The following is a 72,089-nucleotide window of genomic DNA, read 5'->3' as shown; positions in this document are numbered from 1 at the left end:
GGGCTGGCAGATGAGGGGGGCTGGCAGATGAGGGGGGCTGGCAGAGGAGGGGGGCTGGCAGATTAGGGGGGCTGGCAGATGAGTGGGGCTAGCAGATGAGGGGGGCTGGCAGAGGAGGGGGGCTGGCAGAGAAGGGGGGCTGGCAGAGGAGGGGGGCTGGCAGAGGAGGGGGGCTGGCAGATGAGGGGGGCTGACAGATGAGGAGGGCTGGCAGATGAGGGGGGCTGGCAGAGGAGGGGGGCTGGCAGAGGAGGAGGGCTGGCAGATGAGTGGGGCTGACAGAGGAGGGGGGCTGACAGATAAGGGGGGCTGACAGAGGAGGGGGGCTGGCAGAGGAGGGGGCTGGCTGAGAAGGGGGGGCTGGCAGAGGAGGGGGGCTGACAGAAGAGGGGGACTGGCAGAGGAGGGGGGCTGGCAGAGGAGGGGGGCTGGCTGAGAAGGGGGGCTGACAGATGAGGGGGGCTGGCAGAGGAGGGGGGCTGACAGAGGAGGGGGACTGGCAGAGGAGGGGGACTGGCAGAGGAGGGGGACTGGCAGAGGAGGGGGGCTGACAGATGATGGGGGCTGGCAGATGAGTGGGGCTGGCAGAGGAGGGGGGCTGACAGATGAGGGGGGCTGGCAGAGGAGGGGGGCTGGCTGAGAAGGGGGGGCTGACAGATGAGGGGGGCTGGCAGAGGAGGGGGACTGGCAGAGGAGGGGGGCTGGCAGAGGAGGGGGGCTGGCTGAGAAGGGGGGGCTGACAGATGAGGGGGGCTGGCAGAGGAGGGGGACTGGCAGAGGAGGGGGACTGGCAGAGGAGGGGGGCTGACAGATGATGGGGGCTGGTAGATGAGTGGGGCTGGCAGAGGAGGGGGGCTGGCAGAGGAGGGGGGCTGGCAGATGATGGGGACTGGCAGATGAGTGGGGCTGGCAGAGGGGGGGGCTGACAGAGGAGGGGGACTGGCAGAGGAGGGGGGCTGGCAGAGGAGGGGGGCTGGCTGAGAAGGGGGGGCTGACAGATGAGGGGGGCTGGCAGAGGAGGGGGCTGACAGAGGAGGGGGACTGGCAGAGGAGTGGGGCTGGCAGAGGAGGGGGGCTGGCTGAGAAGGGGGGCTGACAGATGAGGGGGGCTGGCAGAGGAGGGGGGCTGGCAGAGGAGGGGGGCTAGCAGAGGAGGGGGGCTGACAGAGGAGGGAGACTGGCAGAGGAGGGGGGCTGACAGATGATGGGGGCTGGCAGATGAGTGGGGCTGGCAGAGGAGGGGGGCTGGCAGATGATGGGGGCTGGCAGATGAGTGGGGCTGGCAGAGGAGGGGGGCTGGCAGATGAGTGGGGCTGACAGAGGAGGGGGGCTGGCTGAGAAGGGGGGCTGACAGATGAGGGGGGCTGGCAGATGAGTGGGGCTGGCTTGGTGCTGGGGGAAGAGAGCACACAGTGAGCTGCAGCATTCAGGATTCAGCGACGGTGAGAGGGACCAGACCAGGTCCGACTCACCACTGTCACCATTCACCAGTGGCAGTGAAACTGCCAAAAATCATTAGCCCTACTGAAGCAGGGGAAGGAGGGGGGCCCGGGGGAGCGTGCTGCTGGCGGGAGAGAACGCATTTAAGACAGGTTGCATTTGCCGATCCGATCACACTGAAGGGGGAGAGATGGATGGAGGGGAATGCTCACCAGTGAAGCCACACAGGACAGGAGCCGTAGGGAGGGGCAGGTGATGTTGGAGAGTGTGAATCACTATCCAGCGACAGGAGGGGGGCGCGTTGCTGCCGGGACACAGGAAAGAGCACAGTAATTACAGGAGGGGTGGCTATGCTGCTAGTGGGCTGGAGGTGTGAACACCCACTTCCCACACTCACTGGAGCCTATGCTGCTGTGTCCGGGTTTCAGGAGGAGAGAACCCCGGGCACAGCTGTCAAAACCCGGACTGTCCGGGTCATTCCCGTACAGGTGGCAACCCTACCTGCACCCCCTCCTGTCACACCGCACCCCCTCCTGTCACACTCTGCACCCCCTCCTTTCACACACTGCACCCCCTCCTTTCACACACTGCACCCCCTCCTGTCACACTCTTCCCCCTCCTGTCACACTCTGCCCCCCCTCCTGTCACACCCTGCACCCCCTCCTGTCACACCCTGCACCCCCTCCTGTCACACTCTGCACCCCCTCCTGTCACACTCTGCACCCCCTCTTGTCAAACTGCACCCCCTCCTGTCACACACTGCACCCCCTCCTGTCACACTCTTCCCCCTCCTGTCACACTCTGCCCCCCCTCCTGTCACCCCCTGCACCCCCTCCTGTCACACCCTGCACCCCCTCCTGTCACTCTGCACCCCCTCCTGTCACACTGCACTCCCTCCTGTCACACCGCATCCCCTCCTGTCACTCTGCACCCCCTCCTGTCACACTGCACTCCCTCCTTTCACACACTGCACCCCCTCCTTTCACACACTGCACCCCCTCCTGTCACACTCTGCCCCCTCCTGTCACACTCTGCCCCCTCCTGTCACACTCTTCCCCCCCTCCTGTCACACCCTGCACCCCCTCCTGTCACACCCTGCACCCCCTCCTGTCACACTCTGCACCCCCTCCTGTCACACTCTGCACCCTCTCTTGTCAAACTGCACCCCCTCCTGTCACACCGCATCCCCTCCTGTCATTCTGCACCCCTCCTGTCACACTGCACTCCCTCCTTTCACGCACTGCACCCCCTCCTGTCACACTCTTCCCCCTCCTGTCACACTCTTCCCCCTCCTGTCACACCCTGCACCCCCTCCTGTCACACCGCACCCCCTTCTGTCACACCGCACCCCCTCCTGTCACACCGCATGCCCTCCTGTCACACTCTGCACCCCCTCTTGTCACACCACATTCCCTCCTGTCACTCTGCACCCCCTCCTGTTGTGAGGGAGGACTCTGATGTAAAGGGGGGGGACTCTGATCTCATAGGGGGACCATTGATGCTCAGTACAGTGCTCCTAATGTAAAGGGTGACTCCTGGTGTAAAGGGGGACTCCAGACTACCGCAACCTGATGAAGGGGGACTCCTGATCTAAAGGGGACTTTAATGTGAAAGGGGGATTCCTGAACTGATGGAAGTCTTTAGGGGGCACTGATATAAAGGGACTCTCATATAATGGAGGTCTTTAATCTAATAGGGCACTGTTTTAAATGCACTCTGTTCTAATGGGGGGTCTCTAAGGAGAGGTAAAAATTTGCTGTGCGCTGTTAAAGTGTTCGGGTTTAGCTTGAAGAAAAGGTGGCAACCCTAACTGGTATAAGTGTACAATATATAGGGTGCTGGTGCAGGACTGTGCTGCAGATTACTGCCCTATTCTGCAGCAGTCCTTTATCAGTGTAGAGACTGAGGGACAGTCTGCAAATCACTAGCTACTAGGTCCACAAAGGTCCTTGTAAGGACTGGTATAGGTGTACAATATATAGGGTCGTGGTGCATTGCTGCTGACTGCTGCCCTATTCTGCAGCAGTCCTTTATCGGTGTAGTGACTGAGGGACAGTCTGCAAATCACTAGCTACTAGGTCCACAAAGGTCCTTTTAAGGACTGGTATAGGTGTAATATTTGCTGTGCAGTATATAGGTGTATAATACACATATAAAATACTTGCACATATAAAGCATAGTATAGTGCATTTCCACTGTGCAGCATTGTGACTGCTGAGCGATTCTGCAGCGATACTGCAAAGAGTGACAAAGGCAATCAAAAAACAAAAAAAAGTATTATAACTGGTGTGATAGACCAGTGGCCCCCAAAAATGACAGATTGAAGTGGGGTGTTATATACCTTCTTCCAAATACATACTGCACTTCTCTAGAGACTTTTGTCACAGGGTCATTTAAAAAATGACAGGCCAAGGAAGAGGCAGGACCTTCCGCAGGGGTGGTAGGGGTAGGGCAGGAACAACAGGCTTGAGCCAGAGTGGCAAATTGCAGAAGGTGCATGCGATTACGTCAAAGGATGCACCAGACTTGGTTGAGTGGCTCACTCAGCCTTACTCTTCTGCACCCTCCTCATCCTCTCGATCTGCACCCTCTTCTTCACTCTCTGCTATGTGCACCCCCAAAGACACTACCACCAACACCACCACCACCACCATATACCTTCCGCTTGAGTCACAGGAATATTTTCTGATCCAAATCAAGACATTTCCGATGCGCAGCCACTCTTGGCATTGGATCAGGAAGAGGAGGTAGCAACAACCGCCACTCAGCAGTCTGACGACAGTACCCAGATCAGCCCAAGGAGGAGGTTGGTCCCCACTGTTGCTGCCTACTCCGAGATCTCTAACTATAGCGGTGGGGAAGGTGACGTCGATGATGACGTGTCTAGTGATGTCACGTGGTAGTCCACAAGAGAGGAAGAGGAGGGGAGTTCAGAGGGAGATATGGACCAGCAGATAGGGAGGAGAAGCAGGCGGAACTTACATTACACAGGAGGGACAAAGCAGACTGCTAATGTATCAGGAGCGAGGCATCAACCATGTACGGTCACATCTGGCGCTCCCAGGACGCCGGCACATGGCTCCGCAGTGTGGGCTTTTTTTAACGTGTCCACTGCTGACAATAGTGTTGCCATCTGCAATCTTTGCAGTCAACGCATAAGTCGCGGTAAGCCCAACACTCACCTAGGGACGACCGCCTTAAGAAGGCACATGAGCTGCCATCACCGAGCCCAGTGGGAGGAATGGAACCCACAAAGCTACACTCCAGGCTCTCACCGTCCAGCCTCGTCTTCTACTTCTCCTTCTCCTGTCTCCTCACAATTGTCCTCCACTCCACCTTCCATCACGCGAAGCTCACGTTTTTCTGCAAAAAGGCAGGCTTCCGTGGGCCAAATGTTCGAGCATAAAAAAAGATGACGCCGGATAACCCTCTTGCCCAACGGTTGACGGCTGACTTGTCAGAACCGATAGCCCGCCAACTACTGCCATATAAACTGGTGGACTCGGAGGCCTTTGTAAAATTTGTGGCCATTGGAACACCACAATGGAAGGTCCCAGGAAGGAAGTATTTCTCACAGAAGGGCATCCCAGAGCTATATGGCCATGTTCAGCGGCAAGTGAATGTATCTCTGACACACAGAGTCGGTGCCAAGATACATCTGACCACAGACACGTGGCCTAGCAAACACGGGCAGGGAAGGTATATCACTTTTACTGCCCACTGGGTGAACCTTCTGATGGCCGTCAAGCATGTAACCCATGGCACCCGTGTAGATTTGGTTTTACCGCCATGGATGCAGGCCTGCCTCTTCTTCTCCTCCTCCTACTCCATCCTCCTCCCTCTCCTCCTCGGCTGACTCCTCCTTTTCCGCTGCTAGCGTCTCTTCCGCTGTGCCACCCAAGCTCCCCAGAACCTATTTGACATGCCAGGTGAGACGTTGCCATGCTGTGCTGCGTCTGTTGTGCCTGGAAGCCAAGAGCCACACTGGCCCTGCACTGCTTTCAGCTTTGCGTTCACAGGCAGATCAGTGGCTAACACCACTCAATTTGACAGTTGGTAAAGTGGTGTGTGACAACGGTGCCAATCTGCTTAGCGCATTGAAACAGGGCAAAATTACGCACGTGCCATGCATGGCACACGTCTTAATCTTGGTCGTACAGCGATTCGTTGTCAAATACCCTGGGGTCCAGGACATCTTGAGGCAGGCAAGGAAAATCTCGGCCCATTTCAGAAGATCTTACACGGCCATGGCTCGCATTGCTGACATTCAGCGGCGACACAATCTGCCGGTTAGACATCTTATTTGCGATTGCCAGACACGATGGAACTCAACCTTCTATATGCTTGATAGGCTGCTCCAACAGAAACGTGCAGTTAACGTCTACCTGTATGAACTCTGCGGCAGAACAGGTTCTGGGGAGTTTTTTTTTTCACCGCGCCAGTGACTGCTTATGCGCGATGCATGTAGACTTCTGCGGCCATTTGATGAGATCACCAAACTGGTCAGTCGCAGCCATGGCGCCATCAGTGACATGGTACCTTATGCCTTCTTTATGGAGCGTGCATTGCATCGTGTCATTGATCAAGCTGTGGAGGAGCAGGAGCAGGAAGATGAGGAAGTCGCAATGTTGGATGAATTCCCAGGGGGGGCTACTCTATCTGAGACAAGTCAACAACAGGAGTCTGAAGAGGAGTCAGAGGAGGATGGTACCGGGGCGGATGAGGAGGAGCAAGAAGAGCATGCTTTAAACCTTTCTGGGATTCCTGTTGTTGTGTGTGGACGGGGAGAGGAGAACGAGGAGGACGACATTATCCTGGATGATGAGCAGGAGCCAGGCCACCACACCGCTTCCAGTTTAGTGCCAATGGGGGCCTTCATGCTCCAGTGTTTTAACAGGGACCCCCATATAAAAAGCATAAGGGTCAAGGACCGGTACTGGGTGTCAACGTACTTAGACCCCCGGTACAAACACATGGCGGAAATGTTACCACCGTCACAGAGGGCTGTCAGAATGGAGCACTTCCAGGCCTTGCTTCGAGAAGAGGAATTCCCACTCCCAGAGAAAGTGTTGTGGGTACCAATCCAACAGCGCCTGCAAGAAGAGGCTGGTTTGAAGATGTGTTGGTGACTTCTGATATGAGGTCATTCTTTCAGCCGACTCATCGACAGGTGTCATCCGGATCCAGCATTAGGGAACGCCTAGACCGACAGGTGTCCGACTACATCGGGTTAACAGCCGATGTGGACGCTCTGAGGAGTGATGAACCCCTGGACTACTGGGTGGGCAGGCTTGACCTCTGGCCAGAGCTTGCCCAATTTGCAATCGAACTGTTGGCTTGCCCCTCATCCAGTGTCCTGTCCAAAAGGACGTTCAGCGCAGCAGGGGGGATCGTGACCAATAAGCGCACTCGCCTAGCTCACGACAGTGTTGACTACCTCACATTTCTAAAAATTTATGAGGCATGGATCTCGGAGGAAATCAACACATGTGACCAGTGGACCATGTATATCTCTATAAACGATTTATTTAATCGAGCACACAGACCTTTTTTCTACATTTGGCTCACTTCCTTGTACAAAAAAAGTACACCGTACTATATGCCCGTACCCTCCTGTTTGAAGAGGTTGAGTGGTGTCATATTTTTGGGGCCCAGCAGCGAGTTGCTGGTATCAGTGCTGCTGTCAGTGCACCCTATCACGGTGCTGGTGTCAGTGCTCTATATCACGCTGCTGGTGTCAGTGCTCTATATCACGGTGCTGGTGTCAGTGCACTCTATCACGGTGCTGGTGTCAGTGCTCTATATCACGGTGCTGGTGTCAGTGCTCTCTATCACGGTGCTGGTGTCAGTGCACTCTATCACGGTGCTGGTGTCAGTGCTCTATATCACAGTGCTGGTGATCATCTCCTGCACCCTCTTCATAGCCTACCCTGACCTTTCCTCTCCTCCATTGCCTTCATGCGCTCCTGAGTCCTGAATTGTCAAAATTTCACATATAAAAAAAGAATGCTTGAAGTTGTCAATCCCAGATTCACTTCATACATGTGTTATGTTAGTGGCCATGTGGTGGGACTATGTGTGCACAGCTAGTAATTATTTTGTGCCTGAAAATATGACCTGTAGGTTTTTAAAGTTCACCTGCCATTGAAGTCAATGGGGCCCGCCACGAACTTTGCGGTTCGCGAACTTTCGGCCGCGTTCGCGGTTCGCGAAACGTCCCGTCGGAAGTTCGTCCATCTCTAGCAGCTAGTGACATGCAGTGAGTTTTAGTAGTAAAGATGTACAGGGCCATGCACAGTAACTAGTGTATGTAGTTAGGCAGCATTGAGAAGCACCGATAGGTGGCACTGATAGATGGCATTGATGAGCACTGAAAGGCAGCACAGATGGGCACTAATAGGCAGAATTAATGAGCACTGATAGGCTGCACTTATGGGGGCATTGATAAGCACTGACATGTGGCACTAATAGGCGGCATTGAGAAACACTGATAGGTGGCATTGATGAGCACTGATAAGTGACACTGATGGGCACTGATAGGCGTTGATGAGCACTGATAGGCAGCATTGATGAGCACTGATAGGTGACATTGAGGAGCACTGATAGGTGGCATTGATGAGCAGTGAAAGGTGGCACTGATAGGCTGCACTGATGGACACTGAAGTGTGGCATTGATGGGCACTGATAGGCAGCATTGATGGGAACTGATAGGTGGAATTGAGGAGCACTTATAGGTAGCCCTGATGGGCACTAATAGGGATGCACTGATAATCAGGGCATTGATGATCAGTGCCCTGATTTTTTGTGTAAATAAGGTACTGACAGTCTTGCCACTTAACAGCTCTCCTTTCCTCACACAGACACAGCATGGAAGGAAAGCACTGCCGATAACCAGCAAGTCTGTTTATATGTGATCAGCTGATCACATGGTAAAGGGCCGCTGTGATTGGCCCTTTACCGTGATCTGTGATCAGCTGTGTCTGAAGGACAGTTACAGAGTGCGCCGGGTGCGTGCCCCAGGGGGCACACAGGGGGCAGGGTTCTGGGAGGGTGTCCATGAACGCCCCCCCAGAACTGGAAGCCCGGGGCTTTGGTGCAAAGTGGGGTCAGAGGGGCCCTTCATGGTTTCTTGCACCAGGGCCCTAACGTTTCTAGTTATGCCTCTGCCCTTCAACCCTGCACATATAGAACCCCTCAACCCTGCACTCTTCACATAGAGCACCCCTTAAACCTGCACTCTGTACTTAGAGAAATCCTTAACCCTGCACTTTGCATATAGTGCACTCCTCAACTCTGCATATAGTGCACTCCTCAACTCTGCACTCTGTATGTAGCGCACTCCTCAACCCTGCAGTCTGTATATAGTGCACTCCATAATCCTGGTATGTAACAATGCCTCACTGTTTAGTGCAGTTTAGCCACACCCACAAGTTGATGCAGAGATAATGATGTGCAGTAACCTCTAGCAACCAATCAGTGAACAGCCATACGTCTTAGGAAGGCAGCCGGATCCTCCGTCAGCTATAGTAGCAGTGAGCAGTAGGAGACGCTGTATCTATCTGGTTCTTCTGACGTATTGTGAACAACGCTATGACATTATCCTTATGTTTGTGAGTGTACACTGTGAAGTTTTATAAATAGCATTAAAGATGTTTTAAATGGATTTACGCTATGTCCGCTGTTCTTCTCTTTCACTGAATTTTGAGGCGGATGAGCGCAGAGGTGAATAAGAAAACGAAGATTGCTGCCACTTTTTGATTGTATATTTATACGCTAGGTTGAACCTTTTTTCTGGTAAGGGTTGTATCAAAGGGGGGGGGGGGGGTTTCTTCCACTCGTATTAGTTACTCAGCAAAGTAACTGTGACTTTTTTTTATATTCTAAGGGGCGGGTCTAATATTACTGTAAGCAAGGGGCGCATTCCCCCCTGCACGTCTATTCCCCCTCTGTACCCCCTTGCACGTCTGCCCCCCCACACATATATCTGTTCCCCCTCTGTACCCCACTACACATCTGTCATCCCCCCCACAAACATATATCTGTTTCCCCTCTTTACATCTGTCCCCCCCAAACTCATGGATCAGATCATTCCTCGGATCAGAGTCACAGATCGGATCATTCTTCGGATCAGCAGATAATAATTGAATTCGCAAAAACCTGTGAAAATTCCACCACCATATAGTCCCCACTGTAATATCTACAATCTCCCTACTGTAATATCCACGTTATCTCCCCCACTGTAATATTGGCTGGGTATGGCTGGGTATGGCTGAGCATGGCTGGGTATCGCCTAGTATGGTTGAGTATTACCGAGTATTGCAGAGTAGGGCAGAGTATTGGCAGGGCATTGCAGAGTATTGGCAGGGTATTGCAGAGTATTGTCATGGTATTGCAGAGTATTGTCAGGGAATTGCAGAGTATTGGCAGGGTATTGGCAGAGTATTGGCAGGGTATTGAGGGATGGTTGTGTGACTACAATTGTCACAGAGCAGCCCTCTGGGCACTACAGATCCAGCCCACAACACTGCTGCCATCTGATTTCTCCCCTCCAGATCTGTACATGGAGGGGAGAGAGGAACCGGCGTCATCATGAAGCTGGTTTGTTTACAAGTGATCGCTCTGTCATTTGACGGAGCAATCACATTGTAAACGGCAGATGGGTGTACCAAGATGGCCGCCGCTTCAGAGCTATGGCAGAGGCCGCGGATCGCAACGGATCAGCATGTGTGACGATCCATTGCATCCCTAGGGGCGGTAGATGTAATTGCGGTAACGCCACCCAAGTAATGGGAACGGCGTTACCATGAGGGGAAGAGTAATCAGTTAGATTACTTGTTGCCCTCTAAAGCATTAAGTAACGCCGTTTACTTTAATTCCGTTACTTACATCACTGTCTGCAATAGACTTTTTTATACAACGTCTGATAGTGATTCCCATGATCTGATATAAAAATATTTAAAATAATTGCGTGCCATTTATTTGTAATTAGCGCTGCTTGAATCTGTTTTTATAGATTTGTGTTAATTTAGTAATGATCTGCTGTAAGCTCTAGCAATACTGATGTGCACTAACCTCTAGCAAACAATCAGTGAGCGTTAAGGATGTGCAGTAACCTCTAGCAACCACTCAGCAAGCAGAAATGAATGGAAGTTGAGCAGCAGCTGTGTGAAAATTACCTTGCATCGGTGGTGTCACTGGATGGAAAAAATTACCCTGTATTGGTGGTGTCATTAGCTGGAAAAAATGTCCCCGTGTCAACGGTGTAGCTAAGAGGAAAATGGTGCTGCCTCAGTGTCAGTGGGGATAAACTACAGCCAATCAGTGAAGGGGAGATATCGGTGCGTGCATGTACATTGTAGTACACACACACAGATTACCTTTATAGTGCAGAGCCCAGGGCTGATTCGTGAGACATGGTGGTTATCATGCAGCTTCCAGGGACAGTCTTCTGAAATTGAGAACTGGCCCCATGTCAATAGAAATCATCCTAATATATACACAGATTTGTAAAAAAATCCCTACTCTCCTATTAAGTCCCTTTTACACTGGGGCGGTGGGTGTGTCGGCGGTAAAACACTGCACTATTTGGCCACTAGCGTGGAGCTTTTACCCCCCACTAGCGGCTGAGAAAGGGTTAAAACCACCGAAAAGCGCTGCTGCAGCAGCGCTTTGCCGGCGGTATAGCCGTGCTGCCCTATTGATTTCAATGGGCAGGAGAGGTGAAGGAGCAGTGTATACACCGCTCCAAAGATGCTGCTAGCAGGACTTTTTTTAGTGGACTGCCAGCGCACCACTCCAGTGGGAGAGCCCTCGGGGCTTTCACATTGGAGACACAGCAGCGGCTCTTTCAGGGCGCTTTGCAGGCGCTATTTTTAGCGCTGTTGCGCCTGCAAAGCACCCCAGTGTGAAAGGGGTCTTATAGTAGTCAGCATATACAACAATTTTATCAATATGTCTTTGTTAATATACCTTGAAATCAATTTGAATATATCAATAAAATACAATTTAAGCCCTCACTAACTCATACTTTAAAATAAGTTTAATATAAAATCAATATATTGAAAATATATATATAAAATGTGTTCTGAACTGGACTAGAACCCACAGCTTAAACAATATGAGTCTGTCACGCTAACCACTAAACTATCACTTAGACCCCTTTCACACCACACCGCTGATAGTGTGGGGGGTAATTTTTAGCGGCGTTTTGCAGCGCATTTCGGCTGCTAGCGGGGTGCTTTTACCCCCCGCTAGCGGCCGCAAAAGGGTTAAACCGCCGGCAATACGCCGCAATATTAGATTACAGATAGATTACAGCGCTGCCCCATTGATTTCAATGGGGAGCAGCGGTGGAGGAGCGGTAAACACACCGCTCCTTCACCGCTCCAAAGAAGCTGCTGGCAGGACTTTTTTCTGACGTCCTGCCAGCGCACCGCTGTAGTGTGAAAGCCCTCGGGCTTTCACACTACAAACAATGGTGCAGCTTCTTTAGGGTGTTTTGCGGGCGCTATTTCTAACGCTATAGCGCCTGCAAAACGCCCTGGAGTGAAAGGGGTCTTAAAGATTCTTAATTAGTGCTTTTTATGTTTCATATGAGAATAATTCTCAGCGAAATCACTGTACTAGTCCAGACAAGTAATTGCTATGATCGATCTGTTCTGAAATTGTGACCTGCCCCTGGAGGAAACTGAAGATGAGCCCCTGATACTCCCATCTGATCACCCTAATATACACACAGTTTTTTTCTTCTAAATCTATACTCTGTAATTTATAGTAGCCAGCATATACTACAACTTTGTGTGCTCCATATATTAGTGTGTCTTTGTTAACCACTTGCTGACCAGCGCACAACGATGTACGTCGACAGAATGGCACGGGCAGGCAAATGGGCGTACCTGTACGTCCCTTTAAATTTGCCGCCCTGCCATCGGGAGCTGGTCGGGACCCCCGTGAGTCCGGTCGCGGGACCGCGGACTCGATCGCCGCGGGCATCCCCGCGATCGTCTCACGGAGCGGCCGAATGGAGGAAATGCTGTGTAAACAACATTTCTCTATTCTGCCTAGCAACTAGTGACGCTGATCTCTGCTCCATGTGATTGGAGCAGAGATCAGTGTTCACTAAATGAAAGCCCAACCCCCCCACAGTTAGTAACACACCCCTAGGAACACTTAACCCCTACACTGCCACCCACTGGTTAACCCTTTCACTGCCAGTGTCATTTACACAGGAATCACTGCATTTATATAGCAGTGATTACTGTATAAATGACAATGGTCCCAAAAATGTGTCAAAAATGTCCGATGTGTCCCCCACAATGTCGCAGTCACAATAAAAATCGCTGATCGCCGCCATTACTAGTAAAAAAAAAATAATAAAAAATTATTAATAAAAATGCTATAAAACTATCCCTATTTTGTAAACGCTATAACTTTTGCGCAAACCAATCAATAATCGCTTATTGCGATTTTTTTTACCAAAAATATGTAGAAGAATACGTATCGGCCTAAACTGAGGGAAAAAATGTTTTTTTATATATTTTTGGGGGATATTTATTATAACAAAAAGTAAAAAATAATGCGTTTTTTTCAAAATTGTCGCTCTATTTTTGTTTATAGCGCAAAAAATAAAAACCGCAGGGGTGATCAAATACCACCAAAAGAAAGCTCTATTTGTGGGAAAAAAAGGACGCCAATTTTGTTTGGTAGCCACGTCGCACGACCGCGCAATTGTCAGTTAAAGCGACGCAGTGCCGAATCGCAAAAAGTGGTCTGGTCTTTGACCAGCAAATTGGTCCGGTCTGAAAGTGGTTAATATACCTTGAAAACAATTTTGATATACTGATTTACAATTTAAGCCCTCGCTATCTCATATTTAAAAAAATATAAATACAAGCACTATCACTTGGAATAGAACCCTAAATTTCACCTATATAAGCCTGGTGCTCTACCCACTGTACTAACTCTCAGCCTGTTGTACTTGCTTTTATGTTTGATAAGAGGTTAATTGTTGGTGAAGCAACTCTGTTAGTTCAGACAAGTAATTGCCATGATCAATCCGTTATGACCATAAAACGCATTGTACTGTTGCCTTCTAGCCATTCACAATTCCCTCATGTAGGGACAATAGTGCAATGTTTCCTACAAGTTGGGGTGCAGAGCTGTGCTGGCCATTGTGTTTTGTTATCTATGGAAGCTGTGTCTCCCCACACACACGTTTCCAGCATGGCTCTTCTTGTTGGAGCAGATGACAGAGAAGAAGGATAAGACAGCAAAAAGTGGAAACTATTAATACAGTAGAGGAACCAGAGAACCCAGCACTGCCTGCTTCCCTATACTGTGTGCTGTAACTAAGATAGATTTACATATCCATATATAGAGCAGAAGACATGTATGTCTGCAGAATGATGGTCTGTGGGTGTTACTACATTATTGGTCCTAAAATCTTCTTAATAGAGACTACTATATTTATAAACTCAGAATTCTGACTTTGAATCTCAGAATTCTGACTTTGAAACTCAGAATTCTGACTTTGAATCTCAGAATTCTGACTTTGAATCTCAGAATTTTGACTTTGAAACTCAGAATTCTGACTTTGAAACTCAGAATTCTGACTTTCAATCTCAGAATTCTGACTTTGAAACTCAGAATTCTGACTTTGAAACTCAGAATTCTGACTTTTAAACTCAGAATTCTTACTTTTAAACTCAGAATTCTGACTTTGAGTCTCAGAATTCTGACTTTCCGACTCAGAATTCTGACTTGCAAACTCAGAATTCAGAATTATTTTTTTTCAAAAACATAATTCTATATATTTTTTTTTTTTTGATGGCCCCAGGGCTCTTCCATACCATTGTTATGCCTATCACCACAGTAGTTTTGATTATTAGCCCTAAAAATTGCCAGAAGTCATAGACTTCAATGAAATTTGCCTCAAAATTTGGGTTTGCCAAATGTCGAACAAGAATTTCCACAAAATAAATATAAAAACTACTCCTGGAGTAACACTTGCTTTATTGTATATTTTCATGTCCAGTGGTGGCTGGTGCTCAATTTTCTTGGGAGGGGTGGCCCGCAGCCCCCACCCAGCCAGCCAGGGGTTGGGTCAGGGGGGCGGTGCCCCTGCGCCCTATATGAGCTGCTAATGGCAGCCCTAGATATCACTGCTCCCTCTAACAGCCGGTAGAGCAGCCCTTCTAGTGGGGGTGGTGAGGGTAGTGCAGGTAGGCTTAGACAGTTGGTGGTAATAGGGGATTCTACAATCAGAAGAAATAATAGAATAATTTGTCGCCAAGATCACCTCAAACAAATGGTTTGCTGTCTCCCTGGTGCCAGGGTTCAGCACGACCCAGCTTTATTGGTCCATATTAATTTTCTTGGGAGGGGTGGCCCGCAGCCCCCACCCAGCCAGCCACCCACCCCAGCCAACCAACCACCCCCCAGCCAGCCAACCACCCCCTATCCCTCACGCTTGATCGATCTATCACCACTTCCCTATCGCTCGATCCCCGCTTTGCTCGCCCGCCAGGTCCCCGCCAGCCCCGCACTTACCCCATCCAGGTCGCAGCTTTGGCGGCTTCCCCCTCATGTCTTCTGAGTCCTGGCGGTTGCTTCTCCTCCCAACCAATCAGGACCTAGGACTTGCGACCAATCGGGTCCTAGGTCTCCCGGCTAATCAGGTCTCAGAACCGGCTTCCTGATTGGCCGGGAGGAGAAACAGGAAGACATTAGTGAATATTAATTTGCTAATGTCACACAACTAGGTGGACCCTGGGCACAGAGCACCCCTTTTTGCAGCCAATTTAGCCTCAGGCTCTAATCATGTGCTTAAACAAAAACATTTAAATCCATGCATCTAGTACCCTGCATGTAGATTAGGGGTTGGGTCAGGGGGGCAGTGCCCCTGCGCCCTATATGAGCTGCTAATGGCAGCCCTAGATATCACTGCTCCCCCTAACAGCCGGTAGAGCAGCCCTTCTAGTGGGGGTGGTGAGGGTAGTGCAGGTAGGCTTAGACAGTTGGTGGTAATAGGGGATTCTACAATCAGAAGAAATAATAGAATAATTTGTCGCCAAGATCACCTCAAACAAATGGTTTGCTGTCTCCCTGGTGCCAGGGTTCAGCACGACCCAGCTGTATTGGTCCATATTAAGGATGAGCTGAACACCTACCTGTTCGGTTCGCACCAGAACCTGCGAACAGACCTAAACTTTGTGTGAACTTTAGAACCCTATTAAAGTCTAACTCGAACGTTCAAAATCTAAAGTGCTAATTTTAAAGGCTAATATGCAAGTTACTGTCCTAAAAAGTGTTTGGGGGCCTGGGTCCTGCCCCAGGTGACATGGATCAATGCAAAAAAAAGTTTTAAAAATTGCCATTTTTTCGGGAGCAGTGATTTTAATAATGATTAAAGTGTAATATTCCTTTAAATTTCGTTCCTGGGGGGTGTCTATAGTATGCCTGTGAAGGGGCGCATGTTTCCTGTGCTTAGAACTGTCCCTGCACAAAGTGTCATTTCTGCAGAAAAAAAAGTCCTTTAAAATCACTCGCAGCTATAATGAATTGTCGGCTTCCGTAATACAGAGAACACTCATTGAAAGTCATTGATAAAAAAAAAAAAGTGTGGGGTTCCCCCAAATTCAATTACCAGGCCCTTCAGGTCTGGTATGGATATTAAGGGGAACCCCGCGTCAAATTTTTAAAAACAATTGACGTGGGGTTCCCCCTAAAAATCCATACCAGACCCTTTATCCGAGCACGCAACCTGGCAGGCCACAGGAAAAGAGGGGGGGACCAGAGAGAGCACCCCCCCTCCTGAACCGTACCAGGCCACATGCCCCCAACATTGGGAGGATGCTTTGGGGGTCTGTGACCCCTCAAAGCACCATGTCCCCATGTTGATGGGGACAAGGGCCTCATCCCCATAACCCTGGCCGGTGATTGTGGGGGTCTGCAGGCAGGGGGCTTATCAGAATCTGGAAGCCCACTTTAACAAGGGGACCCCCAGATCCCGACCCCCCCTGTTTGAAATGGTAAGGGCCTACCATTTCACAAAGAAAGTGTAAAAAATAGTTAAATAAGACAAACACACTTTTGAAAAATTCCTTTATTAAAAATAAAAAAAAGATTCCAGCGGTGGTAATCCACTCTTAAAAATATAAAAGGATAGATAGTGGCGCTAAACCCAGTGTAAATTATACCAATCCTTAACGGAGGGGTTATGCTAATTTACATGATCCTCTTGTGCAATACATGATCATAGTTAAATATATTAGTGTCAAAAAAAAAAAGGGTTAACTAAACAACTATAATAAATTCATTAATTGAATAATAGTGTTAATTAATATACTGTGTACTCACACAAAAGTGCTAAAACATGTGCCAATAAAACTAGAATTCATTTAAATTAATAGATGACCTGAACATCAATTTGAGTTCACTATGCAAAGACCATAATGCAAAATAAAATACATTCAGAACCACATCCAAAATTCATTGAAAAAATGTCCTATATGACAGTGAAGTAAAGTGACTAGTGCAAAGTGCAGATATCTTTAATATAGAGAAAGCAATCTTCCCCGGTGCGCCGCTCTGTGCTATAATAATGTGAATGCTCTCACCAGAACTCTCACCCCAGCATCCTCCCAATGTTGAGGGCATGTGACCTGGTACGGTTCAGGAGGGGGGGGGGGGGCGCTCTCTCATCCCTCCCTCTTTTTCTGCGGCCTGCTAGGTTGCGTGCTCGGATAAAGGGTCTGGTATGGATTTTTAGGGGGACCCCCACCTCAATTTTTTTTGTAATTTGACACGGGGTTCCCCTTAACCACTTCAATACCCGGCCATAGTCATATGACAGCCACAGATGGGATCTCCCATCCTGGGTGGACGTCATATGACGGCCTCGGTATTTCGCCGCTCCTGCGGGCCCCCGGGGGCCCGCAGCGCGACAATCATGTATGAGGTGTGTCCCTCGGACACAGCTCATCCCCAATCTGTGGGATTTTCCTCCCCAGCGACCCCCTCGATACATGTGACCGGCCATGTCCAATCACAGCCGGTCACATGTACTGTGCCGTTATAGGGCTCGTGAACGCGCCTAGGGCGCGTGCAGAGCACCGATCGGGGGTGCGGCTTATCACCCTGACACAGCCCAACCCCTAACGCAGTAAAGAGCCAATGAAATTGGCTCCTTACCACGTGACCGGCTGTGTCCAATCACAGCCGGTCACAGAATGTAAACAAACCGTGGTAACGAGATGCATCTCGTTACTGCTCAGTGTACACACCAACCACACTGATTACCCCCCCAATAAAGAGGACCTTTCACCACCCATCAAAGTACCTGTCATCACCCATCAAAGTACCTGTCATCACCCATCACAGCCCATCTGAGTACCCGAGTACCTGTCAGCCCATCTGAGTACCTGAGTACCTGTCCCAGCCCATCTGAGTACCCGAGTACCTGTCCCAGCCCATATGAGTACCTGAGTACCTGTCCCAGCCCATCTGAGTACCCGAGTACCTGTCCCAGCCCATCTGAGTACCCGAGTACCTGTCCCAGCCCATCTGAGTACCTGAGTACCTAAGTACCTGTCAGCCCATCTGAGTACCCGAGTACCTATAAGCCCATCTGAGTATCCAAGTACCTGTCATCCCATCTGAGTACCCGAGTACCTGTCAGCCCATCTGAGTACCCGATTACCTGAGTACCTGTCAGCCCATCTGAGTACCCGAGTACCTGTCACAGCCCATCTGAGTACCTGAGTACCTGTCACAGTCCATCTGAGTACCTGAGCACCTGTCAGCCCATCTGAGTACCCGAGTACCTGTCCCAGCTCATCTGAGTACCCGAGTACCTGAGTACCTGTCCCAGCCCTCCTGAGTACCTGTCCCAGCCCATCTGAGTACCTGAGTACCTGTCCCAGCCCATCTGAGTACCCGAGTACCTGTCCCAGCCCATCTGAGTACCCGAGTACCTGAGTACCTGTCACAACCCATCTGAGTACCCGAGTACCCGAGTACCTGTCACAGTCCATCTGAGTACCTGAGTACGTGTCACAGCCCATCTGAGTATCTGAGTACCTGTCACAGTCCATCTGAGTACCTGTCACAGTCCATCTGAGTACCCGAGTACCTGAGTACCTGTCACAGCCCATCTGAGTACCCGAGTACCAGCCACAGTTCATCTGAGTACCCGAATGCCTGTCACCAGCCCGTCAGTGTACCCGAGTACCTGTCACCAGCCCGTCGGAGTACCTGAGTACCTGTCACCAGCCCGTCGGAGTACCCGAGTACTTGTCACCAGCCCGTCGGAGTACCCAAGTACCTGTCACCAGCCCGTCGGAGTAACAGAGTACCTGTCACCAGCCCGTCAGAGTACCCGAGTACCTATTTGCAGCCCATGCCTCATAGAATACACATTGGGGTGTTTGCGTTCCAAAATGGGGTCATTTTGTGGGTAATTCTATTGTCCTGGTGCTCCAGGACCTTCAAAAGTGTAATAGGTAGGAACTAAATGAGATGTGTAATTTATGCTCCTAGAACGCCTGAAGGTACTACTTCCATGTTGGACCTCTGTATATGGCCAGGCTGTGTAAAAGTCACACACATGTGGTATCACAATACTCAGCAGGAGTAGCAGAATGTGTTTTGGGGTGTAATTTTTGCTATATACATGCTATGTGTTAGAAATATCTTATAAATGGACAACTTTGTGTAAAAAAAAAAAATATTTAATTTTCTTTCCACGTTTTAAGAAGATTTGTGTAAAAAAATTAACCGCTCAAAAGACTCATAATGCTTCATAGAATATACTTTGGGGTGTTTGTTTTCCAAAATGGGGTCATTTCATGGGTAATTCCATTGTCCTGGTGCTCCAGGGCCTTCACAAATGTAATAGGTCGTTAGGAAATTAGAGGTGTAATTTATGCTCCTAGAACACCTGACGGCGCTCCCTGTATGTGGACATGCTGTGTAAAAGTCACACACATGTGGTATCGCCATACTCAGGATGAGTAGCAGAATGTATTTTGGGGTGTAATTTTTGCTATGTACATGCTTTGAGTTAGAAATATCTTATAAACTGACCACTTTGTGTAAAAAAAAATATGTTTTCATTTTCTTTCCACGTTTTCCGAAGACTTGTGAAAAAAAATTAACTTTTCAAAAGACTCATTATGCCTCATAGAATATACGTTGGGTTGTTTGCTTTCCAAAATGGGGTCATTTTGTGGGTAATTCTACTGTCCTGGTGCTCCAGGGCCTTCACAAATGTAATAGGTCGTTAGGAAATTAGAGGCGTCATTTATGCTCCTAGAACCCCTGACGGTGCTCCCTGCATTTTGGACTTCTCTGTGTGGCCAGCCTGTGTAAAAGTCCCATACGTGGTATTGCCATAACTGGAAAGAGTTGCAGAATGTATTTTGGCATGTAATTGGAAGTATGCATATGCTGTGTATGAGAAATAACTTGTTATTATGACAATTTTGTAAAAAAAAAAAAAATTCTTCTTTTTCCTAAGAATTGTGGGGAAAAATTACAACTTCAAAAAACTCACCATGCCTCTTACTAAATATCTTGGACTGTCTACTTTTCAAAAAGGGGTCATTTGGGGGGTATTTGTACTTTCCTGACATTTCAGGGCCTCAAGAATTGAGATAGGCCGTCAGTGCATCAGGTGTGATCAGATGTGATCAATTTTCAATGATTTGCACCATAGCTTGTAGACTCTATAACTTTCAAAGAGACTAAATAATATCCACTAATTTGGTTTATTTTTACCAAAGAGATGTAGTCGTATAAATTTTAGCCCAAATTTATTAACAAAAATTACTTATTTGCAAAATTTTATCATAGAAACTAAAAAAAGGTGTTTTTTTTTCAAAATGTTCGCTCTTTTTTCACTTATGTCGCAAAAAATAAAAAACCCAGTGGTGATTAAATACCACCAAAAGAAAGCTCTATTTGTATGAAAAAAAAATGATAAAAATTTTGTTTGGGTACAGTGTTGCATGACTGAGTAACTGGCATTCAAAGTGAGCGCTGAAAGCTAAAAATTGGTCTGGTAAGGAAGCTGTATAAATGCCCTGTATTGAAGTGGTTAATATCCATACCAGACCTGAAGGGTCTGGTATGGATATTTAGGGGGAACCCCACGTCAATTTTTTTTTTAATTGGACGTGGAGTTCCCCTTAATATCCATACCAGACCTGAAGGGCCTGGTAATTGAATTTGGGGGAACTCCACGCTTTTTTTTTTTTTTTATCAATGACTTTCAATGAGTGTTCTCTGTATTACGGGAGCCAACAATTCATTATAGCCACAAGTGATTTTAAAATACTTTTTTTCCTGCAGAAATGACACTTTGTGCAGGGACAGTTCTAAGCACGGGAAACATGCACCCCTTCACAGGCATACTATAGACACCCCCCAGGTACGACATTTAAAGGAATATTACACTTATTGTTTCACTTTAATCATTATTAAAATCACTGCTACCGAAAAAACTGGCGTTTTTAAAACTTTTGTTTGCATTGATCCATGTCCCCTGGGGCAGGACCCAGGTCCCCAAACACTTTTTAGGACAATAACTTGCATATTAGCCTTTAAAATGAGCACTTTAGATTTTGAATGTTCAAGTCTCATAGACTTTAACAGGGTTCTAAAGTTTGCACAAATTTATGGTCTGTTCGCAGGTTCTGGTGCGAACCAAACCGGGGGGGTGTTCGGCTCATCCCTAGTCTTTATAGTATCTAGTTGTGCAGTATTAAAAGGAGAGGGTTATAAAGACTTACTATGGTATTTCTAATAATCTGGACTGCAAGTTTGCTCACTGGAGTACCTATACCACACCAGGAGTGATGACAAAAATGTTCATGGCACATTACACACTACATCAGAGATGGTAATTATAACACTATGAACACATGTTTTACATGTGTCATAGTGCCATCTGCATTATAGGACTATTACAACCATCATATTATAATTCTTTGAAAGGAATCAATATTTATCTCCCATATAGAGAGGTAGTAACTTTAAGTGAATCTACCAGATCATATCTTAACCCTTTGGGATAAAGACATAGAACATCAACAGCCCAATCTCCTTTACTCTAGGAAAAAGGTGAAAAGGTTTTTCATTGTTTTTTCAAATAAGTTTATGATATTGAACTAAAAGGAAATCCTTGCAAATATATGGAAGTTAGACTTAGAAGAAGTCTACTAGATAGAATATATTGGAGGTTGGAGGAGGAGGGGAAGGAGGAGACAGAATATCGGGGACCCCTATGGGTGGTATATGTGTGTGGGTATCTGGGCCCTTGCATCTCCATCCCTGAGGGAATAATAATGTGTTTAATTAAATATTGCTAAATTTTTGTGTTATAATACGATTATTAAAAGTGTGTCATTCTATCTAAATGGCATTTATAGAAAGTCTATATTGATATCTCTTGATGAAGAGGACCTTGTATGAGAAACATGTTGAGCTGTAAAGACTGCTATATGCAATCATTGCAAATATTGATTGACTGGTTTTATACAATTGTATTTTATTGTGGTTTGTTATAATATAAAATGAACATAGTTTAATTTTATCATTTGAATATGTTATTTTTTATCAAAACATACTGTGCTTTAAAAGTCCCATGCCTACACTATTAATATAATTTGGATACATCAAATTTAGGGATGTGGTACAGAAGTTGAATTATTTTTTTTGATCGGACTGCAAGTACAAAGACCACATATCTTCCAATTGGGTGAGTTTTAACCTTGTTTAGAAGCATAACCAAGGATTTTTTTTTAAAGAGTGGAGACCCCTTCAGAACAGCTAGCATATAGAGCATATTAGTCATAAATAATATTGCACCATTTAAGGGCTTTATACTATAATTATATGCAGTTTATATTGTTTCATATAATCAAAAATCAATGATACTTTGGTTTTGGAGTTAGGGACCATAACATTGCAGAACACATGCAATGGATTGTGATATTGTTAAAAATGATACATAATTACATTCTTAACTTTGGATAGAGGGAACTACAAGAACTTCTCAGGCATATGGAATTATTCTGGAATAACAAAATAAAACCTATATTATACTAGCAAAAGGGGGGGGGGGGGGGGGGTATTACACAAGGACACTTCTAGTGCTGTTATAGAGGGTGTCTATATGATCAGCAGCACCCCATTCTTTCTCTTTATATTATTTTATTTGCAGTAGTAGTAAACGTTTAGATTTTTACTAAAGGGAGAATGTATGAAACACGCGCAGGTTCCAAAGATATAGACACTGACCTCGTTCTCCAGGTACAAAGTTCCAAACAATCCAAAATAATCGATATCCTTGCAAATAAAATGACCAGATGCCATAGACATAGTTTGTTGTGATATCAGTTTGGTTGGAATTCAGGCACTAAGGAAAACGACTACAACAATTAGGCAAGTATTATTTTAACACTTTAACTTAGTCATCTATTTCATTAGTATAGCATTGAATAATAAATATATGTAATACATGAGGGGAACCAATACTTTTATTTTCTCACAGGCTGAACGGCTGAACAATGAATCCTCTTACAAACTGTCTATGCATTCTAGTTGTTTTGGCTGTGGATTTTAACTCGAGTAATTCAGAAACACCAGCCATATGTCCAGGTTTAAATGGTAGAGATGGAAGAGATGGGGCTAATGGCCCAAAAGGCGACCCAGGTGAATTTTATTATTTTTTACTTTAACTTTTTTGTCAACATTTGTTTGAAATACCTGTCATTTTTAAACATTTAGTTATCTCCATGCAGTGGTGCTATATTATGCTATTATAATCAGGCTGGAAGGAAATGAAATGCTTAATACAAATTTGCCAGCTCTTATTGGTACGGTATATTGAAAGAGACAAGAGAATTTTTAAATTTTAAAATGATGAATGATGAATTTTTAAAATGACTGCACTGGAAAAATCTATGAACATGTTTTGCCAAGATGTTTCCAGCTGATTGAGGACAAGCAATGCCTTCATGGATCTTAATGATAATTCTCTTTTCTGTGCATTTCAATATTGCTTTTACCCCAAGGAATCAAGAGTCTTGTACATGCTCCTGACTGTATGATATTTCTGTTAACATCTACTGCCAGTTGAGCATGATGTGGACAAGCTCTTGTTTCAGTGCTGTAGCCTCCTGGTGCCCATCCTGCTGTCCTTTGGCACTTACTGTGTGGCATTTGGGCCCCTGCAGACAGTCTGCATTCTTTAGACTGACTTATAGTAGTTAAATGGTCTTCCTAATTTTTTACACACTTTTAAACTTTTTTTCTATATTGTCCATCCCTTTTCTTTTGTTATTTGCATCCCTTAATAATGTCACACTTGAGGGCCCCTTAATTAAAAAAGTTGGCCACACTCCTGTAAACAAAAGCGGGGCAAAGACCTTACATCACTGCCATTAACTTAATAATGAATATGTTTAATTGTGTTATAATTTATTACAAATAAAGTATAACTATAGGCAAAACTAATTTTTTTTCCATTTTGGATAGAGCAGAGGAGGGTTGTAACCCCTGTCATTTTTTTCCTTTTTCGCCATCTATCTCCCATTGCAGAAATTTTCCTTCACTTCCTGTCTCATAGCCAACTAGAACACAACATAAAACCCCTGCAAATTAAGGGAATTCCTTGGACAACACAAAATGTGGGCTTTTCTTTTATTTTCACTTTCAATAAAAATAGTAAATAGGACAAAAAAGGTGAACCTCATTAACCACTTGGGTACCGCGCTATTGCCGAATGACGGCATTAGCGCGGACCTAGATTTCCAGGACTACGTCTATTGACGTCGTCCTGGTTACGAGCGGCCTGCGCGCCCCCTGAGGGGCGCGCGCGGCGCGCTCTGTGATCGGCGAGTCCGTGAGACTCGCCTGATCACCGATCCGTGTAAGGGGTCGATCCCGACCCCTTATCACGTGATCAGCTGTCAGCCAATGACAGCTGATCATGTGATAGAACGGAGCCGGTAATCGGCTATTATTCCTCCTCGCGCTGACAGCGCGAGGAGAAAAAAAAAAAGCCGATCACCGGCGGCCGTGATCGGGACATCAGTCCCGATCACGGCCAGCAATGAAAGGCACCACATGCCACCTGCCAGTGCCCACCTGCCTCCCGCAGTGCCATCCTGAAATATAACAAAGTAAAAGTAAGTTCCCCCCTGTCTGTGCCCATAATGCCCACAGTGCCACCCCACAGTGCCACCCACAGTGCCACCCCACAGTGCCACCCCACAGTGCCACCCACAGTGCCACCCACAGTGCCACCCACAGTGCCACCCAATCTGCCTCAAAGGTGCTGCACCCCAGTGCCGCCCATCAGTGCCCAGCAGTGCCGCCCATCAGTGCCCAGCAGTGCCGCCCATCAGTGCCCAGCAGTGCCACCTATCAGAGCCACCTATCAGTGCCACCTATCAGTGCCCATCAGTCCCATCTATCTGTGGTACCTATCAGTGCCCATCCGTGCCACCCATCCGTGCCATCTTATCTGTGCCCATCTTTGCCCATCAGTGCCGCCTTATCTGTGCCCATCGGTGCCGCCTTATCTGTGCCTATTAGTGCCGCCTTAACTATGCCTATCAGTGCCCACAAGTGCAGCCTATCAGTGCCCACCAATGCAGCCTATCAGTGCCCACCAATGCAGCCCATCAGTGCCCACCAATGCAGCCTATCAGTGCCGCCTTATCAGCGCACTTCAATGAAGGAGAAAAATGACCCGTTTGCAAAATTTTATAACAAACTATTAAAACATGATTTTTTTTTATTTTTTTTTGCATCTTTTTTTGTTTGTTTAGCAAAAAATAAAACTCCGAGCTGTAACTAAATACCACCAAAAGAAAGCTCTATTTGTGGGAAAAAAATGATAGAAATTTCATTTGGGTACAGTGTTGTATGCCCGCGCAATTGTTATTCAAAGTGCATCAGCGCTGAAAGCTGAAAATTGGTCTGGGACTGAGGGGGGTTTAAGTGCCCAGTAAGCAAGTGGTTAATGGACATAGACAGCAATAAAAACTGACAGATATTCTACTCAGTCCCCACGCTATCCAAAGCAAAAAATACGTTTTTTAGTTATACTTTAAACATAATATATTGTATCCATTTCTAGAGCATACAGATTGCAAACTGTCAATATTACTGTTACATGTTCTCTTGAGGTGTGCGTGGAGAGCCTGGAATTCCAGGTGAAAGAGGAAACCCAGGACCTCCAGGCAAAGTAGGACCAAAAGGCAGTCCAGGGGAAAAAGGAATTCATGGAGTTACAGGTAAGATTATTTGTCTGAACATATCACTGAATGAATCTACATTTCTGTGTGAGAGAGAGCAAGGGCAAGCATAATAAACACCAATATTTGCTATGGCATCTCCTGTACCTTTACCCAAAATTAGTTTATATACCTGAAGAACACTGAATATATGCATTCTTCACAGAAATGAGAGGATTTATATTTGGTGCATTTAAATGGCTACAGCCCACCCTATTTGCTTGCTGGAGATCATCCAGCATCATCTAGCTTGTTCCTCCCCAGCATCTTTCCCAGCCTTCCCATTCATTGTCTTTTATTTTTTTCTATCATAGCACCACATATGAACATTATCTATGGCAGTCTGAATGTAATTACAGTCTGGCTAGAAGTGTCAAAACCCCCAGATTGACTTCTACCCATTAAGTCAATATTATTTTTGCATAGCTCTTCTTGGGAGGAGTACTGATGTTTTAAAGAGCTGTGTGCAGCATCCTGCTGGTTCTTCCCACCAGCTGTGATCATTTTGCTGTCATATGCACCTTTTACATGTTTCATCACAGGGTCTTCTGCCATGTACAAGGCCATTGGCATGCAACCAATCAGTGGCCACCAGTGCCTCAGCCAATGCAGGCAAGGCTCTGCCTAAAAGTGCAAGGTCACGTGTTGCCGCCTAAGTGATGCATTCTGAATTTTTTTAGTCCTCGCCGCCCAGGGCTGTCAGCTTCCGCATCCCATCAGCAGCGTCTGCATAACATGGTGGATGATTATCTAGGAGTGAAAACAGAGATGGAGAGCTTTCCAGTCGACGATCCACTGGCTTACTGGGTCATAAGAATAGACCACTGGCCAGAACTTGCCCAGTATGCTATTGAGCTGCTGGGCTGCCCTGCATCCAGCATGCTTTCTGAAAGTGCATTCAGTGTCGCTGGAGATTTTGTTACTGATCATAAAACGCATCTGTCCACAGACTCCATGGACCGTCAGACTTTTATCAAAATAAATCAGTCCCGGATTACCTTCATCTATGAAGCCCCTAAAGCCAATGTCACCGATTAAGTGTTTTTGGGATGTGAAATCTCTGCAAGACTTCTAGGCTGCCTAGTGTTGTGGGTGTTGATTTAATCTGGAATAATGTTTTTGGTGTAGGTTTCATGGGTACAATTAACACCCAAAGAACAATTTTTCTGCACCTGTTTGACAGGGACTGTATTTTTTTTACGCTGCAAAGGATGGGGCAGAGAATTTTTTTGGCTATAGTCTACAGCTAGTGGTGTGCTGCTTGCAGACCTGGGACACCCTGTGTTATACCATCATATCTGTCAGTGGAGGCTGCTGAGATGTCATAAGGTATAGCAGGGACAGACTGAGGTAAGTAAGGAGAAGGGACAGATTTGTGACCCTTTTAGGTGCTCTTGCCAGTGAGATGAGTGATGGGAGGTTAAATGCCCTGTCAAGCATGTGGTACCTAAATGGTTGGTGTTTTTGCCCCACTTGATGTGTGTGAGACAAAGTTTGAAAATAGCAACAGTGCGATCAGCTGCACATGTACTCAAAAGGGGCCAGACAGCTGAGCTGTTGGAAGTGGGCTGGGAGATAACAGCTCCACAGCTTCACAATGTGATCGAATAGGGTGGTTGCTCTCTACTCTTCCATGATGGCTGCCTCGTTGGGGTTGTGCCTCACCCTCACTTTCCTCATTTGCTCTATCCGGCACCCAGTGACCTCATCATCATCATCTCCTCCATCCTCATTACCAGTACCACTGGAGGCAACTTGGCAATACGCTGTGGCTGGGGGAACATGACTGATAATTTGTGTATCAGTGTTCTCCCCTCTCTGTAGGCTCATGTTCCTACCTTTCTCAACCTCAGAACCAACATCTGAATTGAGTAATGGCTGTGCATCATCAAGCAACAAGTGGCTGGGGCTTTGTTCAAATAACTCCGCTGACTCCGCCATGCCTGATACTGGGGCTGTGGCAGGAATAGCTGTGGACAAGGAGGCAGGTTTTGCCACTCTGGCAGCTGCAGGGTATTGTGCACTAGTCTCTGCTTGGGTGATGGAAGATGAGGAGGATGAGGGCAGTTTAGTAAACCAGTCCACCCCCTCCTCTGCATGCTGTGGCTGGATAGCATGGGCAACATCACTAAACAGAGGAAATGATACCCTGCCTGAGGACTGACCACGTCCACCTTTGCCTGTGGACACATATGCTGCTGGCCCTCTTACAGTGCCATGGGAATGTCTGCCTCTCCTTGCTGTCCTCCCAGACATGATGGGGGAGTGAGGGGTGCTTATTAACAAAATGTAATAAAGATGTGTAAATGTGTACGTGGAGGCACTTTAATCAATGTAGAGTGGTGTTTGGTGCACTTTAATATGGAGCATTCACTACACAGACACACTCCTCGTATACACTTTAACGTGCAGTAATGCACAGAACTATATGGCTTTAAATTTGCAGTAATGCAATGAACTATCAGGCATTAAACTTGCAGTAATGCAATGATATATACAGTGTTAAACTTGCAGTAATGCACATAACTATATGGCGTTAAACTTGCAATAACGCAATGAAATAGATGGCATTAAACTTGCACTAACGCAATTAAATATACAGCGTTAAACTTGTAGTAACACACAGAACTATACAGCGCTAAACTTGCAGTAATGCAATGAAATATACAGTGTTAAACTTGCAGTAACTTACAGAACTATATGGCATTAAACTTGCAGTAATGGAATGAAATATATGGTGCAAAACTTGCAGTAATGCAATGAAATATATGGCGTTAAACTTGCAGTAATGCAGAGAACTATATGGCGTTAAACTTGCTATAATGCACTAAACTGTATAGCGTTAAACTTTCAGTAACACAACTGAAATATACTGCGTTAAACATGCAGTAACACCCAGAAATGTACTGTTGTAAATGGCATGTAATGCACTGAACTGTACGGCATTAAACTTGCAATAACGCACTGAACTGTACGGCATTAAACTTGCAGTAATGCCGCGTACACACGTATCAGATTATCCGGCGGACTTAGTCTGGCGGACTGTCCGCCAGACTGTCCGTCGGACTTTCCAAACGCGCTACCTGCCCACACACGGTACTTTTGCAGCGGACTAAGTACGGCGGTCTAAGTCCGCCGGACTATCCGCCGTACTTTGGAAATGAACGGACTCTCACACACACATGGAGGAAAGTCCACTCATTTTGAGTGCGGCTCCAGGTAGCCGGGACCAGCGAAGGAGGTGTTGCTGGCCCCGTTACCTGATATGGAGTTAAAGGGGAATCCCTACGTCGAAAAAATGGCGTGGGGGTTCCCCCTAGGTCCATATCAGACCCTTATCCGAGCACGCTACCCGGCCGGCCAGGAAAGGGGGTGGGGACGAGCGAGCACCCCCACCTCCTGAGCCGTACCAGGCCGCATGCCCTCAACATGGGGAGTGCCTTGGGGAAGGGGGGGCTGCACGGCCCCCCACCGCAAAGCACCTTGTCCCCATGTTGATGAGGACAAGGGCCTCTTCCCGACAACCCTGGCTGTTGGTTGTCGGGGTCTGCGGGCGAGGGGCTTATCGGAATCTGTGAGCCCCCTTCAATAAGGGGCCCCCAGATCCCGGCCCCCCCACCCTATGTGAATGAGTATGGGATACAATGTACCCCTACCCATTCACCTGTGAAAAAAATGTACAAAAAAAGACACAACACACAAGGGTTAAAATAGTTTATTGCACAGCTCCTGGGGTCTTCTTCCGTCTTCGGGGGTCTTCTTGCCAGACTCCTCCGCTATCTTCTGCTCTTTTGCTAGCTCTTTTACTAGCGGAGGAGCCCGGCTTTCTTTCTTCGCCGCCGCCCTCTTCTTCCGACTTCGGGGGGTCTTGTCCCCCTCTTCGGTTCTTCTTTCCGGGCCACCGCGCCTTCTTCTAGCTCTTTTACAAGCAGTGGCCGGGTGTTCTGTCACCGCTGCCTCTGTCACCGTCTTCTGTTCCTCTCTTCTTCTTTTCTGGAGATGTTGCCTTGTCGCTGTCTCTGGTCACTATGACAGGACATACGGCGTGCGGTGACTTATATAGGGACATCACCGGATGATGTCCCCGCCCATTATGATGTCACAGTCCCAGAGGATGCTGGGACTGTGACATCATAATGGGCGGGGACTTCATCATGTGTGTTTTTTTTGTACATTTTTTTCACAGGTGAATGGGTAGGGGTACATTGTATCCCATACTCATTCACATAGGGTGGGGGGCCGGGATACGGGGGCCCCTTATTGAAGGGGGCTCACAGATTCGGATAAGCCCTCCACCCGCAGACCCCGACAACCAACGGCCAGGGTTGTCGGGAAGAGGCCCTTGTCCTCATCAACATGGGGACAAGGTGCTTTGGGGTGGGGGGCCGCGCGGCCCCCCCTTCCCCAAGGCACCCCCCATGTTGAGGGCACGTGGCCTGGTACGGCTCAGGAGGGGGGGTGCTCGCTCATCGCCCCACCCCCTTTCCTGGCCGGCCATGTAGCGTGCTCAGATAAGGGTCTGATATGGACCTAGGGGGGACCCCCACACCGTTTTTTCGGCATAGGGATTCCCCTTTAACTCCATACCAGGTGACGGGGCCAGCGACGCCTCCTTCGCTGGTCCCGGCTACCTGGAGCCCTGCTCGAAATGAGCGGACTTTTTTCCGGGCGGGAAAAGTCCGTTCATTTCAAAAGTACGGCAGACTGGCACACACACAGCCGTACTGTCCGCCGAAATGCGAGTCCGGCGGACAGATTGGTGTGCAAAAGTCCAATCTTAGTCCGCCGGACTTTTGGGTAAAAAAAGTCCACCGGAGCCTACACACGGGCGCATTGTCCGGCAGACTTGAGTCCGCCGGACTTTTCCACTGGATTGTTTGATCATGTGTACGCGGCATTATGCAACTGAAATATACTGCATTAAGTGTGCAGTAACGCAATAAAATATACTGTGTTACAGTGACTACACTTACACTGACTGAGCTATCCCTACATTCACAGTAATGTAAAGATGAATGGTCACACTAAACTCACAATGACTGAACTACCACTACATGAACACTAATGTAAAGATGAATGGTCACACTGCACTCACATTGAGCTATCCCTAGATCCAGCGGGGCCCATCCATAAGGGGTGCATCGGCGCCGCACCCCCCCAGGTAGTCACAAAAAAAAGCAAAATAGAAAAAAATGTTCTTTAAGTGCACTATGTTCGGGCGCCAAACACAGTACACTATGGGAAGCTCGACGTCTATGCAATCACGAGATTACAGATGCGGCGCTTCATTTGCAGGGTTTTGACCTGCCTTGTGGCATAATCCATTGTGCTGGAATACTTCCACCCGGTGCCAGTAGTATCACTACGGTGCTTTGTTCTTGATTGGCATCGCCCTCCCTCTTCTCTACACTGACACCTGCATCCCAGCCTGGAGAATGGGCAGCTATAGTAGGCAGGCTAGTATTGCAGGATGTCCTTGAGCTGCTGGACATGAAGAGGAAGGGGGAGAGGGTGCTGGACAGTCCAGAATCAGGACTCCCCTCAAATCCTTGTCCCAGCAACAGCAGACAAAACCCCTGATCAGGAGGTGTCCAGGCAGACAGTGTGGGTGGTGAGTAAAGTCCTGTCTATGTACTACAGGTCATTGGGCTGTCACATAAGAGCCTGCATAGATATAACCTCATGCACTCTACGTGGTACAAGATGTACAAGGGCACACTGTATTCCAGCAATGTGATGTTCATTGATGATGTTATAGTTCGTGATCAGTAATGGGATGATGATCAGTGATGCAATGTGATGATAATCAATGATGTGAACAGTGATGATCAGTATGCTGTGATTCTGGACTTTACACTCTGCTGTGAGTCTGGGCTGTATACTCTGCTGTGATTCTGGACTGTATACTCTGCTGGCATTCTGGACTGTATACTCTGCTGACATTCTGGACTGTATACTCTGTTGTAAGTCTGGGCTGTAGAATCTGTCCTGAGATTCTGGGGCTGTATACTCTGTCCTGTGATGCTGAGCTGTATACTCCTGACACTATGGGTAGAAGCAAGTGAAATAATGGGGACAGAGTAAGTGTTTGCTATAAGGGGTGGGGCTTATAGGTGGGATGGGTCAAAAAGGAGGGGTGGGTCTTGCACCCTCCATCCTAAAACTTTACCAGCTAACACTGCCTAGATGCGCACTAAACTAATATTCTACACTGACAATATAATCAGAATAGCACACTATAGCACACTAACTGTCTAATAGCACTGAACAGAACCCTGTTCTATCTCTCCCCACGCTGCTATCACAATACAAATGGCCGCTATGGAAAGAATACTTTCATAGTGTGGGGCGGGATTAAGAGCAATGAGCCATGATTGAATACAGTAATCATGACAGCATCCAATCGTGGCTCTGACAGTGTTCTGTGCCCTGATTGTATGAAGATTTCATTGCTTCAGCCAATCAGGAATTTCGATGCACCGTGCAGCAGCGCAGTGCATTGTGGTCGTTTGGCGGGTGGAACAAACGGTAGAATGACCCTATAAATCGGTTGTTCAGAGAACGTCCAAACAGCCAAAGTTTGGCCTGAACTCAGGCTCGGGCCGAAACGTTTGTCCATCCCTAATGGGGATGCATGTGATATCATTAACCAAACATGGGCATATGTTCATATAAGGGGAGTGCTTAGTCTATTGGGTCTTGAAAGCCATAACCATAAAAAAAACAATTAAAATGAATAAATCTGTGCTTAAGTGAGGGTTAATAAATGAAAAGTCACTAGTGCTTAGCAAATAAACATCTCACAAATAATCAGCTAGTGATCATACTAAAAAAATATATAAACAAAGTCCATTCTGCAGTCTTCAAGGGAAAAAAAACAGGGAGGGGGAGGGGCCAACCTGTGTGTAGTATTAAAATGATGACTTGACTATGACCAGGGTGTACTAGGCCGCTGGTGCTTGCCAGTTCACCAGAAGGATGAACGGCACTAGTACTTCTCTGCAAACTACGTAAATAAATTATTTGCTATGCATGCGATTATTTAGCTGCTGTGCAAACTGCTACTGTGCAAACTACGCAAACAAATTATTTGCTATGCATGCAATTATGTAGCTGCTGTGCAAACTGCTACTATGCAAACTACGTAAATAAATTATTTTCAAAAAATGCGCAACACATAACCATAAATTCATAAAGTGAACAAAATAGCTGCTGCTGTGCAGATAATTAAAACAAACAATTAATATAGTGCAAAATCGTGAAAATCATCATCAGGTGTTAAATATTAAATAATAATTGAACAAACAATAAATAGTGCAAAATGGTGCAAGATTATCATAAAGTGCTGAGTATCAAATGATCCTTTGTGTACACCTTTAAGTGTGTAGGTGTATCAATACAGTCCTATTTATATCGAGTAGTGATACCCATAAAAGTTCATCCATAAACAGTAAACGTGCAAATTAGTGCAAAAAGTTCTGGTGTGCAGCAATGTGACAGGCAAACTCTTCAGGTGACATCCACTGGGGTTAACTGGGGGGTGATCAAGGGGTTAAACCTTTATTAGGGGGGGTTAGGGGGTACCCTAGACCTAAAGAGGCCTACCACTAACTGCCCTAACACTTATAAAATTCACAAATGTCACCAATGCAGTGATCAGTAAAAAAAGAAAAACTGCTATTGGTGTCACTGTGACAGGGGGTGCGGGGGGGGGGGGGGTGATTGGCGGTGATTTGTGTGCTTATGTGTTCTACTGTTCATGTAGTGTTGGTGCACTTGCTTGATGTCTTCTCTCCTTGCACGCCGGACCGAAAAGACCGACACGAGGAGAGATGACATCACTGCCTCTGCTTCTGTTTACATTACAGAAGCAGAGGAAGCTTCGCATTTGCCAGGCATGATCAAGAGGGGGTGGCCATGAATCAGCGGCCTCCCCCTCAGTATGGATAGCTCCTGGAATGATGCCGACCACCTCTCGGGAGGGGAGTAATGTACCCATACGTTACTCTGCCTGCCCGTGCCATTCTGCCGCAGTATATCTGCGTGAGGCAGTCGGAAATTGGTTAAGTGTTTAACAAATAAACATTGCCACTCATTACAGAACTGTTTGACCATCTCTGGTTCAAAAAAATTTGACCTGGGAGGAGTTAAAGTGTTACTAAACCCACAACAGTAATACCAGTCTGTATATGCAGTAAAGCATGTTTATTATACTCACTGTGGAACCTAAGGAGTTAATCCTTCATATGGTGTAAAAAGGATGTTTGATTCTTTCTTCTCCGATCCTCCCCTTATTCAACAGTCCCCAATCCATCTGCTGATAGTACAGAGCCTTGGGGGCACTCTGCACATGCTCAGTTTGGTGTATATTGTTAGAGTGTTTTTTTTTTTTTATTGGGCGGGTGCATGTGATCAGCACAGAGCCAATCAGCACTGTCCAGACAGAGGGTCAGGGGTCATGTAGCCTCATAGGACAATCAGAGTAGAATGAAAACTCCTCCTACAAGCTTTAACTGGACACTGATAGAAGTCATAAGACTGCTATATACTACTGATGAGAAAAGGTATTTAGCAGTTTATATTTACTAAAATAATTGCATTTCCATGTTCTGTGTACTGTGGGAGACCAGATATAGTGAATGCAGGGTCCCGGGTTTAGTAACAATCTAATTCCATAAAGGAAGGCAATGAATGGGATGGCCACTAATAATATATTATAATATATATATGTATTTTGTAATGTCCTTTGACATCTGTAAAGCTCCAGCATCAGTTTTCCAGTATTTTATGAATGAGATCTTTTTGGACCTTTTCATGACTATGTTATTGTCTACCTGGATGACATTTTCATCATTTCTTCAGATCTTTCTGCACACAGACAGCATAACAGAACCTTGGGAACAATGGGTTCTACACAAAAGTGGAAACGAGTCTCTGAAAAGAAAAGGTTGGTGCTATCACCAGCTGGCTTTTGCCTAGTAGCCTCAAGGCTACTCAGCACTTGTTGGGCTTCATAAACTATGCAGTTCATTCACAACTACTCCGATTGTCACCTCAATCTCAGCCTTTACTAAGAAGAAGGCTGATCTCAAAAATCATCCACCCTAAAGCAGTAGAAGCACTTCAGGCTCTTAAACAAGCCTTCCTTTCTGGTCCTGCGCTCTTATAGGTGGACATTACCAAGCACTTCTCCACTGAAGTTAATGCATCCATCGTAGGAGTTGGTGCAATTCTTTTCCAAGCACCATGTGCCTTTTTCTCAAATAAGTTTTCCCCAGCAGAGAAAAACCTTTTAGGAGATTAAGAATTACTTTGTGTAAAACTGGCACTAGAAGAGGGGTGTTACCTCTTGGAAGGGCCTGCCAATTCTAGAGCAGATGCACCTTCCAATTCATTTGGCACACAAGATTCTGAAACTTCCACTGATGCAGAGTTTATCATTCCTCCTACCAGAATCTTGGCTCTGACCTCTGCCTGAGACTCAGCGGTTACTGCAGACAAACTGCACGGCGGCTACACACCTAAATCCTCAGCTGGGCCCATGATTAAACAGATATATTTGGTCAATGATGTCACACTAGCCAGTAAAGGAATGGGGCCAGATGGCATTGGTAGTTGCTTAGGATTTGATGGGTGCTAGCACTTGCCGCTTCCTTAGGAACCATCGATAACAAGGAAGCTGTCCTGTATAGCTTTGGCATTTCTGCTGAGCAAAATCCTGGCATTTGGCACTAGTCCATCAAGTTCAACCAAAAAAAAAAAACAAAAAAAAAATCCCATATATACAATCTTTCACCCACAGTTGATCCAGAGGAAGGGGAAAAACCCCAGCAAAGCATGCTCCAATTTGCTGCTTAGGGGAAAGAAATTCCTTCCTGATCCCCTGAGAGGCAATCTGATTTTCCCTTGATCCACTTTACCTATAGAGGTTAGTACCTAGTTATATCATGTACGTTTAGGAAAGAATCCAGACCTTTTTTAAAGCAATTTACCGAGCTGGCTGAAACCACATCTGGAGGGAGTCAATTCTACATTTTCACAGCTCTTACTGTGAAGAAACCTTTCCGTATTTGGAGAGGAATTCTCTTTTCCTCTAGACGTAAAGAGTGCCCCTTTTTCCTCAGTGTTGACCACAAAGTGAATGACTCAACACCAAGTTCACTATATGGACCCCTTATATATTTATACATGGTGATAATATCCCCCCTTAATCTCCTCTTCTCAAGAGAGAATAAATTCAGTTCCTCTAATCTTTCCTCATAGCTGAGCTCCTCCATGCCTCTTATCAGTTTGGTTGCACTTTTTCCATATAGATAGATAGATAGATAGATAGATAGATAGATAGATAGATAGATAGATAGATAGATAGATACATACATACATACATATAATTTTTTCTTTTTTTTTGGAACCTCAAGGAGGTTGGTGTCCCTGGTTAATTTGACATTGTCTTTTAGAAATGTATTTGAATAAAAACACATAGGCAAGTATTTTTAGAACATAAAATATCCATTTATTCTGGTTAACAAAATAAAGATGAAGGCAACGCTGGAGAAACTGCTGGAATTTGTGAAGCCCTTTGGCCCCTAGGGTACACATCAAGTCTGTGGAAAAGAAAATTGGGATCTTGAGGAGTCCATATAATAAGGAGCACAATCTGGTCAAGGAATCCCAGAGATCAAGATCAGCAGCAGATGACATATATGTCCCCCGGCTGTGGTACTACACCAGCCTGCATCTTCTGTCAGACCAGACTGAACCCAGGCCATCGCTTTCTTCTCTTGGCTGAAGCCTTCCCTGCAGCCTTCCTTGGAGGTTGTGGCTCTGGTGGTGGACTTGTGGCAGGAGGAGGAGGAGGAGGAGGGGCTTGCTCAGATATCTGGCTGGTCTTAGTTAACTGGCCCCTCAGCCCCTTCTGAAAGGCATCAAAATAATTCTCTCACAGAGGAGGCCAGTTAGAGAAATCTGGTGGCTATATAGCAGCCATAGGCCTCTTCAGGGTCGAGGGGGCTCCTGAGGACATTCGTAGCTTCCCTAATGAGGCGCAATGATGCCTTCTCTGTCACCGTCCCCTTCCCGGGCCTTTTTGTTTGAAGGCAGAGGGGAGGCACCTGTGATTTGGTGTGGCTCCTACTGGGCCCGGCCACCTCCTGGCTGACACAGGGCACAGCCTCCTCCTTGCTGTCACTGGGCCCGGCCTCCTCCTGCCTGCCACTTTCCACACCTTCCTCCTGGCTGACCCCATCCTGTGTATAAAAAAGGACACAGTTTTAGTTTTTGGTTCATCAATCACACACAATTTTCAGCTCATGACTTGCAAATTCAATGTTAATACATATAAAAGACTATCATTCTGACTCCAGCATTTTTTCAAGCTGGTGACAAACATTTTTGGCCACTACTGTCAATTCATATGCATACATTATTTGTTGGATAAAATCATTAATATGTAATCAATTATAACATCTAGTTAACATCATTAATATTAGGACACTAAATATGTAGAAAAATAATATACCTGGCTCTAGCTGGGCGCATCCGCTTCTTAGTGGATGGAAGGCCCAGGTTGTTCCTCATCAGTCTCTGCTGGGGTGGAGGGAAGGGTGGAGGGAAGGGTCGAAAGAGATTCCCTGGCTTCAGTCTGGCCATCAAGAAAACACAGTTTTTGGGGGTACCACAGTTTGGGTACATATACATCATTTGTTGATGCTCCTGATCTGAGGAAATCCTGGATCTTATTGTGCTCCTTTCTGTACATGTTCCTCAAGATCCCAATTTTAATTTCCAAAATCTTCATGGTTGCTTCTGGGATCCAAGTCTGCACAAATGCCAGAAGCTCCAGCAATGCCTTCCTTACTTGTTTGTTGTAATAAAACCAGTGTTTCACCTCCCACAGATTCATCATCTCCCTGTATTTGCATGTTCTCCCTGTGCCTGCGTGGGTTTCCTCCAGGTACTCCGGTTTCCTCCCACACACCTAAGACATGCTGGTAGGTTAATTGGCTTCTGTCCAAAAAAAATAAAAAAATTGTCCCTATTATATGATTGTGAGTTGGGGACCTTGAATTGTGGGCTCCTTGAGGGTAGGGACCAATGATACTCAGGTTGAACTGGATGGACTGGTGTCTTTATTCAACCTTACTAACTATGTAACCAAAGGCCTCATTCTTTAAGCAGTAAAGGCCACTGATGTTCTAAAATTTTTTAAAATGACCTTTGTTACGGACGCTAGCAACTTCCGTTCCCCTTTTCTCTGTGCATGTATGGCACATGCGTGTTAGCTTTATATACACTGCGCATGCATGAAACTCTGCCTGCGTCACCCGCCCCTGATGTTCTTTTTCACAAATATTCCCCGCCCCTTCTCTCTATGGAGCACAGTAGGAGCAAGATGGCAAAGGCACAGCAGGCTAATTATTCCTGTAATGAGGAAAGCCCAGAGTGCGAAACGTCCCGATCCGGAAAGAGGAGATTTAAGGCCTCCAATATGACCTTTGAAGAAATGGTGGAGATGGTGGACATCTTTCAGAGGAACGATTATGATGGGAAGCATGGACTGTACACCCATCCGAATTTGCGCAAGGCCAAAATCATGTCAAAAGTTGTGAAGACTCTGCATCAGAATTTTGGGGTACGACGCTCCAAAGACCAATTAAGGAAATGCTGGTCTGACCTTAAACTGAGGGAGCAGGATCAGTACAGAAGAATAAAGAAAGTGCTTAAAAAAAGTAAGTACTTGCCGTGTGTTCCTATTCTGATTATTAACTTGCATGCTGCTCCATGTACTTTTCTTTACTGTTGTACAGTTTTAAATGGCTATTTTCATGTTCGTGGGCACAGTAATTGTTCGTAGGAAACATTGTTTCAAAATATATACGGTGTATTTAGTTGATACAGGGTTTAAACAACATTTTTGTCTTGCTAATTTGTCTTATTAAAAGAAGTTTAGGACATTGTTGTCTAGATGTCTTTGAATCTAGAATGAATAGCAAACTTCTTTCAGTGGAATGTAAGGAGAGGACACTCAGCAGCTGTTTACACATCTGGACTCAGGAGCACTAGTGTGGGACACCAGAGAACATTTTTAAGGGTAACCCACACAAGGGCTCCAGGGGATACTTGGGGTGTCTCCATCTGTGAAACTTGGCCAAAAAAGGTAAATATTGCAGTTTGGTTAAAAGGGAATTTTATTCATGTCTTCAACTTGGATCTCTTCCCAAACAGACAATTGTACACCACTTCTAAGCAATGTTTCTTATTCCTATTTCTGAACTCAAATATCTGTGTGCTAAGTATACCTTTTGTTTCATTCTCATAAGGGAGAAAAGACTCCGAAGACACCACTCAGAGGGACACCAGGCACCCCCCACATCACCACGAAGGGGAAATCAGCCCAAGCACCCACGAGAATCTCGAGGAAGGAGAGATGGAGGAAGTGGGCGAGATTGTCACCCAAACAGGTGTGTGTCTGACACCCCAGCTTCAGGTAATCTATGTATGCCTGCATATTTATAATACATTTTTAACCAATTTTTAGGTGATGCGCTGGTTGTTGAACAGCAAGCTGAACCTTTCACAAGTGACATTGCACAAAAGGCTCATCCATGACATCATGCAGTGGAATGGCAAAATAGATATTATAAGGAAGAAATTGAATGTTATGGAACAACAAATGAAGAACAGGATAGATGTGATGGGGAGAATATAAATTGCTTTCCATTTTCTCATTTGGTGGACTAAAAAAAACATTTTTTTCTCTTTTTACATTTTAACAGCCAAATTTTGAAGATGCACACGTTGTGTCAATATGTGCTATCTTCCATCAGGGGATCTCAATGTACTTGTTTTCTGGGTGCAATCCTTTCCTCGTAACACTAGTAGGTGAGAGGAGGGGATTGCACCCACAAAACACATCCATTGATCCCCCATGATGGGAGATAGCACATGTTGACATTACCCATTTGGAATCCCAATTTGTGTGCATCTTCAAAATTTGGCTTTTACAGGGGTGACATCACCCCATCTGATTTATGTCAATATCAAGACATTTTTGACACTATAATATCTAATATTGCCTTCATTTTGTAGATGTTGAACTTTGTAAGTTCCAGAGTTGTGTGTATGTTATGTTTAAAAACATGCCTGTTTAAAAAAAAAAAAAAAGTTTTTTTAAAACGAAAAAAAAAAATTGTTAGAAAAAAATATTTAAAAAAAAAGTATAAACCTACATGTGAACATGCACAGATTAAAAAGTTTGCTAATCAACAATGTGTGGCTTCTTTCAATGCTCAATACAAGTTTTGTAAGTAATCTGGTGGTTACAGTGACAATTGGGGCTTATCTGCTAAAGGAAAATACACTTGGCACCACAAGTGCACCAGGAGAACCTAGGAGACAGCCAAAAAGAAAAGAAAGCAAGAAATACCAAGGGAAAACAAAGAAGATTCCAAATAGATATCAACAGATCAGACCTTTAAGGCATGGAGGCAAATAGGAAAGTAGAAAAAAATATATTTATTTTATTAAAAAATACAATATCATAACAGTATTCAAAACAAAATAAAAATCATATGAAATGATATAATTTGTACATTGAGCCCTTGTGCGTCACGTTTATGCGTTTCGCCATAAAGGCTTCCTCAGGACACGGAAAATGGTTCAAAGACGTCGTAGCAAGAGAGAACAACAATAAATTTCACTATCTTCAAATGAGCTGCACCTCAAGTACAAATGTCATAGCAATCAGGAAAGATCCAAATATATGGAGCAGTCAACCACACTGTGATAGAGTGGACAACAAGTGGCACATTCTGATTAGTACAAACAGAAAGTGATAGTTGCTTATAGCAGGAGCAGGAAAGAAGTCTCAGTCAGTAAATTGCCATCAATGGGGACGGGCCAATAGAGGACATAATCCTATCCACATAAAGCTTAGTAGATGCTGGTGACACACAGTATGGCCAAACAGCATATAGAGATAAATATGTGATAAATTACATTTTGGTTTTAGGGTATTGATATGCTTAACCACTTCAGCCCCGGACCAATAAACACCCTAAGGACCAGAGGTCTTTTTACAATTTCGCACTGCGCTGCTTTAACTGGTAATTGCGCGGTCATGCAATATTGCACCCAAACGAAATTTGCGTCCTTTTCTTCCCACAAATAGAGCTTTCTTTTGATGGCATTTGATTGCCTCTGCGATTTTTATTTTTTGCGATATAAATGGAAAAAGACAGAAAATTTTGAGAAAAAAATGATGTTTTCTACTTTTTGTTATAAGAAAAATCGAATAAACTCAAATTTAGTTATACATTTAGGGCAAAATTTATTCAGCCACATGTCTTTAGTAAAAAAAATGTCAATAAGCGTATATTTATTGGTTTGCGCAAAAGTTATAGCGTCTACAAACAAGAGTACCGTATATACTCGAGTATAAGCCGAGATTTTCAGCCTCTTTTTTGAGGCTGAAAGTGCCCCCCTCGGCTTATACTCGAGTCATCGCTGTCTGCCCGCTCGATCAGCGTGTCGAGCAGACAGACAGCGGCCATTCTATAATTCAAAAGCCGCGCCTCCGGCTCCGCCTTCGCCTGTGATAGGCGGAACACTGAATTTCCCAGCAGCCTGTGTTCCGCCTATCACGGACATCGTATCATCCTCGTACTACGGACGAGGATGATACGATGTCCGTGATAGGCGGAACACAGGCTGCTGGGAAATTCAGTGTTCCGCCTATCACAGGCGAAGGCGGAGGCGCGGCTTTTGAATTTTACAATGGCCGCCGAGGCGCCGACGAAGAGGGCACGGGACGGAGGCAAGGCAAGGCACGGCACGGGACGGGACGGGACGGAGGCAAGGCAAGGCACGACACGGGACGGAGGCAAGGCACGGCACGGGACGGAGGCAAGGAGGCAAGGCACGGGACGGAGGCTCGGGACAAAGGCTCGGGACACAGGTAGGCTGGACACACACACACACACACACACACACACACACACACACACACACACGGATGGATGGAGACACACACACACACAGGGATGGATGGATACACACACACACACAGGGATGGATGGATGGATGGAGACACACACACACAGGGATGGATGGATGGAGACACACACACACAGGGATGGATGGATGGATGGATGGAGACACACACACACAGGGATGGATGGATGGATGGACACACACACACACAGGGATGGATGGACGGACACACAGGGATGGACGGACACACAGGGATGGACGGACACACAGGGATGGACGGACACACACACAGGGATGGACAGGCATGTCTCACCCTCGGCTTATACACGAGTCAATAAGTTTGCCAGTTTTTTTGGGGGTAAATTGGGGGCCTCGGCTTATATTCGGGTCGGCCTATACTCGAGTATATACGGTACATTTTCTGGAATTTACACAGCTTTTAATTTACGACTGCCTATCTCATTTCTTGAGGTGCTAAAATGGCAGGGCAATACAAACCCCCCAAAATGACCCCATTTTGGAAAGTAGACACCCCAAGGAAGTTGTGGAGAGGCATATTGATCCCATTGAATATTTTCTTTTGTCCCAAGTGATTGAATGACACAAAAAAAAAAAAAAAGTTTACAAAAAGTTGTCACTAAATGATATATTGCTCACACATGCCATAGTTATATGTGGAATTGCACCCCAAAATATATTCTGCTGCTTCTCCTGAGTACGGGGATACCACATATGTGGGACTTTTTGGGAGTCTAGCCACGTACGGCACCCCGAAAACCAATCACTGCCTTCAGGATTTCTAAGGGTGCAAATTTTTGATTTCCCTCCTCACTACCTATCACAGTTTCGAAGGCCATAAAATGCCAAAATAACACAAAACGCCCCCAAATGACCCCATTTTGGAAAGAAGACACCCCAAGGAAGTTGTGGAGAGGCATGTTGAGCCCATTGAATATTTTTTTTTTGTCCCAAGTGATTGAATAATGACACAAAAAAAAAAAAAAAAAAAAAAGTTTACAAAAAGTTGTCACTAAATTATATATTGCTCACACATGCCATAGTTATATGTGGAATTGCACCCCAAAATATATTCTGCTGCTTCTCCTGAGTACGAGGATACCACATATGTGGGACTTTTTGGGAGTCTAGCTGCGTATGGCACTCCGAAAACCAATCACTGCCTTAAGGGTTTCTAAGGGTGCAAATTTTGATTTCACTCCTCACTACCTATCACAGTTTCGAAGGCCATAAAATGGCAAAATAGCACAAAACCCCCCCAAATGACCCCATTTTGGAAAGTAGACACCCCAAGCTATTTACTGAGAGGCATGTTGAGTCCATAAAATATTTTATATTTTGCCACAAGTTGCAGGAATTTTACAATTTTTTTTTTTTTTTTGCACAAAGTTGTCACTAAATGATATATTGCTCACACATGCTATGGGCATAAGTCAAATTACACCCCAAAATAAATTCTGCTGCTTCTCCTGAGTACGGGGATACCACATATGGGGGACTTTTTGGGAGCCTAGCCACATACGGGACCCCGAAAACCAAGCACTGCCTTCCGGATTTAAATATAAAATGCTACAAAAAAAAAACTGTTAGCGATCGCAGGGATCAGGCCTGACTCTGCGATCGCTGCAGTTATGTGTTTAGTGTTTTGTAAGTGACAGTGATTGATCGATACTGCACTTGGGTGGGCTGGGCGGAGGGGCAAAACGCAGGTGCCAGCAGGTATCTGGGCTGATCCCGCTAACAATGCGTTTTTTTGGAACCCTAAACTGCTGGGGACGCTAGTATAGATTTGATCAGATCAGATATTGATCTGTTCAGATTCTATACCACTACGGGAGGTTTATGCTTTGCGTGTGGGTGTTAGAGGTACTGGCACTAACCTAGCGCTGCCTGGGGCGACGCAGACCCTGACCCTAAAACCTAATTGGTATCACCCGCCGGGTGATCAGGGGGTTAAACCTTTATTGGGTAATAAATGGTGGGTGCCCTGATGCTATAAAAAGCAAACTAACCAGAGTCACCTGTAACACTTATATGGTGATCACTGGTGAAAGGGTTAACTAGGGGCAATCAGGGGGTTCCAATTTTTATTAGGTAGTATATGGGGGTCCCTGGCGCTATATAAAAATCTGACGGGGAACCTAAATAACTAACTGGCTAACCAGCGTCACCAGTGACACTTATACTGTGATCGCTGGTGAAAGGGTTAACTAGGGGCAATCAGGGGGTTAAAACCATTATTGGGTAGTATATGGGGGTACCTAGCGCTATAAAAACCTGGCGGTGAACCTAAAAAAATAACTAGCTACCTAGTGACACTAGTGACACTAATGCAGCGATCAGAAAAATGATCGCTTAGTGACACTGGCAAAAGGGGGTGAAAGGGTTAACTAGGGGCAATCAGGGGGTTAAAACCATTATTGGGTAGTATATCGGGGTACCTAGCGCTATAAAAACCTGGCGTGAACCTAAAAAAATAACTAGCTACCTAGCGACACTAGCGACACTAATGCAGCGATCAGAAAAATGATCGCTTAGTGACACTGGCAAAAGGGGGTGAAAGGGTTAACTCTAGGGGCAATCAGGGGGTTAAACCTTTATTAGGGGGTGGTAGGGGGCTACCCTGGACCTAACACTAACTGCCCTGACAGTTTTTACTTTTACAACTGACACTGAATGCAGTGATGAGTAAATAAATGATCACTGCAATCAGTGACACTGTGACTGGGGGGGAGGGGGGCGGGGGGGATCGGGGGCCGATCGGGGGGGTTTGTGTGCCTGTGTGTACCTACATGTCAGTGTAGTGTTGGTGCACACTTACTTTCTGTCTTCTCCTCGTAGTCCGGTCAAAAAGACCGCCCCGAGGAGAATGGCATCACTCCCTCCTTCCTGTGTATACAATACACAGTGGGAGGAAGCTTCTCATTGGCCAGGAGCAATCGAGAGGGGATGGCCAGAAACCAACGGCCATCCCCTCATCCTGGATCGCTCCTGCAGCGAAACGGACCGCCGTATCCAGCGGGAGGGGGGTCCGATCAGACCCCCCACCCACTGGAAGGCAGGCACGTACATGTACGTGCTTGTGCCTGCCTGTGCCATTGTAATGACGTACATTGGCAATACGGCGGTCCTTAAGTGGTTAAAGCCCAGAATTTTTTACGTATTTATGTTAAACTATTCTTTCTATAACAATGTAATTATTACTGCTATTTGTTTACCATGACATCTCCAATCTTTTGTATAATATTTCTTTCCTTAGGCCCGACTGGATATAAAGGGGAGAAAGGGGAAATAGGAGTGGGTTTGCCAGGAGGACAAGGCCAAAAAGGAGAGAAAGGAAGCCCAGGTAATTCATGAAAACCAGTAGCAGTAATTAATATAAAGAAGACTTGTATTTTTTTTTTTTTAACATTTGTTATTTATTGTGAGAGGTTCACCAAAAACAATAAAAGACAGCTATAGTGGAAAAACAAGCCATGAAATGTCCAACCAAAATGAAATGGTATACAATGATTAAGTATTAAGTACAATCCCAGTATACACAGTAATTAAACAGTTTAACTCCCTTCACGACAGCGTAAAACAAAACTAAATGCCTAAGCACAATTTTACAACTTTGACATGTGTTAGCAAAACTGTACATATCGTCACAGCTACTTAGTGTATCCAGGTGAATTATACCTTGTTTTTTCCAGGACAAATTGGGCTTTCTTTTAGTGGTAAATGGATATCTTGGATATAACGGGCAATTGGCCAAAAATACTGTAGTGAATTTTTTTTTTAATGTAGCTGTATATTTCTTTATTTCTTGCTATTATCAGAATTTATCACCAAAGAATAATTCTCCTGCTCCTAACGATTGCAGCGTTAACACATACCGTATATACTCGAGTATAGGCCGACCCGAATATAAGCCGAGGCCCCCAATTTACCCCCAAAAAAACTGGCAAACTTATTGACTCGTGTATAAGCCGAGGGTGAGACATGCCTGTCCATCCCTGTGTGTGTGTCCGTCCATCCCTGTGTGTCCGTCCATCCCTGTGTGTCCGTCCATCCCTGTGTGTCCGTCCATCCCTGTGTGTGTGTGTGTCCATCCATCCATCCATCCCTGTGTGTGTGTGTCTCCATCCATCCATCCATCCATCCCTGTGTGTGTGTGTCTCCATCCATCCATCCATCCATCCCTGTGTGTGTGTGTGTCTCCATCCATCCATCCATCCGTGTGTGTGTGTCTCCATCCGTGTGTGTGTGTCTCCATCCGTGTGTGTGTGTGTGTGTGTGTGTGTGTGTGTGTGTGTGTGTGTGTGTGTGTGTGTGTGTGTGTCCAGCCTACCTGTGTCCCGAGCCTTTGTCCGAGCCTCCGTCCCGTGTCGTGCCTTGCCTTGCCTTCGTCCCGTCCCGTCCCGTCCCGTGCCGTGCCTTGCCTTGCCTCCGTCCCGTGCCCTCTTCGTCGGCGGCCATTGTAAAATTCAAAAGCCGCGCCTCCTCCTTCGCCTGTGATAGGCGGAACACTGAATTTCCCAGCAGCCTGTGTTCCGCCTATCACGGACGTCGTATCATCCTCGTCCGTAGTACGAGGATGAGCGGATGCCCGTGATAGGCGGAACACAGGCTGCTGGGAAATTCAGTGTTCCGCCTATCACAGGCGAAGGCGGAGCCGGAGGCGCGGCTTTTGAATCAGAATGGCCGCTGTCTGTCTGCTCGACACGCTGATCGAGCGGGCAGACAGCGATGACTCGAGTATAAGCCGAGGGGGGCACTTTCAGCCTCAAAAAAGAGGCTGAAAATCTCGGCTTATACTCGAGTATATACGGTATGTGTATGTTAGTTGTTGTTTGTACCCGTAGTACAGCCCAGAAACAATGGTGTGCATTTTTATTTACCCTGCCTAAAACGCACTAACACTGACACAAACTGATAATGATACCAATTATAGTTTTTTTGTTTTAAATTCTACAGAAAATATGCTGACCATAACCTTTGACCCTGACCTTGACCTTAACACTAACCCTGGCAAACCTTGATCCTTTTTTTTATTTTTTATTCTTTGTTTTTATTTATTTGTTTTTTACACATTTTGATTTGTTTACATTTCTTCTCCTTCAAGAAGAGGAAAATACTATGGGGTTGGTTTTATTAAAGGTAAAGAGAATGTGCACTTTGCAAAGTGCACAGTCTATTTGCCTTTTGTAAATCAAGCCCTATGTATATTTCTCTTCAGAAGAGGAAGTAAACACAGGGGTGGGCTCACAGTGACTGATCGCTTTTTTTTATTTATTCTTTTTGAAACCCATGGCGTGTGAAACACACTCAAAAACTTCACCCGGTGGAAAAAAAATGTGCACACACATAAGGAGTGAAACACAAAAAAGTGATATTAAAATCAGTGGGCCTTGCCCTGAATCCCCCGGGGCATTAGGCTCCTGACAGGGACAAGGGTACTTACACTTGGTCCATCTGGTCGAAACCAGATGGACCCCTTTCACTGGAGGATCTGCCAAAACAGACCCACCCAAGTACTCGGTGGGGCTCCCCCAAAGGGAGACCCCATGAGAGAGGGTGAACTAAGCTAAAAGGCCATGTCCACCCCCTCCCAAGACTTTCAAGGCAGGCCCGAGGACCCACAACCCTACTCATCACACAGTGCAAACCGTGTACAACACAAAAATACAAAAAGTGACACACAAAGGAAATAAATAAAAAGAAAGTGGGGGAGAAGGAAGTAGAGGAGAGTAAAAAGGTGGCCATTGTGCAATACAATGGCCAGGCCCTCCAGCAAGGAATAAAAAATTCCTGGCCCAGGTGCTAAAAAATCGTGTATATGGTGCAGTGACCATGGTGCCTTAAATAAAAGTGACCCTCACTCACAATGATCTTTAGGCACCCCTGGACTGTCACTCCAGGGGCACATACACCATAGGCTTTCAGGAGCAACCCTGACCAACAACCCAGACCACAGCAACCCCCACCCCACCCAGGAAGGCCTGAAGTTCTAGAAGATTGGTGAGAGCACTTTGCTATCAGGTCCCACCGTCACTCCCACCTAATTACATTCGGGGAATACTAACCGCTCCTCCCCCTCCAGCAAGAGGGGAGCCGGTATTCTCTCCTGAAAAACTGACCAGAGCTAGAGCTACCCAATCTAGGCCAGAAGACCAGTGACCTGACCCTCTGGGTCAGACCGCATGCAGCACCCATCCCCATCAGGAGCACCCTTCCAGACTGCTCAGATTATGACTCTGCCCCGTTGATGACAGCATGGATGCCCAGACACCGGCACTGCTGAACTGCCCTTCCAGGTCCAATGACACCATTGGATTTACATGTGTCCTCCTCACTCTCGGGAGTAACTCAGCGCTTCCTCTGGAAATTGATAAGAACAGATACTACACTTGATCTTAGCTAAAAGGATGAGAAGCAAAGGAAGGAAAGCAATAATCAGAGAAGTAACCAAGAGGCCCATGGTAACTCTGGAGGAGCTGCAGAGATTCACAGCTCAGGTGGGAGAATCTGTCCACAACTATTAGTCCTACACTCCACAAATCTGGCCTTTATGGAAGAGTGGCAAGAAAAAAGTCATAGTTGAAAGAAAGCCATATGGGGAACACAGCAAAATGTGGAAGAAGGTGCTCTAGTCAGATGAGACCAAAATGGAACTTCTTGGCCTAAAAGCAAAACGCCATGTGTGGCGGAAAACTAACACTGCACATCACCCTGAACACACAATCCCCACCGTGAAACATGGTGGTGGTAGCATCATGTTGTAGGGATTATTTTCTTCAGCAGGGACAGGGAAGCTGGTCAGAGTTGATGGAAAGATGAATGGATCCAAATACCCGGCAATCTTATAAGAAAACATGTTAGAGTCTGCAAAAAACTTGAGACTGTGGCGGAGGTTCACCTTCTAGCAGGACAATGACATAAACATACAGCCAGAGCTACAATAGAATGGTTTAGATCAAAGCACATTCATGTTAATGGCTCAGTCAAAGTCCAGACCTAAATCCAATTGAGAATCTGTGGCAAGACTTAAAAATTGCTGTTCACAGATGCTCTCCATCCAATCTGATAGAGCATGAGCTATTTTTCATAGAAGAATGGGCAAAAGCTGGTCGATACATACCCAAAACAATTTGCAGCTGTAATTGCAGCGAAGGGTGGTTCTACAAAGTATTGATTCAGGGGGGCTAAATACAAATGAACGCCACACTTTACATATTTATTTGTAAAAAAAATGCTCAAAACCATTTATCATTTTCCTTCCACTTCACAATTATGTGCCACTTTGTGTTGGTCTACCATATAAAATCCTAATAAAATACATTTACATTTTTGGTTGTAACATAACAAAATGTGAAAAATTTCAAAGGGTATGAATACTTTTTCAAGGCACTGTATACTGTGTGTAAAGTGCTGAGTAACATGAAATAAATAAATCTGCATCTCATAGAACCAGTATTTGTTTAGACTTTTATGCATTCAGTTGTACTTTAAAATATATTTCCACTTTTGCAGCCAAATTGGGATAACTGCTTTTTTACATGTCCCTATTCAGCATAAACAAAATAAAAAAATATTAAAATTGTAGATTACCTTTTTTAGATGTTGTTTTTGGAACTTCCGACTAGGAGAAATCCTGCTTAGTTTTCTTTGTTATAAGAAGGCTGGAATTCCTCCGTCGAATTCACTAGTGTGAATGGGGGAATCTGTTTATTTTTATGTTCTACTCACCATTGAATGAAAGAAAAAAAAAAGATAGCCTTATTGGTTTAGGGGCTAGGCTTCCCCATTGTATGTTAATGAGAACCAGTCAATCTCTAGCTTAGCTATTGTGACAGATCATGATTAACTAGTTGAATTTTTTTGCAGTCAGCTATGACACCTTCTCTTCAAAAACATCTAAAAGAAATAATATATATATATATATATATATATATATATATATATATATATATATTTTATGTATGCTTTGTGAATGTGAACACGTAGCAAACATATAGTGGGATTTTCTCAAAATGACTGCAAAAGTGATGAAATGTCAAGCTCGTCCCTATTAATGTCACTGAGCCAATCAGGGCTGTCATATTGGGATTCCTATGTGAGCTATGACCCCAGTGACTATTAAGGCCCGTACATACGATCAGACTTTTTGACAACAAACATGCAAATTAGCTGTTTTGGAGCAACATCCGACCGTGTGTACGCTCCATCAGACAAACTTTTTCGGTTTTCATCGGACTTTTGTTGGCTGTGAGAACGGACAAACTTTCTGGCAATAAAAATCCGATGGAGCAAAGTCTGATCGTGTGTACAGAAAACCATAGGACTTTTGTACAAAGTACAAACACGCATGCTCAGAACCAATGCAAAAGATCAGACAACAATACAGAAGTTGACCAAAGGTGGCATTAAAGAGCAGAAAAACCACGTGATTTGGTGAAAGTTGGCTGAAAAAGTCCTGCTGTGTGTATGCAGTACAAGTTCTTGGCCGACGCCCTTTGTACAAAAATCCACAGGAAAGTTTGTACAAAGTAAAATAAAGAGCCAATCAAAATGTGTCCAATACAAGAACGTTCATTCACTTGGGCAGGCTAATCCAACAGCAGAAGCAGGCTCTGTGTGTATGCAACAACAAGAAAAAAGAAAGAAAGAGCCTGTAAGTGCAGAAAAGGCAAAAAAAAAATGATTAAAACCCTCCAAAAGGCCACTCACATTTAAAAAACAATACAGGCAATACAATGGAACACAATTTCCATTGTGGTCCCAGAAAGATAGACGCTGGCTTTCTATCCATGCGAGACGCTACTTCGATCTCCATGATGCGGACTGGGCAGTGATGACAACTCATCCCAGCATGTTTATACAGACTATTCTGTATTGTTTTTTTTTTAAATGTGAGTGACCCTTTGAAAGGTTTTAAGACAATTCTGGTCCTTACTGCACTTAGACGCTTTTTATGTTTTTTGTTTTATTGGTGAACAGTTAGAACCCCTGCCAGGTTTTACTATGAAAAAAATTAATTAATTAATTAAAAAAAATTATATATATATATATATATATATATATATATATATATATATATATATATATATATATATATATATATATATATATATATATGTAGTGCCCACCACCATTAGGTGGGTGCTAGTAGGCAAAGACAGGTTAAATTACCAGTGCCTTACTTTTTGTACAGGCCTGGAGGTTTGGTTGGGGTTAGAGTGGAGTTGTAGGTTAGTGTGATCACTTCATCACCCTGGAAAACCCTCCCTTGCGTCTCCAGAGGAATATTCTGGAGAGACGGCAGGTGCAGGGATTGAGGGACAGGCAGTGTGTATGGCCCTAGTCCAATCGTTAATTTGTTTGGGCAGGGGTGGGGGGTGGGTTCATATATATATATATATATATATATATATATATATATATATATATATATATATATATATATATATATATATACACTGAGGTCTCATGTTCCCTGGAAGAGATGGGACGAGTTTTGATCCAGAAAGGCTGCAAGATGTGACCCACAGGAGCTGGACTCCAAGGCCTGGGGATGCCTAGACCCCAGTGCTGGAAAGCCACGGAACTTTGGCAGAAAGCCTGGAGGTTCAGAGACTCCAGAGCTGGAAGGTTTCACTATTCAAGAAGCAAGAAGTATCCACGAACAGGACTGAGTAGACCGGGGTCCCTGGACTTTCCTGAGCTGGCATGGGAAGAAATGGCAGGAGGTGAGAAGGCAGGTGAGGCCTGGGACTCCAGCATTTCAGTAGTACCACATGTCATTCAGAGGGGCATGAGCCAGTTCATTAAGGGAAAGGGTTCTTTCTACTCGTGCAACTCAACAAGAGAGGCAACTTATACTGTCCTGCATCACTTGCTAACCAGACACACAATATGGACCGCAGCATTAAGAATATATATGGACCAAAGTGCCAAAAGGATTACTACCAATATAAATTACCTCATGTATGTATTAATATCATGGATAAAAATAAAAGTAAACATTACCACATGATTTGAGCATCTGCAGTGTGAAATTGGTGTAAACTATTGATGATAAATAACTAATAAATATACCGTACTAAATGCTATATGCAATGCAATACATTGCTACATATAGAAAAAAATAATTGTAAAATACTGAAAACGATCAATAAATAAATATTTTTTAATTCTTTGGAATAAAAGTTATTTTTAAACAGTATGGCCCAATTAGGTTTTCTCTATGTATCCATCTACATGAGGATCATTCATCATAGTTATCCAACGGTCCAGAGGATATCTACAGGAGTCGCCCCACAAACGCATTTGACCTAACTAGCAATAGTTGGTCCAATCTCAAGGGTGAGTGCACATCTACTGGGGGGGGGGCATATTTTAAGCACATAAGGAGCACGGAATTACTTATCAAGTCACAGCACTGTATATGAGTTTTTCATTATCGTTCCACAAACACCAGCACTTTTCACTGGGGACTGTTTTATTTATTGATTGTTTTCGGTATTTTACAATTATTTTTGTAGCAATGTATTGCAGGTTTTACTATGACCCAAGGCTCAGCTGGAGACATTTTCCCTCATTTGCTGTCTTGTGACAAACTTTTAATCAGACAAGAATTAAAGGAATGTGTCCAACAAGGTCTCCAACAACAGTAAATCCTTACAGGAGTTCGGATCTGTCCCCACTTCATCCAAAACTTTTTATAGATACACTTTTACCTAAAACATAAATAACCTTAACCAATTGTCGAGATGAATAGAACTATTTTCTGCAGATATGTGACATAATTCTATAATACTTAGACTTTGTATCTAAGATAAAACTATTAAACATTTTCTTCATAGATGTGGAGAGCGCCAAGAAAACGGCGGCTTTGGAAAGTCGAATTGTTTCCTTAGAGAAAAACTTGTTCTGGATAAAAAATGGTAATGTTGAATATTGAAATTGACATGATGATGTGCCTTTGAAATCAGTCTATAGTAAACCAGCCATTAGATAGAATGAATGGAATGTTTGTAGCTTGAGGTAGGTCCATAAGTAGAAATGTGCATTATAGAGCACCCATTGTTTCAGGTTACTCATAAAGACTGGTATAAGGTACATGGTGGCACCTCTAAGTTTCTGCATTTTATTCACATTTTCACACTGTATAGTATATATAACCAAGGAACTGGAGTACCTTACGTAGTACTTATGCCCTGTGGTCTAACTTTTAAATCTCTAGGGTGTTGATATACTAGTGGACGATACTAGTGGATAAGTAGAGGCTGTTTGCTTAAAGTGGGAGTAACACCCATGCATTAAAGGGGTTGTTAAAGTGGGGTGCCCCCTAAAAAAAAAAAAGTAAAAGTCAGCAGCTACAAATGCTGCAGCTGCTGGCTTTTAATAATCGGACACTTACCTGTCCCAGGGTCCAACGATGAGGGAAACAAAGCCCCCCCCCTCATTCCCCGCTCCGCTTGCGGCTCTGGCATTCTTACTGTAGGTACCCGGCTGTGACTTCACAGCCGGGCACCCACTGCGTATGCGTGAGCGGTGCCGGGCACCTTGATATGCCGCACAGTCGTCTGGGACACGTGACAGGTCCCAGATGACTGTGCGGCGAGAGGGGCAGTGATGTCACCAGCCCAGGCATTGAAGAAGGCAGACTACGAGGGACCCCCTAGCAACAGCCATTTAGAGGTGAGTAAAACATTTTTTTTTCCAATTTTTCTTTTTTTTTTTTATGAATTATAAGCAATTTTTTTTTTGGTGGCAACACCACTTTAAGCCACTTTCACATCTTCATACCATCGCTTTTATGTTCTAATCCTGTGTGCCCCCTGTGTGAGTGATGGATAGATACAGCGGGCAGGGCCGAGATCCCCCCGCTGACATCACTCGGGAGAGGAGAGAGAAAACCAGCCGATCGTGTGATCACTGAGAAGAGCTGTGAAATTAGGTATAGCAAACTTTTTTTTTATAAATCTCTCACACAGGGGAACACAGGATTAAATCACAGAGGGGATGGTATGAAGATGTGAAAGTTATTTGAGCAGCAGGAGTTGAGGGGGCGGGCACTGTCATGAGCTGACAGGCAGGGAGGGGAGGGGGAGAGAGCACAGAGGAGACAGATAGCAGGCTGCGGATGATGGAAGCACGTATGAATGACTCCGGTGTCAGGGATATATCAGAATCCATGTATGGGGGGGAGGGTATAGCCAGGCAGAATCAGCCAGGTATTTCAGGTGTTACGGGGGCCAAATGACACAGCACAAGCTCTGTGCTGTATAAAATCCTTTAAAGCAACAAGATCATTTTATTTTTTGGAGTTAACAAATGCTTTAATTTTACCTATAGGTAAGCCTATAATATGGCTTACCTATAGGTACTGTAAATCACTCCTAAACTAGCACTGTTTAGGAGATACTTAATATAAATGCAGCAGGTGACGTAACCGGCACATACTCTCTGAAGGAAAGGCATATCCGTGCCATTCCTTCAGAGTCCTATGCAGTAAACAGCAGCTCCCACACATGTGAGGGAGTGATTTCATTGTGGTTCCGGTCACTTACACAGCCGGAGTCTGTGAACCCGGAAGGAAGACCAAGTGAAGATGGGAGCGCCTTTAGCAGTGACAATGTTCTGCTGGAGGGCTTTATTCTAAGGTAAGTTTCACATAATGTGCTAGTATGCATCGTGCATTAAGACATTGTTTTGCAGGTTTAAATAAAAAGGCACTGGTTTACTACCGCTTTAAAGGGCATGTTCACAAACAAGATGAAGCATGTGCAAGGGAAAGTAAATCTAATCTCCAGGCAGAGATGTAAAAAAACTAAAGAACAATGCAGTGTTTTGCTTTGTTTCTTTTAAGTAACTCTGCAGTAAAGCATGGAAGCAGAAACCCCTATAGTATATTATCCACTTCAGCTCCAATCACCTCTATCCCTGTCTTGTTTGCACCGCCTGTATACTGCTGTTCTGAGTATATAGGGCCTGGGGGCCACACGCATTTCCTTTTTTTAATATGGGTACGGGGTTCCCCTTAATATGCGTACAAGACCCAAAGGGGCTGGTAATGGGCAGGGAGGGCTACCCATGCCATTTTTCTCAATGATTTTCAACCATATTGCAGGAACCAGATATAACATTAAAACCGCAAGCAGTTTTAAATGACGTTATTTCCGTTAAATGTCATTTTGTGCAGGGACTGTTCTGAACACGGGAAACATGTGGCACTTCACAGGCATACTATAGACACCCCCCAGGCACGATATTTAAAGGAATATTTCACTTTTTTTTTCACTTTAATCGTCATTAAAATCAGTGCTCCCGCCAAAACGGCCATTTTTAAAAACATTTTAGGCATTGACCCATGTCCCCTGGGGCAGGAGCCAGGTCCCCAAACCCTTTTTAGGACAGTATCTTGCATATTAGCCATTAAAATTAGCACTTTTTATTTCGAACGTTCGAGTCCCATAGACTTCAATGGGGTTCTAAAGTTCGTATGAATTTTTGGTCCGTTTGAAAGTTCTGGTGCGAACCGAACCCGGGGGTGTTCGGCTCATCCCTAGTGAACAGCAATATGTAGTGGAGCGAGGGTATCCTTACATATTTACAGGTTAAAAATTACCCGCTTCATCAGGAGAACTTCAGGAGTATCAAAGGCATATGTCATTGCTTGTTTCTCTTAAGCCATGTGCACAACTTCAACCCACTCCATATAACAGCTGATGCAGTGGTAATAGAAAGGGAGAAGCAGGCCCACCTGCACCAGTCTTGTCCCAGTGGCCTCTTATAAAATAATCAACAATGATCATTGTAAATGGTCTCCGTTCCACATATCACTATTGGTTATCCAGGGCACCTTCATTTCAGAAATAATCTGTCTAGGTATTTTTAACTTTTAAAATATTTTTTAATTGGTCACGCCTGAAGCAGAGGTCAGTATAAGAATGTAGCAAACAATTGGCTTTTGCCATCTGCAATTATATGTGTCTGCAGCTAAGAAAGGAGAAACATGTCTTGGTCAAGCTATTGGAAGGCTAATATACTCACAATTCCATATACTCCTTTGTTTATGGGATTACTACATTTGCTGAGTCCTACAGCAATCAGACATATCTAGAAAAAAAATAGGAATTTCCAATATTTGTCATGCATTTAATTTAGTTTAACTCTTAAATCTTTTAGCTTTGCTCTTCCATGGTGGTAAACAAGTTGGTGATAAAGTGTTTGTTGTGACTAATGGTGGGGAAGAAAACTTTGACAATGCCCAGAAGACATGTAGAGAAGCTGGAGGACGCTTGGCCACTCCAAGAAATGCAGCAGAAAATAGAGCGGTAGAAGGGATAATCCGCTCTCAGGGAGACTCAAAGAAAGCTTTCCTGAGTATAACAGATTCACAAGTTGAAGGGACTTTCAAGTACTCTACAGGTGAAATAGTTACTTTTACAAACTGGAACCCAGGAGAGCCAAATAACAACAAGAACACTGAAGACTGTGCGGAGATGCAGAGCAATGGTAAATGGAATGACATCCCATGCAGTGAGCAGCGCCTAGTTATCTGTGAATTTCAGTAAACCAGATTAAAACTGTGAGAGAAAAAGCACATTTTAGTCTTGTTGTATATCCATTAAAGAGTTTTAATGCTACATGTTTATCTTCTAAAGAAGGAAGTGTCAAAAATAAAGGAAAAGAAAAAACACTCATGTTCGGTGTCTGTACACACAGCTTTTTAAAAATCAAAAATCAAAGCGTTTATATATTGGAAACATTATGTGAAATATGATGATACTTGAACAAAAATGGGCTGCATAGTTGAGTAGCCAGAAAGAAGTAAATATGTGCAGAATGGAAACATTTGTTTAGTTTCGAATAGATTTGTTATGTTACTAATTTTTTTTCATTGATTTGTTTTGGTTGGGTTTTGTTTAATTTTGTTTAGTTTATTAATTTTCAAATTAATTCCAAATTGGATTGGTTGAAAAATGATCAACCGATTCAAACTCTGTGTGAAGAATAGTTGGTTGTTGACAAGTGGGCAGTCCTACCAAGGCCTCTCTCACTGACCTAGCAGCCAGTGAGATGCTCGGATAAAGTCTCTGCCACAGACTTGTCAATTCAACAAAAGCGTTGTGCAATCCTCTGCCACAGGAAAGCACAACCAGCAACTTGTTGAGAAGTTAAAGAGTTGTCACACAGTAGCAGTTACTTTCAGCCGATCCGGCGATACTGTGTGATAGATGACCCGGGATGCGTTCTCCAAATTCAGTCTCTTCCAGAGATACCAGCCTTGTTGCTCAGTCCTCTCCTGAAAAAGTCCTCCCCTGGATCCTCCAGTCGCTTGGCTTCTGCCTGCAGGCAAGACAGCACAGGACCACCCCTGGATCGGTAGGCCCCAAGACTTTTGGGCCCACCCTTTCAGTTACAAAGTTTTAAAAACAAACGTTTTTTCAGGAACAGTGATTTTAATAATGCTTAAAGTGAAACAATAAAAGTGTAATATTCCTTTAAATTTCGTACCTGGGGGGTGTCTATAGTATGCCTGTAAAGGGGCGCATTTTTCCCGTGTATATAACAGTCTGACAGCAAAATGACATTTCTAAAGGAAAAAAGTAATTTAACACTACTCACCACTATAATGAATTGTTGGTCCGACAATGCACATAAAAGTTCACAAACCAAAATTTTAAAAAACAATGGTGTGGGGGTCCCCTCAAAATCTGATCCTGTATTGATTTTAAGGGGACCCCACGCCAAAATAAAAACAAAATGGCGTGGGGTCCCCCAAAAATTAATACCAGACCCTTATCTGAGCATGCAACCTGGCAGGCTGCAGGAAAAGAGGGGGGGCGAGAGAGCACCTCCTCTCCTGAATCATGCCAGGTCACATGCCCTCAACATTGGGAGGGTGCTTTGGAGTAGCCCTCCAAAGCACCTTGTCCCCATGTTGATGGGGAGAAGGGCCTCATCCCCACAACCCTTGCCCGGTGGTTGTGGGGGTCTGCGGACGGGGGGCTTATTGGAATCTGGAAGCCCTCTTTAACAAGGGGACCCTCAGATCCCAGCCCCCCATGCTTTTAAAACTTTTTTTTTGCATTGATACACGTCCCCTGGGGCAGGACCAAGGTCTCCAAACACTTATAATGACAATGCCATGCATACAGTATAAGCCTTTACAATTAGAACTTTTGATTTTTCATGTTCGTGTCCCATAGACTTTAACGGTGTTCGCATGTTTTGGATGCGAACTGAACGGGGTGGGGGGGGGGGTGTTCGACTCATCCCTACTCTTAAAGCCTTCAGGGATACCAGAGTCCCTTTTCCCAGGGGGCATAAGCTTTCCCACAGCACTGGAGGAAGTTTTTGGAGCTGTGTCATAATGGACCTGGCTGCAGAAATCAGTAAGAGATTGCTGGCTCCCAATGAAGAAAAAAACAAAGATGGCGGTGTGGGATGGTATGTGTAGCGGCAGGGGAGAAAAGGACCATTCAGGATTCATTAGGATTATGTGTATTCTCCTGGATAAACAAGTACCAAAGGTAAGTTGCTTATTGGTAATAATTTTCATAAACATGGATAAAGTTCCTCTTTAAGATTGCAACATGCCATTACTGGCAGCTGATATATTTCTCAATCCCTGTGTTTTCCTGAAAATCACTGATATATTTGCACAAGCCTGATCAAAGGTGCATCGTACAACACCACTTTTACAGATAAACTTTCAGCTTTCACGAGTTATCTAGAATGTAAGTTATACGGTAATATATTATGCCGCGTAAACACGATCGGAATTCTCGTCGGAAAAAGCTATGTTGGTTTTTCCGACAGAATTCCGCTCAAACTTGGCTTGGCCACACAAAAGTTCTCTGAACTTTCAACCGTCAAGAACACTGTGATGTACAACACTACGACGAGCCGAGAAAGTGAATTTCATTGCGTAGGAATTTTGCGCGTATGAATTGCTACAGACGATCGGAATTTCCGATTGAAACTTTTTCCATTGGAAAAATTGAGAACCTGCTCTCAATCTTTTGCTGGCGGAAATTCGGGCAGCAAAATTCCAATGGAGCATACACACTGTCGCATTTTCCGACTAAAAGCTCTCAGGTCTTTTGCTGGCCAAATTGATTGTGTGTACGCGGCATAAGACATAAAGCTAGGTCACCCATTTTGTTGTGAACATTTATTTCCTCATTTTCTTTTCTCCATTACTGTTAGTGTTTATAATAATCTAAATTAGAACTGAATTACACAAATGAAATGAGCAATGCCAGGTGTGTGTGTGTGTGCGTGTGCGTGTGCGTGTGTGTGTGTGTGTAAAACAGTGTATTAACAGTTTAAATTTCAAAGCCTGAAACAGTCTAAAAAAAAGTCTTATTTGATGGACAACTGGACAGATTGGGTGTTGTGATATGTGGGGCGCTTAGCTCCGTGGGAGATTCTTTGTAATGAGTTTGTATCAGTCCTAACTGTGGTTAAGGGCATGGCAGCCCACTTTATTTGGAAAACAAAAAAAAAAGTCTACAAGTAATTGCCATGAAGGGAAATTTTCATCAGCAAAACATAATGGGAAATGGCAAGCGACCTGGCTCAGCAGCATCGTTGCTCTTAGCAGTGGCCACCCAGCTTTTCTGATTTTCTTGGCTTACTCAGCCTACAGTAACAGCACCCTCAGTCTGCAACACAATAGAGTTTACTTACTGCAATGTATTTTCAAGTGTCAGCCTGGTCAGTGCAAATGTGCACCTGCTGTTCCCTGCAGCACAAGCCTACTCCCTGGCCTCTCAAAGGAGTTATCCCAACATCCCAGGCTCTCTCATTCCTCTTATGCCCCATACACATGGTCAGACATTCCAACCACAAAATCCATCGGATTTCTTCCACCGACGGATTTTAGGCCAAACTTGTCTTGCATACATGCAGTCTCACAAAGTTGTCATAAAATCCGATCGTTCGTAATGAGGTGACGTCAAAAACGTACGTCGGGAGTATATTGGCCAGCAGCCAATAGCTTTCATCTCTTAGTTTATTCTGAGCATGCGTGGCACTTTGTCCGTCGGAATTGTCTACACACAATTTAAACAATCAGATTTTGTTGTCGGAAAATTTTAGATCCTGCTCTCAAACTTTGTGCATCGGAAAATCTGGCGGAAAAAGTCTGATGGAGCCGACACACGGTCGGATTTTCCGACAACATGATTCGATAGCACATTTTCTGTCGGAAAATCCGACTGTGTGTATGGGGCATAAGACTTAAGGATTTCCTCAGCACTCTGGACTAGCCTAGTTTTCCCGCATTTTCTGGTCTCCTAAACTTGTGCGGCCACCTCAACTTTCTCAATCTCATGGACAAGGAATCTCTCTAAAATCGAGTAGAGAACCTTTCCTTTCTACTGGGTGTAGCACACAACTCTCTCCAGAGTGGACTCAAAGCTATGGCCAGCTCCTTGCTTATACCGAATGTGCACATCTGTACACTCACACTGCTTACAAGTCTCTTAAAAGACCTGGACACAGGATTGAAGGCTTTGTCCCACCCAAGGCCCTTTGAAACCTTCAAATTCCAGACCATAATCCAGGATTACAAATCCCAGAGAAACCCAAATACCAGTTTTCTCTGCTCAGTACAGACACTCTGGTGCCCATTGCTCTGCGTTACTGTGATTCCTGTGTGCCTTTTTCCTATACAGTGGAACCTTGGTTAACAAGAGTTTTAAAAGACAAGTAACTTTTTTTTTTTAATTCTGACTCGGTTTGTGAGTGTTGTCTTTCAAAATGAACAGAATTCAAGCTAATGGGGTGTGCAGTACAGCATTTGGCCAGAGGTGCGGTGGTGGGAGTGACACTCGGAGCAGTTCGAAGCTGTTTGGAAATACTCTGAATCACTCAAAAATACTCGGAAATACTCAGTTCCCGAGCGTTTCCAAGCCTTTCCGAGTTCAGCCGAGCTGTCCCCAAGTATTTCCTAGGCTCTCCAGCGCCCCCCCACCTATGGCCACAAATGTGGTATTGCATGCAATAGAAGTCAATGCAGAACGAATTATATTTGTTTCCATTGACTTCTATGGGGAAACGTGCTTTGATATGCGAGTGCTTTGGATTACAAGCATTCTCCTGGAATGGATTATGCTCGTAATCCAAGGTTCCACTGTACTTTACACTATGGCAGGGCCTAGGATCTAACTTCCCCGACATATAGTCAGGGGAAATGAGGTCCTAGTAACAAAGATTGCACAGGGCACAGATGAAGATTTAACAGGTACCTTGTGGTATGTATGTTTTTGGAAAATGAACACCCCAAAGTCATCTCCTTTTATGGCACAATTGTTTTGGAAATGAAGAATAATGCTAGTTTTGGGGTGTTAAAAGATACATTTGGCTGTGTTTAGCCTTAAAAGCCACCCAGGGAGGCCAAGTGCAAGTTTTCAGTCAGTGCAGCATAAACCCCCTAGGTCAGTGTCATTTTAAACCCCTCCAACCAATCGCACAGTCATTTGTGATCAGTGGCATTATAAACCCCCATTATAAACAAAAATAATAAAGAAAAAAAACAACAAAATGGGAAAATGAAAAAATAAATAAAATAAATACAGGATGAAAAGTAAATGGAATTAAAAATAAAAATAAAAATAAAAAGATAAAAAATAGAGAATATAAGATAAATAAAAATTGAAAATAAAAATGAAAATAAATGAAAAAATGTGAAAACACATGTTTATCTCATTTTTTTCATTTATTTTCATTTTACTTTTCATCCTGTATTTTTTTTTTTTTTTCATTTCCTCATTTTGTTGTTTTTTTCTTTATTATTTTTGTTTTCAGCCAGACATGTGGGGTATTATCACTGCCCGGCGCGCGGGCCCACGTCACCTCTATTTCTATTTTGGGTTCCTGTGGCTTTCAGCCTTATTGAGCGCAGCTACCACACTGCGTTACTTCCTGTTTGCATTCCATGCTGCAACATAAGTGGGCGGTTCTTCCGCCCCGTGCTGTCTCGCCAGAGATCTCACGACACGGACTGCTTGCAGCCAATGGCGCAACAGTCCGTCTGATTGGCTCCAGCTGAGGAGGCTGCCGACGGCGCCTTTCCTCAGCTGTCCCCTAATGGCTTGTTAGCTATTTAAGGCCTGCACCCATGGCATGATGTATGCTGTGTGGTGCATGCTGATGGGATACTTTCTACATGCTTTGTTCCAGGTGAGCATTACTATACATTGCAATTGACTAGCAAGTTATGTATCCAACTGCATTGGACTCATTTTTTCTATATACTTCTTTTATTAGATATGCACCCAGCTGGACACATTAGCCAGTGTTATACTATACAGAATGTTTAATCAGTCAGTGGAGATCTTGCAGTGTTTAGTGACCCCAATTACAATTGTCTGTGCTGTGTCACTTCGGCGCTCATCCATCAGCCATGTATATTTACATCTGAACCACAGTGTGCTATACTTATTCATCTGCATCACAGTATTTGCCCCCTGTTGTTGAGCATAGTGGAGGGCTACGGCATGTGAGTACCTATTTTGTGGCTATATATTGTGGCAATTTTGCTGAGCTATACACCCTTATTCCTTTGATGAAATTGTATTAATATGAATATGTTTACATTATAGAACATGTATAAATCAGATGACTGTAATGCCTGTTTAAAAGGATGGATAGTACTGATTTTTTGATTTTACATTGTATCTGTACATAGATAATTTTGTTGTATCAACACACCGTGTGGTCTGGTGGATACAGAAAGAAATCCAAACGTGCCACGTCCTACATTCAAAGTTTAAGGAAAAAAGGAATTTGATGGGCCCGGGGGTGCGATTTTGGACCCTTTTTGGGATAAAAGGGCCGGGGTGCAATTTTGTGTCATTTTGGACCCATTTCAGGATAAAAGGGCCGTCGGTGCGATTTTGGTAATTTTGCATCCATTTTGGGATAAAAGGGCCAGGGGTGCAATTTTGGTCATTTTAGACCCATTTTGGGAAGAAAAGGGCCGGGGGCCCTTTTACCCCAAAAAGTGTCTAAAATGACTAAAATTGTACCCCCGGCCCTTTTATCCCAATATGTGTCAAAAATGACCAAAATCGCACCCCACGGCTCTTTTACCCCAAAATAGGTCCCAAATGACCATAATCGCACCCCCGGCCCTTTTACCCCAAAATGGGCCCAAAATGACACAAAATCGCACCCCCGGCCCTTTTACGCCAAAATGGGTCCAAAATGACACAAAATCGCACCCCCGGCCCTTTTATGCTGAAATTGGTCCAAAATGACCAAAATTGCACCCCCACCCCTTTTATCCTGAAATGGGTCCAAAATGACCAAAATTGCACCCCGGCCCTTTTATCCCAAAAAGGGTCCAAAATTGCACCCCCTGCCCTTTTACCCCAACAAGTGTCTAAAATGACTAAAATTGTACCCTCGGCCCTTTTATCCCAAAATGGGTCCAAAATGACACAAAATCGCACCCGGCCCATTTACCCCCAAAAAGGGTCTAAATTGACCAAAATTGCACCCCGGCCCTTTTATCCCAAAATGGATCCAAAATGCTACAAAATCGAACCCTGGTCCTTTTATCCCAAAATGGGTCCAAAAATAATCAAAATTGCACCCCCGATCCTTTTACCCCAAAAAGGGTCCATAATGACCAAAATTGAACCCCCGGCCCTTTTATCCCAAAAAGGGTCCAAAATGCTACAAAATCGAACCCCCGGTCCTTTTACCCCAAATAGGGTCCAAAATGACCAAAATTGCACCCCCGGCCCTTTTATCCCAAAAAGTGTCCATAATGACCAAAATTGAACCCCGGGCCCTTTTATCCCAAAAAGGGTCCAAAATGCTACAAAATCGCACCCCGACCCTTTTACCCCAAAAAGGGTCCAAAATGACCGAAATTGCACCCCCGGCCCTTTTATCCCAAAATGGGTCAAAAATGACAAAAAATCGCATCCCCGGCCCTTCTACCTCAAAAAGGGTCCAAAATGACCGAAATTGCACAGCAGGAACTTTTATCCCAAAACGGGTCCAAAATGACCAAAATTGCACCCCTGGCCCTTTTATCCCAAAATGGGTCCAAAATGACCTAAATTGCACCCCTGGCCCTTTTATCCCAAAATGGGTCCAAAATGACAAAAAATCGCAACCCCGGCCCTTTTATCCCAAAATGGGTCCAAACTGACAAAAAATCGCAACCTTGGCCCTTTTATGCTGAAATGGGTGCAAAATGAACAAAATTGCACCCCCGGCCCTTTTATCCTGCAATGAGTCCACAATGAACAAAATTGCACCCCCGGCACTTTTATCCCAAAATGGGTCCAAAATGACCAAAATTGCACCCCCAGCCCTTTTATCCTGAAATGGGTCAAAAATGACCAAAATTGTTCCCCCGGCACTTTTATCCCAAAATGGGTCCAAAATGACCAAAATTGCACCCCCAGCCCTTTTATCCTGAAATGGGTCAAAAATGACCAAAATTGTTCCCCCGGCCCTTTTACCCCAAAATGGGTCCAAAATGACCAAAATTGCACCCCTGGCCCCTTTATGCTGAAATGGGTCCAAAATGACAAAAAATCACAACCTCTGCCCTTTTACCCCAAAATGGGTCCAAAATTACCAAAATTGCACCCCGACCTTTTTATCCTGAAATGGGTCCAAAATGACAAAAAATCGCAACCCCAGCTCTTTTATGCTGAAATGGGTCCAAAATGACCAAATTTGTTCCCCCGGCCCCTTTACCCTGAAATGGGTAAAAAATTACACAAAATTACAACCCCCGGCCCTTTTATGCTGAAATGGGTTCAAAATGACACAAAATCACAACCCCGGCCCTTTTATGCTGAAATGGGTTCAAAATGACCAAAATCGCACCCCGACACTTTTATCCCAAAATGGATGCAAAATGACAAATTGCACCCCCGGCACTTTTATCCCAAAATGGGTCCAAAATGACCAAAATTGCACCCCCAGCCCTTTTATCCTGAAATGGGTCAAAAATGACCAAAATTGTTCCCCCGGCACTTTTATCCCAAAATGGGTCCAAAATGACCAAAATTGCACCCCCAGCCCTTTTATCCTGAAATGGGTCAAAAATGACCAAAATTGTTCCCCCGGCCCTTTTACCCCAAAATGGGTCCAAAATGACCAAAATTGCACCCCTGGCCCCTTTATGCTGAAATGGGTCCAAAATGACAAAAAATCACAACCTCTGCCCTTTTACCCCAAAATGGGTCCAAAATGACCAAAATTGCACCCCGACCTTTTTATCCTGAAATGGGTCCAAAATGACAAAAAATCGCAACCCCAGCTCTTTTATGCTGAAATGGGTCCAAAATGACCAAATTTGTTCCCCCGGCCCCTTTACCCTGAAATGGGTAAAAAATTACACAAAATTACAACCCCCGGCCCTTTTATGCTGAAATGGGTTCAAAATGACACAAAATCACAACCCCGGCCCTTTTATGCTGAAATGGGTTCAAAATGACCAAAATCGCACCCCGACACTTTTATCCCAAAATGGATGCAAAATGACAAATTGCACCAACGGTCCTTTTACCCCAAAATGGGTCCAAAATGACCAAAATTGCACCCCCGGCCCTTTTACCCCAAAATGGGTCCAAAATTGCACCCCCGGCCCTTTTATCCTGAAATGGGTCAAAAATGACCAAAATTGCACCCCGCCCCTTTTACCCCAAAATGGGTCCAAAATTGCACCCCCGGCCCTTTTATCCTGAAATGGGTCAAAAATGACCAAAATTGCACCCCCGCCCCTTTTACCCCAAAATGGGTCCAAAATGACCGAAATTGAACCCCCGGCCCTTTTACCCCAATATGTGTCCAAAATGACCAAAATCGCACCCCGGCTCTTTTACCCCAAAATAGGTCCTAAATGACCAAAATTTCAACCCCGGTCCTTTTATCCTGAAATGGGTGCAAAATTACCCAAAATCGCACCCCCGGCCCTTTTACCCCAAAATGGGTCCAAAATGACCAAAATTGCACCCCGACCCTTTTATCCTCAAATGGGTCCAAAATGACACAAAATCGAACCCCCGGCCCTTTTATGCTGAAATTGGTCCAAAATGACCAAAATCACACCCCGCCCCTTTTACCCCAAAATGGGTCCAAAATGAACAAAATTGCATCCCCGCCCCTTTTAAACCAAAATGGGTCCAAAATGACCAAAATTGCCACCCCTGGCCCATTTTACCCCAAAATGGATCCGGCCCTTTTATGCTGAAAAGGGTCCAAAATGACCAAAATCGCACCCCGGCCCTTTTACCCCAAAATGGGTCCAAAATGACAAAAATTGCACCCCGACCCTTTTATCCTGAAATGGGTCCAAAATGACAAAAAATCGCAACCCCGGCCCTTTTATGCTGAAATTGGTGCAAAATGACCAAAATTGCACCCCCGACCCTTTTACCCCAAAACGGGTCCAAAATGACCAAAATTGCAACCCCGGCCCCTTTATCCCAAAATGGGTCCAAAATGACCAAAATTGCACCCCCGGCCCTTTTATCTCAAAATGGGTCCAAAATGACAAAAAATCGCAACCCCGGCCCTTTTATCCCAAATTGGGTCCAAACTGACAAAAAATCGCAACCCTGGCCCATTGATGCTGAAATGGGTGCAAAATGAAAAAAATTGCACCCCCGGCCCTTTTATCCTGCAATGAGTCCACAATGAACAAAATTGCACCCCCGGCACTTTTATCCCAAAATGGGTCCAAAATGACCAAAATTGCACCCCCAGCCCTTTTATCCTGAAATGGGTCAAAAATGACCAAAATTGTTCCCCCGGCACTTTTATCCCAAAATGGGTCCAAAATGACCAAAATTGCACCCCCAGCCCTTTTATCCTGAAATGGGTCAAAAATGACCAAAATTGTTCCCCCGGCCCTTTTACCCCAAAATGGGTCCAAAATGACCAAAATTGCACCCCCAGCCCTTTTATCCTGAAATGGGTCAAAAATGACCAAAATTGTTCCCCCGGCACTTTTATCCCAAAATGGGTCCAAAATGACCAAAATTGCACCCCCGGCCCTTTTATCCTGCAATGAGTCCACAATGAACAAAATTGCACCCCCGGCACTTTTATCCCAAAATGGGTCCAAAATGACCAAAATTGCACCCCCAGCCCTTTTATCCTGAAATGGGTCAAAAATGACCAAAATTGTTCCCCCGGCACTTTTATCCCAAAATGGGTCCAAAATGACCAAAATTGCACCCCCAGCCCTTTTATCCTGAAATGGGTCAAAAATGACCAAAATTGTTCCCCCGGCACTTTTATCCCAAAATAGGTCCAAAATGACCAAAATTGCACCCCCAGCCCTTTTATCCTGAAATGGGTCAAAAATGACCAAAATTGTTCCCCCGGCACTTTTATCCCAAAATAGGTCCAAAATGACCAAAATTGCACCCCCAGCCCTTTTATCCTGAAATGGGTCAAAAATGACCAAAATTGTTCCCCCGGCCCTTTTACCCCAAAATGGGTCCAAAATGACCAAAATTGCACCCCCGGCCCTTTTACCCCAAATGGGTCCAAAATTGCACCCCCGGCCCTTTTATCCTGAAATGGGTCAAAAATGACCAAAATTGCACCCCCGCCCCTTTTACCCCAAAATGGGTCCAAAATGACCGAAATTGCACCCCTGGCCCTTCTACCCCAATATGTGTCCAAAATGACCAAAATCGCACCCCGGCTCTTTTACCCCAAAATAGGTCCTAAATGACCAAAATTTCAACCCCGGTCCTTTTATCCTGAAATGGGTGCAAAATGACCCAAAATCGCACCCCCGGCCCTTTTACCCCAAAATGGGTCCAAAATGACCAAAATTGCACCCCGGCCCTTTTATCCCAAAATGGGTCCAAAATGACACAAAATCGCACCCGGCCCATTTACCCCCAAAAAGGGTCTAAATTGACCAAAATTGCACCCCAGCCCTTTTATCCCAAAATGGATCCAAAATGCTACAAAATCGAACCCTGGTCCTTTTACCCCAAAAAGGGTCCATAATGACCAAAATTGAACCCCCGGCCCTTTTATCCCAAAAAGGGTCCAAAATGCTACAAAATCGCACCCCCGGTCCTTTTACCCCAAATAGGGTCCAAAATGACCAAAATTGCACCCCCGGCCCTTTTATCCCAAAAAGGGTCCATAATGACCAAAATTGAACCCCGGGCCCTTCTATCCCAAAAAGGGTCCAAAATGCTACAAAATCGCACCCCGACCCTTTTACCCCAAAAAGGGTCCAAAATGACCAAAATTGCACCCCCGGCCCTTTTATCCCAAAATGGGTCAAAAATGACAAAAAATCGCATCCCCGGCCCTTCTACCTCAAAAAGGGTCCAAAATGACCGAAATTGCACAGCAGGAACTTTTATCCCAAAACGGGTCCAAAATGACCAAAATTGCACCCCTGGCCCTTTTATCCCAAAATGGGTCCAAAATGACAAAAAATCGCAACCCCGGCCCTTTTATCCCAAAATGGGTCCAAACTGACAAAAAATCGCAACCTTGGCCCTTTTATGCTGAAATGGGTGCAAAATGAACAAAATTGCACCCCCGGCCCTTTTATCCTGCAATGAGTCCACAATGAACAAAATTGCACCCCCGGCACTTTTATCCCAAAATGGGTCCAAAATGACCAAAATTGCACCCCCAGCCCTTTTATCCTGAAATGGGTCAAAAATGACCAAAATTGTTCCCCCGGCACTTTTATCCCAAAATGGGTCCAAAATGACCAAAATTGCACCCCCAGCCCTTTTATCCTGAAATGGGTCAAAAATGACCAAAATTGTTCCCCCGGCCCTTTTACCCCAAAATGGGTCCAAAATGACCAAAATTGCACCCCTGGCCCCTTTATGCTGAAATGGGTCCAAAATGACAAAAAATCACAACCTCTGCCCTTTTACCCCAAAATGGGTCCAAAATGACCAAAATTGCACCCCGGCCTTTTTATCCTGAAATGGGTCCAAAATGACAAAAAATCGCAACCCCAGCTCTTTTATGCTGAAATGGGTCCAAAATGACCAAATTTGTTCCCCCGGCCCCTTTACCCTGAAATGGGTAAAAAATTACACAAAATCACAACCCCGGCCCTTTTATGCTGAAATGGGTTCAAAATGACCAAAATCGCACCCCGACACTTTTATCCCAAAATGGATGCAAAATGACAAATTGCACCAACGGTCCTTTTACCCCAAAATGGGTCCAAAATGACCAAAATTGCACCCCCGGCCCTTTTACCCCAAAATGGGTCCAAAATTGCACCCCCGGCCCTTTTATCCTGAAATGGGTCAAAAATGACCAAAATTGCACCCCGCCCCTTTTACCCCAAAATGGGTCCAAAATTGCACCCCCGGCCCTTTTATCCTGAAATGGGTCAAAAATGACCAAAATTGCACCCCCGCCCCTTTTACCCCAAAATGGGTCCAAAATGACCGAAATTGCACCCCCGGCCCTTTTACCCCAATATGTGTCCAAAATGACCAAAATCGCACCCCGGCTCTTTTACCCCAAAATAGGTCCTAAATGACCAAAATTTCAACCCCGGTCCTTTTATCCTGAAATGGGTGCAAAATGACCCAAAATCGCACCCCCGGCCCTTTTACCCCAAAATGGGTCCAAAATGACCAAAATTGCACCCCGACCCTTTTATCCTCAAATGGGTCCAAAATGACACAAAATCGAACCCCCGGCCCTTTTATGCTGAAATTGGTCCAAAATGACCAAAATCACACCCCGCCCCTTTTAAACCAAAATGGGTCCAAAATGACCAAAATTGCCACCCCTGGCCCATTTTACCCCAAAATGGATCCGGCCCTTTTATGCTGAAAAGGGTCCAAAATGACCAAAATCGCACCCCGGCCCTTTTACCCCAAAATGGGTCCAAAATGACAAAAATTGCACCCCGACCCTTTTATCCTGAAATGGGTCCAAAATGACAAAAAATTGCAACCCCGGCCCTTTTATGCTGAAATTGGTGCAAAATGACCAAAATTGCACCCCCGACCCTTTTACCCCAAAACGGGTCCAAAATGACCAAAATTGCAACCCCGGCCCCTTTATCCCAAAATGGGTCCAAAATGACCAAAATTGCACCCCCGGCCCTTTTATCTCAAAATGAGTCCAAAATGACAAAAAATCGCAACCCCGGCCCTTTTATCCCAAAATGGGTCCAAACTGACAAAAAATCGCAACCCTGGCCCATTGATGCTGAAATGGGTGCAAAATGAAAAAAATTGCACCCCCGGCCCTTTTATCCTGCAATGAGTCCACAATGAACAAAATTGCACCCCCGGCACTTTTATCCCAAAATGGGTCCAAAATGACCAAAATTGCACCCCCGGCCCTTTTATCCTGCAATGAGTCCACAATGAACAAAATTGCACCCCCGGCACTTTTATCCCAAAATGGGTCCAAAATGACCAAAATTGCACCCCCAGCCCTTTTATCCTGAAATGGGTCAAAAATGACCAAAATTGTTCCCCCGGCACTTTTATCCCAAAATGGGTCCAAAATGACCAAAATTGCACCCCCAGCCCTTTTATCCTGAAATGGGTCAAAAATGACCAAAATTGTTCCCCCGGCACTTTTATCCCAAAATAGGTCCAAAATGACCAAAATTGCACCCCCAGCCCTTTTATCCTGAAATGGGTCAAAAATGACCAAAATTGTTCCCCCGGCACTTTTATCCCAAAATAGGTCCAAAATGACCAAAATTGCACCCCAGCCCTTTTATCCTGAAATGGGTCAAAAATGACCAAAATTGTTCCCCCGGCCCTTTTACCCCAAAATGGGTCCAAAATTACCAAAATTGCACCCCTGGCCCCTTTATCCTGAAATGGGTCCAAAATGACACAAAATCACAACCTCTGCCCTTTTACCCCAAAATGGGTCCAAAATGACCAAAATTGCACCCCGACCGTTTTATCCTGAAATGGGTCCAAAATGACAAAAAATCGCAACCCCAGCTCTTTTATGCTGAAATAGGTCCAAAATGACCAAATTTGTTCCCCCGGCCCCTTTACCCTGAAATGGGTCCAAAATGAACAAAATTGCATCCCCGCCCCTTTTAAACCAAAATGGATCCAAAATGACCAAAATTGCCACCCCTGGCCCATTTTACCCCAAAATGGGTCCGGCCCTTTTATGCTGAAATGGGTCCAAAATGACCAAAATTGCACCCCCGGCCCTTTTACCTCAAAATGGGTCCAAAATGACCAAAATTGCACCCCCGACCCTTTTATCCTGAAATGGGTCAAAAATGACCAAAATTGTTCCCCCGGCACTTTTATCCAAAAATAGGTCCAAAATGACCAAAATTGCACCCCCAGCCCTTTTATCCTGAAATGGGTCAAAAATGACCAAAATTGTTCCCCCGGACCTTTTACCCCAAAATGGGTCCAAAATGACCAAAATTGCACCCCTGGCCCTTTTATCCTGAAATGGGTCAAAAATGACCAAAATTGTTCCCCCGGCACTTTTATCCAAAAATAGGTCCAAAATGACCAAAATTGCACCCCCAGGCCCTTTTATCCTGAAATGGGTCAAAAATGACCAAAATTGTTCCCCCGGCCCTTTTACCCCAAAATGGGTCCAAAATGACCAAAATTGCACCCCTGGCCCTTTTATCCTGAAATGGGTCAAAAATGACCAAAATTGTTCCCCCGGCCCTTTTACCCCAAAATGGGTCCAAAATGACCAAAATTGCACCACTGGCCCTTTTATCCTGAAATGGGTCCAAAATGACCAAAATTGCACCCCCAGCACTTTTATCCTGAAATGGGTCAAAAATGACCAAAATTGCACCCCTGGCCCCTTTATCCTGAAATGGGTCCAAAATGACACAAAATCACAACCTCTGCCCTTTTACCCCAAAATTGGTCAAAAATGACCAAAATTGCACCCCGACCGTTTTATCCTGAAATGGGTCCAAAATGACAAAAAATCGCAACCCCAGCTCTTTTATGCTGAAATAGGTCCAAAATGACCAAATTTGTTCCCCCGGCCCCTTTACCCTGAAATGGGTCCAAAATGAACAAAATTGCATCCCCGCCCCTTTTAAACCAAAATGGATCCAAAATGACCAAAATTTCAACCCCGGTCCTTTTATCCTGAAATGGGTGCAAAATGACCCAAAATCGCACCCCCGGCCCTTTTACCCCAAAATGGGTCCAAAATGACCAAAATCGCACCCCGACACTTTTATCCCAAAATGGATGCAAAATAACTAAAATCGCACCGACGGCCCTTTTATCCTGAAATGTGTGCAAAATGACCAAAATCGCACCCCCGGCCCTTTTACCCCAAAATGGGCCCAAAATGAAACAAAATCGCACCCCC

At 45.0% G+C, this 72,089-nt stretch overlaps 1 protein-coding gene across 1 annotated transcript; it reads left to right on the top strand.

Moving 5' to 3' along the window:
- Window positions 1–22,741: 22,741 nt before the first annotated feature.
- LOC143930047 (mannose-binding protein C-like) lies at window positions 22,742–56,446 on the top strand. The gene is made up of 6 exons (XM_077453943.1): window positions 22,742–22,884; window positions 22,994–23,154; window positions 25,638–25,745; window positions 45,013–45,099; window positions 52,601–52,681; window positions 55,929–56,446. The coding sequence occupies exons 2-6, from the start codon at window positions 23,010–23,012 to the stop codon at window positions 56,315–56,317; spliced, it is 810 nt and encodes a 269-aa protein (XP_077310069.1). The 5' UTR covers window positions 22,742–22,884; window positions 22,994–23,009; the 3' UTR covers window positions 56,318–56,446.
- The last annotated feature ends 15,643 nt before the right edge of the window (window positions 56,447–72,089 follow it).

The sequence above is a fragment of the Lithobates pipiens genome, unplaced genomic scaffold (genome assembly GCF_037356315.1).
Source record: "Lithobates pipiens isolate NorthernLeopardFrog02 unplaced genomic scaffold, aLitPip1_a1.2 Scaffold_25, whole genome shotgun sequence".
Taxonomy (NCBI): domain Eukaryota; kingdom Metazoa; phylum Chordata; class Amphibia; order Anura; family Ranidae; genus Lithobates; species Lithobates pipiens.
Note: the sequence above shows the minus strand (reverse complement) of the source record. Positions and strands in the feature narration are given on the sequence as shown.

What these genes read in the sequence shown, in the direction of transcription:
- LOC143930047 (XM_077453943.1), top strand. Translation starts at nt 23,010, where the DNA reads ATGAATCCTCTTACAAACTGTCTATGCATTCTAGTTGTTTTGGCTGTG. An exon ending in TGGCCCAAAAGGCGACCCAG is followed by an intron (nt 23,155 to 25,637) that starts GTGAATTTTATT and finishes TGTTCTCTTGAG; the next exon opens with GTGTGCGTGGAGAGCCTGGA. An exon ending in CTTGTTCTGGATAAAAAATG is followed by an intron (nt 52,682 to 55,928) that starts GTAATGTTGAAT and finishes TAAATCTTTTAG; the next exon opens with CTTTGCTCTTCCATGGTGGT.